General features: G+C 36.4%; 5 protein-coding genes across 6 annotated transcripts; 3 read left to right on the forward strand and 2 right to left on the reverse strand.

Annotated features, from left to right (window-relative positions):
• Positions 1 to 4,631: 4,631 nt before the first annotated feature.
• Positions 4,632 to 9,800, forward strand: LOC114297186 (vacuolar cation/proton exchanger 3-like). Its single transcript, XM_082905643.1, has 10 exons — positions 4,632 to 5,014; positions 5,328 to 5,395; positions 5,557 to 5,585; positions 5,698 to 5,894; positions 6,092 to 6,307; positions 6,974 to 7,105; positions 7,220 to 7,336; positions 7,485 to 7,538; positions 7,628 to 7,744; positions 9,031 to 9,800. The coding sequence occupies exons 1-10, from the start codon at positions 4,745 to 4,747 to the stop codon at positions 9,160 to 9,162; spliced, it is 1,332 nt and encodes a 443-aa protein (XP_082761769.1). The 5' UTR covers positions 4,632 to 4,744; the 3' UTR covers positions 9,163 to 9,800.
• A 2,127-nt stretch (positions 9,801 to 11,927) lies between these two features.
• On the forward strand, positions 11,928 to 13,462 carry LOC114297205 (NAD(P)-binding Rossmann-fold superfamily protein). The gene has a single exon (XM_028241595.2). The coding sequence runs from the start codon at positions 12,054 to 12,056 to the stop codon at positions 13,197 to 13,199; it is 1,146 nt and encodes a 381-aa protein (XP_028097396.2). The 5' UTR covers positions 11,928 to 12,053; the 3' UTR covers positions 13,200 to 13,462.
• Positions 13,463 to 13,972: 510 nt separating this feature from the next.
• Positions 13,973 to 35,537, reverse strand: ABCG31 (pleiotropic drug resistance 3). Of its 2 annotated transcripts, XM_028241593.2 has the most exons (24): positions 35,126 to 35,537; positions 34,784 to 34,904; positions 34,524 to 34,612; positions 31,975 to 32,059; positions 29,357 to 29,519; positions 28,238 to 28,314; positions 27,947 to 28,091; positions 25,783 to 26,084; positions 25,427 to 25,708; positions 23,189 to 23,505; positions 22,914 to 23,074; positions 22,734 to 22,837; positions 22,432 to 22,588; positions 22,249 to 22,314; positions 22,009 to 22,139; positions 21,585 to 21,917; positions 21,200 to 21,490; positions 21,017 to 21,100; positions 20,279 to 20,412; positions 19,939 to 20,166; positions 19,082 to 19,253; positions 18,015 to 18,102; positions 15,998 to 16,164; positions 13,973 to 14,621 (listed from the first exon to the last, which is right to left on the reverse strand). In XM_028241593.2, exons 1-24 carry the CDS (start codon positions 35,455 to 35,457, stop codon positions 14,355 to 14,357), a joined length of 4,296 nt encoding a protein of 1,431 aa, XP_028097394.1. In that variant the 5' UTR covers positions 35,458 to 35,537; the 3' UTR covers positions 13,973 to 14,354. The 2 variants fall into 2 exon arrangements, with proteins under 2 accessions (XP_028097394.1, XP_028097395.1); XM_028241594.2 differs by lacking the exons at positions 31,975 to 32,059; positions 34,524 to 34,612; positions 34,784 to 34,904; positions 35,126 to 35,537 and adding an exon at positions 29,780 to 30,140.
• Positions 35,538 to 46,703: 11,166 nt separating this feature from the next.
• On the forward strand, positions 46,704 to 47,657 carry LOC145807030 (uncharacterized). Its single transcript, XM_082904934.1, has 2 exons — positions 46,704 to 46,874; positions 46,956 to 47,657. The coding sequence occupies exons 1-2, from the start codon at positions 46,704 to 46,706 to the stop codon at positions 47,607 to 47,609; spliced, it is 825 nt and encodes a 274-aa protein (XP_082761060.1). The 3' UTR covers positions 47,610 to 47,657.
• Positions 47,658 to 68,264: 20,607 nt separating this feature from the next.
• On the reverse strand, positions 68,265 to 71,236 carry LOC114316697 (uncharacterized). Its single transcript, XM_082904935.1, has 6 exons — positions 70,892 to 71,236; positions 70,264 to 70,368; positions 69,935 to 69,986; positions 69,454 to 69,582; positions 68,864 to 69,190; positions 68,265 to 68,291 (listed from the first exon to the last, which is right to left on the reverse strand). The coding sequence occupies exons 1-6, from the start codon at positions 71,095 to 71,097 to the stop codon at positions 68,265 to 68,267; spliced, it is 846 nt and encodes a 281-aa protein (XP_082761061.1). The 5' UTR covers positions 71,098 to 71,236.
• Between the last annotated feature and the right edge of the window lie 853 nt (positions 71,237 to 72,089).

The raw sequence follows: 72,089 nt of genomic DNA on the forward strand, positions 1-72,089 counted from the left end.
CGGTTTATTTCACATGAAATTTATTGCTAAGAAATTGAAAATGACTTGGTAGATTTGGTTTACATATGAAAGATACCAAGATAGATACAAGGGAACCCATCAATGTAAAATAAATAATCCAGCAAGATGCTTTAGTTACAAAAATGTAAACATCATAATAATTTGGGGAAAATTTTATATAAAAATTATAAAAAAAAAGAATATATTTTTTATAAGGAAAAATGATATAGATAGAAGTATTTTTACAATAATGACATACTTATACTGATTGAATCTTAATGAGATTAATATGGGACTCATTAAATTAATTATTGTGAGTGTACCACTTCAAATAGTAAATAGAACACGATTAAGAAAAGAAAAAAAACAATAATCATCCAATTGTTATTTAAGTGTATGTCCAATTTGATTGCTTTTATTTTCTCTATTCTGTCGTAGTAAAAAAAAAGGTTAATTCCACTGTGCTCCAATAACAATATGTCAAATGTGGTCATTTGCACTTGTTTTTTTGGTGCTTAACATGAAGAAAAAATGATGTTATTAGAAACCTTTTTTTGAACATTATAACAGGTTTATTTGGTGTAATTTCTTATAAATTAAAAGTTGGTAATGACAAAGTAGGAATTAAAAGTATTTCTACCTCATTTTTTTTAAAATTAAAATTTTAAATTTATTTAAATTATTTTTATCTTATAAACTGTTTCCAAATTAAGAAGAAAAAAAAGTCTATAAATAATCGTTGCACCAAACAACAACAACACGATGATAACAAAAAAAATAAAATAAAAATAGAGAGCCAAAAACAAAGATGCCCCACATGGATTTGTGTTAATGGCAAAAATGAAACTCTTGTCAATGTTACCATTAATGCATATTCTCATTTTGAAAATCACTATCCAAATTGAGGAAAATAAGGAAGTAGGTATTTCTAAAATTTTCATTGTATTATTTTAAAAAATATGAAGAATTAAAAAAAAAAATAGAACTTTTTTTTTTATCTTTATAACAAAAATAAGTTAGTATGTCAAAAAAATACAACCAAATATACTAGGAAAAATTATGTAAATAGTCTATGTACTTTTTAGGATGTGTCAATTTGGTCCATGTAGTTTTAATTTGCTCAATTTTGCCCCTTAATTTAACAAATTGTGTCATTTTAGTCCAATAAATAACGGTTAAGTTAATTTAACAGAAAGTCAAATAATGTGTCAATTTGGTCCCTGTATTTTCCACAATGTGTCAATTTAATTCCTGTCAAAATCAAGAAAATTGAAACTACAGGGACCGAATTGACACACCGTGTAAAGTACAGAGACCAAATTGACATATTATTTGACCTTCCGTTAAATTAATTTAACAACCGTTATTTATTGGACTAAAATGACACAATCTGTTAAATTAAGGGTCAAAATCGAGCAAATTAAAATTACAAAGACCAAATTGACACATCGTGTAAAATATAAGGACTATTTGCATAATTTTCCAATATACTAATTTGTTGATATTCTTGAATCAGTACTAGAAGATTAGAAGGTAAAATATTATCATCACTCTCTTTCAAAGATATAAGACTTGTTTTTTAATTTATAACTAAAATAGGAGTATTATGCACTTTTTATACATCATTACCAGCACAAGTTCAGAAATAATGTTGCCCTCGTTGTAATAAAACTGTAATATCAATTTTGGTTTGCAATGCAAGGCAATTTCCCTTACAGGGTATTAATTCGTAGAGCAACTCGAACAATAATAAGCATTTTGTCTAACAAAATTACATAAAAAAAATTATATTTTCTATTTTGCCTAATGTCAGGAACGGAATCAAGATTTCTTTTTCAGGGAGGCCAAAATAAGTTTATTTTATTTTATTTTATTTAAATTTTATATCAATTGATATAAACAATTCTATTTCAATTAAAGAATGAAAAATAAATTAATATTTAATACTAAATTAATAGGTAAAAAATAAAATAAGTTTCTATTTGAACAAAAGAAAACAATTTGCTAAAAAATCATCATCCATTTGGTTACAACACATAATTTTAACAATTTTCTTCATAATTATAGTACTGAAAGAGTAAGTACAGATGCAATTACTTTACAAACAAGTGGATAGATTGTTTCATTTTTTAGTCATTCTCAACCATTGATGCAAAATTTTTGTAATTTCTCAATTGTAGTTTCTTATGATCCATGAAGTTTTGAAGATAAAACTTGTATGCAATCAATTCTCTTTCACTTTAAATTTTTTATTTAGTATTTTTTTTTATTCTAATGAAATTAGCTCAATATTTTTCATATAACAATAATATTCACTGTCATAATAAGCAATGGCATGGAAATAATGACTCAAATTTATTTGTGAGATGTCAAGTCATTAAATAATTTGTCATTTAAATGAGGCTAGTAATCTCCCTTTTGGTTATTCCAAATCGTAATGCACAGTATGCACTTGTTTGAGAATTTCTCTTTTTCATATGTGTAATGTTAGAGTTATCTAATTTTTCATGTAATAATTCACACACACATTCATATAGTGTGGAATAACATTGCTCTTTTCATATCCTTAAGGCTATGTTTGGTTTATAAATTTGAAAAGATAAATGAAAAAAGTAAATGAAATATAATTATATTTCACCTGCATTTTACACAATTTTTTTTTTCAAATTCATAAACCAAATACAACTTAAAAATATACTCAGTATAAATTGTATTATGAATCTTGCAAAAAATAAATAAATAAATATTTCAAATACACAATTGTTTTCTTGTTAATAGAATGGCATGGGCAATCAAGAAGGGATGAGACTATATCCATTCAAAAGCAGAGGGGCCACATATAATAAAAATTGTATACAACTTTCAAAGAACTAAACATAGTAGTGGCACTCTCTAGATAGGCCCCTCATGATGGTCTCCCCATAGGTCGGTCCCAGCCTAACAGCCTAACGTATACTTCAATAATACACTCTAATTGTAAAATTAGTTTACAATCACAAGGTATTTTTAGGGACCAATTTTCTTCATCTCCAAAAACAAAAATTTTATCGTAAAAACTATTAGGAGACTAATTCTATTTTTCACGAAAAAACAGTCGCGAAAGTTAAAAAAGAACTTTACAACAATTTCATGCTAAAACAGCCATTAAAGTCATAAATTTAATATTTCTTAATCTGTTATTATTATTGAATAGGTGAGTAAATTCCTTACCTTGTGTTTTTTTAGTTTTCATGGTCATGGATTTTCCTTTCATAGCCTGGGGTATTAATTAATGGGAATGGCTTCCCTTGGACTGGAGGGTATTGTTGGGCCTGTGGGAGCCCACCACGGGTCCTGTTTCGATAATTCAAATCGTTAAATGTGTAGAAATCGTCGAGTAATATATGCCTATAAAAAATTACGTTGATCGGATATCGATAGTTATGTAATCTAATCAGTTTTATATGGAAAAAAATGGACGATAAAAAATAAATAGCTTAAAAAAATCTGATTTGATCACATAGCTATCAATATCTGATCAACGTGATTTTTCATAGGCATATAGTACTTGACGAGTTCTATACGTTGACGGTTCGGATTATCGAAACGGGACCCGTGGTGGGCTCCCTACAAGCTCAACAATACCCTTCAGTCCGATCACGGAAAGAAAGCCATTCCCTTAATTAATTTAGTGAGAAAATGCCAAGGTGATAACTTATGTGACATATGTTACATGATAATATAATGTATTGATAAAAGTGTTTATAATTTAAAATATATAAAATAGAATTATTCTGAGCGTAACTTATACTACACCATTGATCTATTATAGATTTAAATTTTAAACATTTTTAATATATATTTTTTAAAATTAATTTTTAGGTGTATACTATTGAGTTCGATCTCGAATTTGTTAAAATCTTAATAAACAAACCTAAATATATGAAAACTCGACTCGATTTTTTTGTAGTAATAATTTCCTCTAAAGTTACATCTCATTTTACTTTATACAAATAATTTGCAAGTGAATGCATATGCAAGTAAAAAATGAATAGTTCTCGTGTTTAGTAAAAAAAAATAGGATAAGGATGGGATCACTCCTGAATTCCTCTATTTCTCAATTTCATTAAAACCAATGATTAGAAATATATTAAAATAACGAGAAAAAAAAATTTAGAAACAGAAAATTCTTTGCCAAAAAATGTGGCATCTATACACTACGGTTTGAAATTGGGTGGTGAACTTTCTATATAATGTTAGCTTTTAAAAAAAAAGAAAAATGTTTGAGGGCCATAAATTCTATAGCTCAAATGTCTTAAAACTGTCAAAACGATGTTGTTTTGCACCAAAAATGATGTCCTTTTGGCAGTTTCGGACTATTTGAGCCACAAAATTTGTACCCACCTAGCATTGCTGTAAAAAAAAAAAAAGCTTTGTATACAATGGGGTCTGAAATATGTCAGTATCTGTAGATATTGGATAACACGACCAACAACATCTATAAACATTCATTTGTGAGTTTATAATAATCACTGCAAATTTTTAGGTTGAAACTCTTGTTGAACATACGTGTATACCATGCAATGAATAAAACAAGGAAAGGAAAATTCCAGGAAAGTTCATCCATATACATTATTCTATATAAACTCTCCTACCAACACCACCAGGAGAGAGAGAAAAAGAGGCATTTCAGTGTTTGTTTCTCTGTGTTCTTTTCCTAAAACCCTTAATATCACTGTAGGAAGTTGAAGGAAAAAGTGGTGTAATGGGTTCACAGGAGCACTGGAATTTGGAGAATGGTGTGGAGGACTCAAAGGAGTTGGGGAAGGAGAATTCAATGGGCCGGACCGCTCAGAACCTTTCGTCGTCATTGGTGAGGAAAAAGTCGGATCCAATGCTCGTGTCAAAGGTCCGGTTCCGAATGGTTAGGGAGTTTTTGGCTAATCTTCAAGAAGTGATTCTTGGAACCAAGCTTTGTATTCTCTTCCCTGCCATTCCTTTGGCAATCTTAGCTGAGTGTTACAGTTTTGGAAGAGTGAGTGTGTTTGTTCGATACCTTAGAGAAAATAGTTAAGTTATTTTGGATGTTGAATTTGCGCAGTGATTTGTGGAGGGAAAAGAAAAAAAAAACCGAAAAGAAAAAATATTTATATTTTATTTCTCTTTTATTTTCTTTACCTTTTGTGAATTTCTCTATAAATTCAAGATTCAAAATAGAACCTTAAGTTTTGTGATATTTTATTATTTTATTCTTTTCTCAAGGTTTTGATTTTATAAGAAGAAACGAGGTACAATTTTCTCCTAATGATTTCTCACTTTTTCCCCCCCTCTAATTCCCAATTAAGCAGCCTTGGATTTTTGCTCTAAGTTTACTGGGGCTTACTCCACTTGCTGAACGCGTTAGCTTTCTGACAGAGTAAGATTGTAACTTTGTCTATATGACTGTAAACTTTTATAGTTAATGTTTGATTTAATAGAGTAAGATTTAAATGTTTGTCCCATATCAATTCATAAACTTTCTAACAACTTCTTCTTCTTCTTTTTTTTTTTTTTTTTTTTCAATACCAAAAACTCAAGACAAATTGCATACTACACTGGTCCAACAGGTGCATCTCTATCACTTTCTCATTGCCAAAAAATTATAATTAGAGAAACAATTTATATTATCTCATATATATATATATATATATATGGATTTTATGTTGATTATTTTTGCAGTTGGAGGGCTCCTCAATGCAACATGTGGAAATGCAACAGAGCTGATAATAGCAATATTTGCACTTTACCAAAGGAAAATACATGTAGTGAAATACTCCCTTTTTGGTTCTATTCTTTCAAACCTGCTTCTTGTTCTTGGGACCTCTCTATTCTGTGGAGGATTAGCAAACCTCAAAAAGGAACAAAGATTTGACAAAGTAAGATTCTAAACATGTATTACGATATAAGAATAATATTACGATGATCACATCTTTTTAATATATATCGCGTCGCGGGTCATTATATCAAGCCAGTCATATTTGTTATCAATACATTGGTAACACATTGTGCAAAAAAACAAAGGTTTGTTTTCTCTGATCATTTCATGGCTTCTTTTTTTTTTATTTTTTAACAGAAGCAAAGTGATGTGAACATGCTGCTCCTATTGCTTGGGTTGCTTTGTCTGCTGCTGCCATTGTTGTTCAGATGCGCGGTCCAGACGGACATTCTGGAAGCAGCCAGTTCTATCCTTCTGTTGTCAAGAGCAAGCAGCATAATGATGCTTGTGGCATATGTTGCATATCTCTTCTTTCAATTAAAAACCCACAGACAATTGTTTGAAGCCCAAGAGGTGATTAATTACTATATGCTGATATTACTAAAGACAACAAAACAAGAGTGTAGAGGGTGTAAAAATCCATTCTAGCTATATGTGTATGAATTTGATAAATGCCAGTGATTGAAACAGTGATCCTACAAGATAGATAAATCCTTAGCATCTCGGGCTAGTTGTTAGACAATTAGAGGGCACGCTGATACTTAAGTCAGTGCAAAATTAGCATTTGTATATAAAATTCACAATAGAGGGCTCTGAATTCACAGTAATTGATTTCACATACCTATCTATCTCCATCAGGAATGACTCTAGCTAAAATCTTCCAGCAACGATTATGAGTGTCTCCACTCACCATAAGAAACATGGCTTAAAATTTTGCCTAGACCACGTGAAACTTTATTATGTGCCCTCTAAATTTGTGGCTCCAACCTCGCCTTATGTTTAAAATCTTCACCCTTCATAAAAAAGTTTTTTTAATTAAACAGTAATACTGTATATGCAGAAAAAAAACTTAAAAACTTACTCTAAAAATAAAATTTGTGTATAAGATTTATTTTGAGTATAACTCATACCACATTAAATTTAAATCTACATAGTATATTTCATTTTATCAAAATACTTTTTTTTTGGAGACACATTAATTTTAGCAAAGTGCTAATTGATAATGGTGGAAATGGGCAGGAGGTGGATGAGAGTGATGATGTGCTTTCAGAAGAGAAGCCAGTGATAGGATTTTGGAGTGCATTTATTTGGTTGGTTGGCATGACAATTATCATTGCTTTGTTATCAGAGTATGTTGTGGGTACAATAGAGGTATATATATAAACTTCTTATTAAATCTTCTTTACAGACCTATTTATGTATATTATTTAGAATTGTTCATAAACATTTTAAATTAATGGATATAAATATTTCTTATGAAAATAGGCTGCTTCAGATTCATGGGGAATTTCTGTTAGCTTTATCAGTGTAATATTGCTACCAATTGTGGGGAATGCAGCAGAACATGCTGGATCAGTCATATTTGCTTTTAAAAACAAGTTGGTATGTCACAAATATATATATATATATATATATATATATATATATATATATATATTAATATGTTATCTTTATAGTTTTGCCTCTCTGAATATATGACAAGTAAATTTCTTAATTTTTTTATTAATTTTTTTTTCTCTGTATCATGCAGGATATCTCACTGGGGGTGGCTTTGGGTTCAGCAGCTCAAATTTCAATGTTTGTGGTGAGACTTGAAATTAATAAATAACTAAGTAAATAAAACCCAAGGTAAAATTATATATAAATTAAATACTAAACTTGTTCAATTTTCAGGTTCCATTATGTGTGGTGGTTGCATGGATAATGGGTGTAAATATGGATCTTGACTTCAATCTCCTAGAAACTGGTTCCCTGGCTTTCTCAATTATAGTCACAGCTTTCACTCTCCAGGTTCTTTACTATTAGTCTCTCCAATAATGATATTTCAATTAGCATCATTATTCTATTCGTTGCTTCAATAATGCTATACTTTGTATTTAAATGTAATTACAAAAATATGAAATAAAAAAAATTGTAAATTACAAGAATATAACACTTGTAGAGAATCCGTAACACGCACAATTATGGTTCATAATTTTAAAATTGTCGATATCATGTTACTCAAAATAATTTTTTTTGGGTTCAAAAATTTCTCTTTGTAATACATTTAGGCAATGCAAAGATGGGTAATTATGCTATACAAACAAATTTTTTATACATAAATTCTATATAGAATTATATGACTCATTTCATTTCTAGTTAAAACACTTATGACGGTGACTTATAATTACAAATATGTCACTGTCACATCATTTTCGATACACTTCATGTATATAAATTTTGTTTGCAAATTCCTTCCTACAAAGATATGCTTAGACTGTAGATACCTAGAAAAATTAATAAGAAAAGTATATCTATGAATCACATTCATTATGAGTGCACCAACTTTAAATGTACACTATACACGAGCATGTTTGGTAATTATTTCGTTTTCAGTTTATATTTATAAAAAATTTTAAAATTATTATAAAAACTTGTTTGATAATTTTTTTGGTTTATAAATGATTGTCTCAATTTTAAAATTTGAGGAAAAAACATAAACTCAAAAAATGAGTTTACGTTGATTTTTAAACAGAAATTTAAAATTTGACTAACAAATAATTTTTTTTCAATTAATTTTTTTTCCAATTATAATGTGTATGGTCCCATTGTCATAAATAAGAAAAAATAAATATAAATGTTTTAGGCCTAAACAAACATATTTTTTAATTTATGTTTTTAAAATTTTTCAAATATTTTGTTCAAACCAAACGCATTTGTAATTATGTTTTTCTAAAAATAAATAAAAACTAATTTATAAAATTTTTGTAAAGATAAACCAAAAACGTAAACGTTACCAAACGCTGCCCTAACTTTTATGGTATTTTTCAAGGTAAATTTTTTGAAGTAATACTTTAATTTTACTGCAGACACAAAAAAATTATAAATTTTTTACCAATTACTCATTGGATCTTTCATAGTGTGGGGTCTACTGTAAAATCCACAGTAGTTGGTACAATTTTTTTTTTTAGTTTTTTGCATGTTTGTCGAGTTGGTTCTATTAATTTACACAAATGCATTATGTACCAAGAAAAAAAAAATGCTCACACATATAAAGGGATTAATTTTAGAAGTTTGTGTTTTGTGATTATCTGCAGGATGGAACATCACACTACATGAAAGGAATAGTGCTTTGTCTTTGCTACACAGTTATTGCAGCATGCTTCTTTGTTCACAAAATTCCACTTTCCAACATTGCCACTGCCAACCTAAAGTTTCAAGCTGCATAACTTCAAAAACAGAGAAAAAAGAAAAAGGAAAAAAAAAAAAAAAAAGAAGCTTAATTACTTCCGAAGCTACATTGTTAATAATGGTGTTGAGTTCTTCACAAAATTCCACTTTCCAACATTGCCACTGCCTACCTAAAGTTTCAACCTGCATAACTTCAAAAACAAAGAAAAAAAGACAAAAGGAAAAAAAAAGGAAGCTTAATTAATTCCAATTAATAATGGTGTTGAGTTCTTCCCTCCTCCCTCCCTGTATTTTCATGTTAGATCAAGAATGCTGTGTCCAACTTGGAAATCAAAGCCATCCTCTCTGGAGAGTTCATCTTCATCATTCATTATATCATTTGTTCATTCAAATTTGCATTTTTTTTGTTTTTATTTTATGAAGCACTATGAATGTATTCATTTGTATGTTGAGTTGATCTAGAGAGAGGCCTTTTGGTGAATCAAGAGCTAGATAATTAAATCAAGAACATGACTTTCTTCGCCTTGTCGGTTGTACTTGTTTGTTCCCTTGTGATTGTACTTGGGTCGGTTTATGATGATTTTGGCATGTATTGGGAAGATTTCAGGTGGTGAAAAATGCCATTACTTCATCTGTTGTAATAATAAATTCTCAAATAAATAAATATTTTTAATAATTCATGGGGTTCCAAACCTTACCATTTATTTATTTTTGTTAAGAGAAAAAAAAAAAAAGGAAAAACGCCATTACTTAAACACATTATAAAAATTGAATTTGAACCACATCATTTTTTAGATAAATTTCTATGTAAGTTTTTGGAGTCTTGCGGTGACAATTTGTAGCTGAGAACCTACATTCAATCCCAGGCCAGGGAAACATATTTAGATTGTGTATGAATTTTGAAGGGGCTTGTGGAACTATTATATGCCATAATTTCAATTTTTCATTTTATAAATCTTTTTGTGTAGATTATTCATAAAAAAAATTAAATTAATTTAATAATAATAGCAACATAATTTTATCATAAAAAAATATTGCACACTATTAACTAAACCAGTAACTGTTTAATTGGAGCACCATATAATTTGCTTTAGACATACTGAATAATTTCTCCCTCATATGTGGGTGCTTACGTAAGGCTATGAGTTGGATTCCAACATTATTGGAAAAAAAGAAAAAAAAAAAACAAACAAACGTTGCCATTGACATTTTTGACATTGGAAACTTTGATTTTGAGTTCCCAAATTGTTGTTTAATACACTATCTTGAAAAAAAAAAAAAAAAAAAATTTGTTGTTTTATATATGTAACTTGCCAATAATATACTAATACAATACAAAGAGGATCACTCAAAATTGTGCATTCCTTGAAAAGATGGTTAAAAGTTGCTTTTTTTTTTATATTTTTTTTGACTTTTTTATGAGAGAGAAAAGTGGGTTAAAAGGTAGAAAGTAACTTTTAACCCACTTCCCAAAATAGGCCATATGAGTCCTATCCATAATGTACTTTAAAACATTTTAGAAGTGGAGAATGTAATTAAAAAAAAAATCCTTCCTCTTTGCCCCAATGCACACTTGCGTCGAGCAATGTCTTCATAAAAAAAAAAATAAATAAATAGTAATATCATATTATCATTAACACGTGATATCACCTTTCACTCATTAGTTATTATCTATGTATAAGGTATAAGGTATTTCATTTAGTGAAATTCATCATACTATGTGCTGTTTTTATTATTAAAAGATAATATATATTATATGTCACGCCATATAACCTTCCACAATAATTTTTCTTGAAGTGATACTAGAAGTCTCATTATTTTACTTGGAAATGCCAGCACTCCTATGTCAATTTTCCAAACTATTTGGTTTTTTAACTATTGTAGTATTTTAATGTGTGGAGGGGGTGGCGGAGGGTGGAGGGTGATGGTGGTTGATGGGTTAGGGTTAGAAGATTAAAGATAAAAGTATTACAAAGACTAAGTCTTATGAATTGAACAAGATTTAAAAATCAAAATTATGTGAACTGAAAAAAGCTGTGAGATGCAAAAAGAAGCTACCACAAAAACATGTGATGCACGACAACAGTGATGCCTTTACGTTATTGCAACATGGCTTGATAAAAAAACCCATTTAATTTCCCATTCATTTGGAATATAGGTTGTTTAGAAAGTCATAAATGATTTTTAAAAAAAAAAATTAAATAAGGATTGGGTTTTTAGTCTGTCCCTATCAGCATGCCCTGTATGCAGCCATGTGAGGTATTCTATTCCCATATATATAATAGAAATGGAGATTAGATAGAGTATTGCCTCAGACATCACACAAAATAATTTCTTCTAACTCAGATTGCCAACAATGTTCTGGCTGGTGTCTCAACTTGCCGTCCTCCTATCCCAATTCTATATACCCCTTTGACGCTTCAATAAATTGCCACTTTACCAAGTGGGCCTCTAACTAAATTCAATCATAAGCAATTATTAAAAAAAACACACACACAATATATATATATATTCAAGAGACAAAAAAATTCAAAATCCAAAATTTATGTTATTAAATTTAGTGAGATATGTATGGATCACACTTTGAATGAATCTGATCTACATGTTTTAAATTCTGAATACTTTTCTAAATGTAGATATATATATATATATATATATATATATTTTTTTTTTTATTACAAAGTATTGTTCAACATAGAAAAGAAATAATTAACTAAATTATCAGCACAAAAGACAAAATTGAAACCATCCTTGATTTTCCTCCCTTGAAATAAGGGGTATTAGTAGTTGATTTGAATTAGGAGTTAAAAAGGGTGTTAGGTTGCATTAATATATAAATATATGTGCGTATATATAAACAGAGATCTGGTCACCAGAGATGGATTGAGAATCAGAACTGAGCCAAAGAATCCAAGTCCGCCCCCCACCAATGGCAGTGAAAAAATGTGAAGAGGCAGAAGAAGCTCCAATTAAAAATGATGTTGCAATTATCTTAGGAGCAACTGGGCTTGTCGGAAAGGAACTTGTCAAGAAGCTACTTTCAAAATCTAGATGGAAGGTTTATGGCATAGCCAGAAAACCTGAGATCACACCAATCCAAAACCCCAATTACCATTTCATCTCATGTGACCTCCTCAACCCTCTCCAAACCCAACAAAAGCTCTCTATTCTAACAGATGTCACTCATGTGTTCTGGGTCACATGGGCTAGCCAATTCCCCTTAGACAGCCAAGACTGTTATGAGCAGAACAAGGCCATGATGTCCAATGCCTTGGATGCTCTCCTCCCTACAGCCAAGTCCTTAAAGCATTTCTCTCTCCAAACGGGGACTAAGCATTATGTGTCACTGCAACCGCCTTTCGACACAAAAGAAGAAACGTGTTACTATGATGAAGACAGCCCAAGAGCAAGTAGAGGCTACAATTTTTACTATGCTTTGGAGGACTTGTTGAAGGAGAGGTTGGGGGGCAGGGTGGCTTGGTCAGTCCACCGGCCCGGTTTGATCATGGGTAGTTCTCAGAGGACATTGTTCAATTTCATGGGTAGTTTGTGTGTTTATGGAACAATTTGCAAGCATTCGAATCTCCCCTTTGTGTTTGGAGGGACAAGGGAGTGTTGGGAAGAGATGCATATTGATGCATCGGATGCCCGATTGGTGGCTGGGCAGCACATTTGGGCAGCTACCAATGAGGAAACATATTCCAGTGATGGACAAGCATTCAATGCTATCAATGGACCGAGTTTCGCTTGGAAGGATATATGGGCAGCTATTGGGATGAAATTTGGATTGAAAGTAGTTTCTGAAAACTTGTTTTCGGAGGATTTAATGTTTTCGACAGCAATGGCAGACAAGGGAGAGGTTTGGAAAGGGATTGTGGAGAAGGAGGGGTTGATTCAGACAGGTATTGAGGATTTGGCTAACTGGGTATTCCTGGACATGTTGTTCAGGTGCCCCTTGAAAATGTTGGGGACAAGAGAGAAAGCTGATCGGATGGGTTACACAATGAGGTGTGATGCATTGGATTCAGTACTGTATTGGATTGATGAAATGAGAGAGGAGAGACTGATTCCATGAAAAGAGCTTCGACTTCATATGGAGAAGAAAGAATGTGGTGGTGCACCACAAAGTAGTTCCTTGAGGAAAATAAAATAGTAGAAAAGTTCTTTGAATGCTCTGTATTGTTTCTTTCTTTATTTTTTTAATGGACATACGGTTAAGTTTAGCTCATTTTACTGATCTTGTCTTCAAGTAGAAGAAAACAAGGTTTTTTTTATTATTTATTTTTTTTGTTGTTTCTTCTCCAATTTTGCCTTATTTATGGTAAAGTAGTTACAGAAGAGCTGCTTTGACTTCTCTTTTAACTTTGCATTACTTTTAGTCTCGTAATTTAGTTAAGAATTTTCATGGTGTTTGAATTGGTCTAATTATCTGTTTGGTAATGTCTGGATGTTGCCTCCATTTCAGTGATGGACTTATTAAATAAAATAAAAAAACTTAAAAAAGCTGGAAAGGAAAAAGTGTATCAATTTTAAGTTCAAAGTAAACTGGACCAAAGAGGCCTTTAGCATTTGGAAAATGCTATGAATCCCAAATAAATTACCAAACCTTTCAAATGAGTGTGGGACCCGCACACATGTGATTTGTGTAGATCTCACACCCATATGAGAGGTTTAGTAATTTATTTGGTAGTTTATTTGGAGTCCCTAGCATAACTTTTAGCATTTTCCTAAAAAAGTAGACTGAGGTTGTATTTTAACGCGCGAATATCTAAGCATGCATTGCAAACTATTAGTTACGCTATTTGAGGCTCAAGGAAAATGCAAGATGAAGGACATTGTGATTCAGGCTTAATAAAAAATTCTGAGGTTAGTTGTCTATTGAAATTGCTAAAACATGCAACTCGTAAAAAATTGTTTAATCCAGCGACAAACTATTAAAACTTTTTACATGATTACTATAGTGCTAATTTTTTTTATGACAAATTCTTCTAAAAAAAGACACTTGCAAGATGGAAAATACAAATGTATCAAGCTTAATTTCCAGTGAATAGGATAAGGAAGTGTACCGTTGAAGGCACATGAGGCCCCACCATTTACCAATCTGTTGAGGTCAAAAAAGTTGATGTTGAGATTGGGCCTTAAGATCCTTCATCTCTCACTGAAAACAATTTTAGATCTTGCCATCACTGTTGTTCAGTGCGAATCGCATCTGAGATCTCTGAACTTCCATTTATCTTTTCTGGAAGTTGAGTATTTTCACAGAGAGAGCAAAGACACTAAAGAAGATGGCACTAAAGCCAACAAGCACTGCTGCTGAAATGCCAATCATCCCAGGACCATAGCCAAAACTAACCTCCAGATACTCTTTCACGGTGCCCTTAAACCCAGGTCCTATAATCACGGTTTCTACATCCCCAAGCTGAGAGGTAATCACACCCCGGAGGGTCCATGAAATTGGGCTAATGTAGTAGAACCAGACCCACCAATCTGGGATATTCTGTAAATAAAATTAAAAAAAAAACTCCGTAAGTTGATTACAAATATATAAAAAATAAAAAAACAAAAACAAAAAGAAAAAAAAGTAAGAATTCTTATAATGAGTAAGAAGGTAGGGTCAGACCCACACACTTGATCTACAAGCAGTCTTGTGAACTTCCAAAACCAACCTTGAGTAGTGGCAAACCAATCCTACACTTTAACTACCTAGTTTGACGTGTATGATACACATGTATAATTTAACAATTCCGGAGGATGAATTGTTGTTATTTAGCAATAGCCATGACATGTCTGTCACACATTGATGGCTCGATTGCCCACTGAAGAAGAAGAAGAAGAATGCCAGGCTTGGCATCAAGTTTAAAGACTACAGAATAAATGAGCAGATTTTTATTTAAATAAAAAAAAAATAAGATGATAGATTTCAGAAAAAAAAATGAGAAGACGCTGAACAAAGTCAGTAAAACTAAAACCCCATCACTAAAATAATAGAGGAATAAATTCCCCAATCAAAGAATGTAAACTCAAAATGGGTGGCCTTTTATGGTCCATTTGAAAATGGCATTTATTTCCCATTAACTTGTTTCCTTTGTCAGGTAAACTCACAATAGTAGAAATTCAAGACTGGGACTCTCAATGTATACTACACAAAAACAAATAAACACTCCCCAAATAGTACACATTAATGTGTGTTTGGGAGAGAAAAGATTGGATACACACCTAACCTTTGGCATAGTACACAAAGTGGTTGCCCCGAGACTTAAACCCATAATCTCAAGGTTATTAGGCTAAGGTTTTACATTAATGTATACTCTGTGAATTAATATTATATCAACTTCCTTTGGTGTGTTGACATGTTAAGATGATGTTTACATCTTGGATTAGTCGAGGAATTTGTGAACAAAAGAGAAAAGACAAAATAGAAATGAACCAAACTCATCCTGAGGAATTTCATCTTAACATCTATAAGAGTTTACAAACGAAAATTTTAATAACAATAAATGATGTTTTAATTATTTTGTCATGGGGTGAGTCTGTAGTACACACTCCCTAAAAGGTATGCATGATGCACACCCATTTCAGTTAAGACATTATATGCGGGAAGTTACCATGCAATGTGATCAGAGTTACAATCCAAAAACATGAGACCAAAACTTACAACAATGTAACTCCAAGTTTACGACACAACGAGTAGCTCATTGAGCCATTGGAGTTTCGATACATAATGGTTGGACCATTAACTTTGAGCACATCGCATAGTAACTTCGCACACATCTAATTATAGCTGCGGAGGGTGCACATAACAACTAGAGGACACAGGTCAGAATGCTGGAATTTAAAGCAACTTATTGCATGATGGGAAAAAGTATTACTTACTGGTTTCGGGATAAGAAAACCTGAGAGGAGATTCCATAGTGAATAAAATGCAGAAGAAATGACGGCAGCCAAGTGTTGAGAAGGTGTAAGACCAACAGCCATCATGCCGTAGCAGGTAAAGTAGGTAAAAGTGAGAAACATGAACAACAGATAGAGGAAGAATTTTCCTGCAATACAGAAATTTATTTAACAGCTCAAAAGGCACTTCAAAATTATCAGATACACAGTACATAATCCAACAACAATTAAAAATGCATGTACTAGGTAGTAGGTACAAGGATGAACTAGAAGAAAAGTCGAAACATTACTGTGTTTTTCTCTTATCAGGATAATTGTGACGAAGAATATAGAGGACATAAAACCAAAAGATTCAAAAACCAGACCAGTTAAATAATGAGCTAAGCTCCATACATTAGTAAACATGGCCTTTGTATGCACATTGTGACTGCACTTCATTGCAATGTGATTACCTAAACAAATTTGACTGCAGGTAATTTCTAGTCACTACACAGACACAAAAAGTGGATAAATCATGAAAATTGGATGCCATGCAGTCAAATCAGTTCTGACATTTAAAATGTGTAATAAAAGAAAAAAAATTGGCCCCATTTATGTGGACTATATAAATTTTAATCACATAGCATCAATTAGTTGTCACCAAATTTCAAAATTAAAAATGAAGTAGAATTTTTTTTTTTGGGTAAGTTTTCCAGTTCTAATTAGAATTTTTTTCTTAACATGCAAGCAACATTTTATCAATTGATGTGCTGCCTCATAGTTTTGTCAGTAGGAAAACCTAACTCTTTCAATCCCACATTGAATAAACAATGAGAGATTACAAAACCCAATCTCTATAAATTTGTGCTCTCATCCCACATCGGCAGGCGATTTAGGTAGAGTTGAAGTTAAAATTTTGAAACACCAGTATTCAACAAATAAGACTGGTTCATCACACTAGAATCATTAACTATCGCGAAACAGGTAGAGTTGAAGTACAAATTTTGAAACACCAGTATTCAGCAATTTTTGTTCACACTGGTATCTACCAGCGTGTATCCAAACCAGGATGCGTAAAAACTGGTGTAAACTAGGCCACTACACGACAAACAAACCAGTATTTAAAACCATGCCTTGTAGCAGCATCTATGAAGCACAGGTTCTTGCACAAACAAGTCGTACCCATATTGGGTACTTACCAAGCACTAGTACTTTGCATGGTACTTTTGCATACATACTAGGTACACGAAACATGAATCCATTTTTTTTTTTCTTTATTTTTTTTCATATCCAGAGGTACTGGGTAGACAAAACACGTACTCAATTTTTTTCTTCTTAATTTTTATTAGGTACACGAAACATGTACCTCCAGAATAGAATTTTCTTTACATAGGTAAAGTTAGTTTCATTTGAATTTTTTTTTATGCTTAGCATTATTTTAAAGTGTAGCTTTAGTTTTCTAATTATTTAATAAAATGACGTCAATCTTAGTTTGTATTATATCTTACTTTTGGCCTTAAATGTGAATTGCAGATTGGATCTTAGCCATTTAACTAATTTGTGCATTATTTCAAATTAAAAATAACTTTTTTTTTACGCATGTAAAAAACCATACCAATACCTTACTTTTTTAAAATTTTACCGTATCAACATACTCATGCGGTTCCAGTACCAATATCAGTACCCATACATGTGCTTCATAGACCAACATTGTGCACAAGGAACAAAATAAGCTAAGGAAAGTTTTAAGTAACTTTCTAACATGGAAAAGCTAGATGGTAAATGAGATGTCAATTATATCCCTTTGAGATATCAAGAACTTTATAGTAGAAGTTGGGATACCCTCAATCATCCATAGTCATAAAGGAAATACATTCTCCTTCTTAATCCATTCTCCTTCTTAATCCAACAAGTAACTATAAACTATAAAGATGATATTGATAAAAATGGAGATTATTCTAAAAAATAAACAATAAAAGATACATAAAGGAGCATTGTAAAGAAGAACTTAGAATCTTACCAACTGTCCTTTCAAAGTCTACCATGAAATATGTAATTATAGCAAATAGTATTGTCTGCACAGCAATGTAAGGTATCTCCACTAGGCCCTGTTAACAAGAAAATTGAAGATATTATTTGTATGTTCTTTTTTTTTTTTTATTTTTTATTTTTTTTTTAAGTTACTTGCTTGTTCAAATTTAATAGGAAAATAAATTTCCAATTTTTTTTTTAAGTTTGTTTGTATGTGTTTAAAAAAGAATAGATCCAGGAGATACATCAATCCCCTTTATATGGTGCTTTTGCATAATAAATCAAGGAAAAGCCATTCGCAAATCACTTTTGTTCTTGGGCACAACACCATAAATGCCTTGACATTTTTCCTTCAAATTTGGCAATGATTACATTTTAGCAAGTGCAGATGGCATTCAAGCTTTCAGAAAGACTTGACTGGGTCTATAGTATGACATCCAAGAATTTATGTTACATGGACTTGGGGTATGAATGTTGAGTGTAGGTGTATGCCCAACTGTCCGATCTCCCTATATCTTAATCTTAGGATGTAAGGGCATGTGTCCAAAAGTTAGCTACAGGTATGTTGAAATGGAAATCAAGAAAAAATTTCTGGTCAGTGAGCAATTAGCCAAGAACCAAGGTTTGATCGGTTGATGTTTCCCATGTTTCTGTTGAGCATGTCCTAAACATTTGAATTTAACTAGGGGATTTAGGGGAAAAGGGGGATTTCATCTTCTACACATCAAAAAAATTAAAAGATCTAAGTTTTTAATTTGTGTACGATAGTTGGACACATATCCCATACGTTTACCTTTGTCATATCTAATGGACATAGGTATGCTGGGGGAAATAGAAGAGTCCATGTTGTACTAGGAGTCTTCATTGACATCTTGTATTATGATAAAATATAATTTCCTTTCATTTCTAGGATCACTATAAATAGGCCAGATAAACTAGATCTATTAAGCTCTCAGCAAGGAATTCCTAAACAATAAAGCTCATTGGTACTGCCATGATAGTGATATGCAGCCAATCCAGACAATTTAAACATATTTCTATTGTCAAGATACCCACCTGGGCAGCAGCATAAGGAAATGCAGAGTACATTCCAGCTGCTCTCTCTCTGTAGAATACAGTTCTCTCAATTGAAACTATTGGTTGTACTGAGGAAGCATTACTGACTCCAACAAACAAGCATGAAGCATAAAGAGCTCCCAGGACAACATATAAGTTCTGAGTTGAGTCCCTGCACAAGATTCAAAATATATATAGGGTAACACTTTGAACACCACAGTTCTAACAGTTCAGCAGACGAGAAAATCAATAAAAATAATGTCTGGCATCTCCATCAATTCTAACAAATAATTACAAGGTAGCTGCCGTAGAAGGCCAGGGCAACATTATCCACGTTTATAACAAAGATCCATATCCAAAGAAAAGACCGCTGAGCCCAACATTTGTGAGACTAATGATAAACTCATCATTTGCCAAAGCTGGTTCTAGATTTTGAAACAGCCCATCCTCAAGAAAGCCTATTAAAGAAATTTCAAGTTCAGCATAGGCTATCATGTCTTTTCTCACAGCATTGACCCATTTTATTCGAAGATGTAAAATTCAGCTAGCACTGACTCAGTCATATCAAGTGATTGATACAATCAGTTTCTCTCAGAATTTCTCACTCTTAAGTCTTAAGAGGCTGAATGATTTAATCAGATATGAATTTACATATAAGAAATGAACAGAGGATAAACCAAACCATACCAAACCTGGTGTCCCAATCAATTGGGAAAGAAACAAGTGAAGGGTCATTGTTCAAAATTAGATTTCAAAAGCAAGAAATCACACAATAGAGATAGACAGCTGAAACAAAGCAAAGTGTGTGAACAATATAGTTAAATTTCATTTAACAACTAGAAGAAATAATAAATTACCTTTTAGAACCCATGCCCCAAAATACTGAGCCAAGTATCAGTCCACTCAATGTAGTAAAGAATATTCTCACGACATTGTAAGATGGACTTCTCCAATATACAAGGTTTTGCTTCCAGAGGCAATATCTAAATTGGGAAAATGTATCTTGAGAAAATGCGGAATCAAATTTTAAAGGTTCTGAGTTAGGAGGTGGAATGCTCATACTATCAATTGAAGCTTCAACCCCCCTGGATTGTATAACAAAGAATAAACATGAAATTTAATTATCAAATATAATAAAATATCATCAGTCCTGTTTTAGACTGTAATGCTAGTAACACAAACATCAATAGAGATCACCTAAACTGTTGAGAACATTGGTATATCTCTGCAAAGTCCTGACCAATTCTTTCTTCAGCAGCAGGTGTACTGATCTCAAGCATCCAGGTTGCTGGATTGTAGCCACTGGAAATGGGAGGGACTCCATCAATCCCCTACACAATGGAAATATCATGAAGATCAACTAATTGATTGATAACAAACCATGAAAGATTGATCAAGCATTTATGTTTTGAAGAGTAAAATTCCCAATATTTTAACAAATAACAACTACAAAGCCAAAAGCAACTATTAGGAAACCTGAAGGTTTGCACCCACAGGTGTAGTTCAATCAACATAAAATCCATATATGGAGTAGCTGCTAGTGAAAATTGTGTAAAACAGAAAAATACTGTGCAGTGGAAAAGTAGGGATACTTGTCTTATTGATGAATCGTATACTTCTTGAAGTTGACTAAAAATCTGTTACATGGACTCGGGTATGAGAATGGGGTGCAGGTGCATGTTGAAGAGTTATAAACTTAAATTTTAGAATATTGGGATATGTATCCCAAAGGTGAATATGGGTACAAGGATGCACCATTGACACATATAATGCAGTCAGTCTACTGATTTTATATTCGTAAATTCAAAAGTGAAGCTTCAGTGTTGAAAAGAAAATAGTTGCAGTATAAAAGAAATGTCAACAAATGTTCCCTTCACAGCAGGCAAGCATTTGATGGGCAATTATGGTTGAATAAAAGCAAACAGGGATACATACCTGAAAATAATTTGTCATAGTTTGTGACTTCTCACCAAGCTTGCCACCATAGATTACCCGCCCCCCTCGTTTCATAAGAAGTAGCTGTGCATTGAACCAAATGATGACACAGTTGTTGAAAACGAACAAATATTTTACACAGCATTGGAACTTTTACATATCAAAAAATATGTCTTGACCAACCTCATCAAATGCTTCAAATATATCAATGCTTGGTTGATGTATGGTGCAAACCACAGTTCTTCCAGTGTCAACAGTATTACGAACAGTTCGCATTACAATGGCTGCAGCTCTTGCATCAAGTCCAGATGTAGGTTCATCCATAAAAATTATGGAAGGATTTGCCACAAGCTCGACTGCAATTGTTAATCGTTTTCTTTGCTCTGTAGATAAGCCTGTGCTACCAGGCAAACCCACCAAAGCATACCTCAGAGTTTCAAGCTCCACCAATTTCATCACTTCTTCTACGAATTCCTGCAGAACATGGCAGTGAACTATTTTATGGAATACAATAAAACAACTGAACAAACATGAATGGGAAAGTGTTTAGACTTTGGTGGAAACTAACATTTCTTTTTTCTTTGTTCACATCCTTGGGAAGGCGAAGGCAAGAAGAAAACAAGAGAGACTCCAAAACTGTTACTTGAGGGGAATGTATATCATTTTGTTCAACGTATCCAGAAATTCTTGCAAAAGTACTCTGTTCCTTTTGGTAACCTGAGATCCTAATGTCCCCTTCAATGTATCCACCAGTCTTCCTACCAGCAAGTACATCCATCAAAGTGGTCTTTCCAGCTCCACTTGACCCAACTAATGCTGTAAGAACGCCTGGTGAGAATACTCCACTCACGTTTGATAACAGTTGCAACTTCTTTTCTGGTATACCTTTCAAACTCATTTCCTGAGAACCCAGACAGATGATTATAATTGACTTAAAAATATAAATAAATAAATAAATCCAGAGAAATGAAAAAACTTCCTGTAAACCACACCTTTGGCATGTCAACAAAGTAATTGACATTATGGAAAGTCATCGTTAAGGGTTGAAATGGGAGAATCATTCCCTTTTGCTTGGCCCCATCCTTGACAGTAACTGGCCTTGATTCAGAATCCTGGTTGCTACCTGCCCAATCATGTGCAGCACATGTGGAAAAAGTATTGGTGGAGAATGGTCCAATAAAGCAACCAAAACAAAAATAAATAATTTTTAGTGCAAAAGAAGAATGTCTGACCACCATCCGTAGCCGAATTCTCTTCTGTGATGCTACTTGGAATCAATGCTTGGGCTTTTTTGATAGCTGATGGAGAAAACAGAAGAAATTCAGTCATTAAAGCTTTACATGCATGTACGTTCCACACAGTCTGCGTGATAGCACTATAACAAAATACAAACACAAAAAGTGTCTGAGACATACGGTTGAGACGTGCCAAGGCCAAAGTCACCACTACATTGAAGAATACAGCATAAAATAATAAAACGCCAACTCCAAGCCAATACCAGTAACCATCACTGGGTAGATCATGTGAATGGAGAACATTATATCCAACTGTAGTGTTTCCGAAGGCAGACCTCTGCAACATAACAGCTTGTTAGTTTGATTCAGAAGCCATCCATGATAAAAAGTAATCCCCACAGGTATTGTTAATTTTAGTATTAGATGCAGTAACATAGTGCCGACTAAAGTGTGCCCAGTTGTCCTGGGTCCTAGAAGCACACCTTCATCCATCTTGTAGCAGTAAATTCATTAACAGAAATTCCACGTTGCCCATAGGATAATGGAGACAACCAAAATGCCCAAACCCACCATGGCTTGATCATTGCTGAAATAAGAGGAACTCAGTCAACTAAAGGTAACAAACTTGAACATTATATCTGATGAAAACTACAGAAGCCTACCTTTTGGAAGGATGAAACCACCCAACAAGAATATAACTAGCAATGAAGCAGATCCAAATGTATTGGCAATGATCATGTCACGTGCAAGAGAAGCCATCGTCCGGAAGAGACCCAGAGCCATTTGGTGTACTGAAAAAAGTAAGAACATATAGCGAAAAAACCTGAAACATTTGAAAGCTGATGATGAGAATGAAGAAAATATAGATAAACTTTTCTTTTATTCAAAAAAATTTAGATAAACAGCTCCAAGGTTACGGTGACCAAACAGGAGATACCTCCCAGCACCAGGTGCAAAACCAACACTGTAGTACACAACACAAGACCATACAACAGCTTCAATGACAGAGTAAGGTACACGTAGAATCCAACTAGCAACAGACCAAGTCCATGAAGGATGAAAGAAATTATCTCTTTGCTTGTAAAAAACTGGAAGTCGAAATATCATAAGAGGCAGCTCAGAAAATCCATTGAACATCATATGCACCAGCCCAAAAAACAGGCAAGAAAGATACAAGTTGCCATTTATCTCATCTGTAGGATGTATCCTTGTTCGCAAAAATACTGTGCATGTTACAAACCCTACAAATGCAACCTGTAAAATATGGCATGCAAAATATTAAAACACACTACAAATGAATTCCAGAAAGACAAAATGCACGCTATAACATGCTGGTCCTATGCACTCTGGAGATTTGTATAATATCTATTAACTTAGAAGAGGACCATGTCTTCTGTCTGGCTAAAGTACCCAGAAGAAAAGGTAATTGATTCTGGTTTTCTTTGAGAGGAATAAAAAAGAATTGTTGATCACATGCTTAGACACAATAGTAAGCAAAAACAGAAAAGTAGCATAAATAACTGAGAAACGAATTATAACTGTCAAAAACTATATATTGAATGACAGAAAGTGGTAAACAACTGTTTAGAGCCTTGAAGTTTCTGTATCATTTGTTTGATAGTTTGTGTAACATAAAGGGTAGGATTTGCATAAAAAATCATGAAAGATGCTGCATCCTTTCTTATAATTAGCTTAGCAACAATTTGCATTTCCTATCTTTGTTTTTGTTCACAAGCACACTAAACTCACTAAGATTGTTTTTGCAATATCAATCTTAATGAGCTTTTCTTACTGTAAAAAATCATTGCTACATCCTTTCAGTATCTCACTGAGCTTTTGTTTTTGTTCACAAGTAAATCACGGCCATATAGGACATATGTCTTCCCATAGATACAGCTAGGTAATTTTCTACATTACTTTCATTGTCCAAGCTCTAGAAACTGATTTTATAATTTATGGAAAGCAAGTACACTAGGACACAAGATCAATATGTTTCCAACATATACTGAACAGAACTATAAGTCCTATAAAAAATACGATTCTAGATAAAATAATGTGGAAAAAATCCTGAAGTTAGCAACAAAAAACTGGGGATATATGTAATTAAATGATAGCTCTAGGCGAGCTTGTTGACATGCTTGTAATCACAGACAGACATAAACAACAAAGAGTGAGAGTGGGAATATTGGAGGCTTGGGAGAAAATAAGACTAGAATTTCTACGGATTGGATTTACACCTACATTAGAGAAAGGAAAAGGTATTCTATATATAGTAGGGTCAGGCCAGCAGATGACACCTGATGAGGCAAGTACACGAAAAGGAGCAGCTGAGCGTAAGTGAAGTAGTCTCTGCTGGGTGTAACACATCATTAGTGAAGCAGCCTCAGCTATGGTGGAGACAAACATAGTAAAAAAACATTGTCGTATTTCCAAATAATCTTTTTTTTCGTCACAACAAAGTGCACGTGTTGTTGGTTATAAAAACACAAGTGTCATTGTCCTGGAGAGGCTATGTGCCTGAAAGCATGTGGCTCTCTCTCTCTCCCTCTCACACACACACACACAAATCAACCAATGTATAAGTTTCACAGTGGGGGAATGCATCTTGAGGAATCCCTTCCAAGGTCCTTTACCTGACATAGGCAGGATCAATGTCTCAGGATGCTACATGAGGGGTTGAGGCGGTGGAGTTGAAGTACATACCCGAGCCCATAGTAAAGAGCATATGGAGAGTGCCTCAATAGATTGCCATAAGAATTCTCCACATCAACCTATCATACATTGTGGAGGAGGCAACAAGATTTTAGCAGAGCCCCTCCCTTGCTCCAGTAATATGTCAGCTGGTAATCAACGTATGAGCTTAAGCTAATAGAGCTGTCACTTTAGTATTTATATGACAAACATGCTCCCTTCTATAAGGCAAGACTCCCCTTATTGGAGGGCCAAGCACATTCACATATTGTAATTGTAAGCAAGTTGTTCAATTTCAAAAAGGATACAACTAATCTAATACCTTGTTTGCAACTGACTATTCTCAAATCTAAAGCTGAGACGTAGTATAACTTATGTATTAATGCGTCACATTGAATAATAATGCCTGGTCTATTTTTTATTTTATTTTATTTTATTTAAAAAGGGCCTGAAATCAAAGAAGTGCAAGGCAAAACATACATACCTGGCAAGTTCTAAAAGTATAAAGAAAGCGATGCCTACTAATCAGAAGCAATTCTCGTGAAAAGCATGTCCGGAAAAGCTCCCTCTTTGATACAGAAAACTTTTTCTTGCACAGAGCTGACGGATGATTCTTGGATTTATCATACGGAACAGAAAGAGAGGACTCCAAAGACCTTCCGTACTTGGAATTTCTAAATGCTTCTGCGATTTCTGAAACAGGAAGGAATACATACGGTTTTGAAGCATCAGCCCAGTATTGTGCTTGATCCTTTCTAGAAGTCACCTAGAAATAAAATAAGACAAGTCAGAAGCTAGAAAAACATCCAAAATGAAGTATTCTCATAAAAAAAGAACTACCTCTTGAAGGAAATCTGCAACTCCCTTACGGGGTGGCAACCGAAAACCTAATGACTCAAAGAACTCTAAGACTTCTTCTCGAGGGCCATGATACACCAAGTATCCATCTGATAATAATACCAGATCATCGAACAGATCAAATGTCTCAGGCGCAGGCTGAAGAAGAGCCATTAAAACTGTGGCTTCCATTTGGTGAACAAAATTCCGTATGCATTTGACAATTTGGTATGTCGTAGAGCTATCGAGTCCAGTGGATATTTCATCCATAAAAAGGGTTTTTCTTGGGCCAACAATCATTTCTCCTACGCGAGTATAACACAGTCAACTGGTATTATTTGATGAAACAATCTGACAAAGCCAACCTTATAAAATTTCTTCTGCAGTCTAAGCATACAAGGGAACAAACTTATTAAATTTGGATGCTACTCCCCTATGATCACCATGTGAGCATCCACATTGGGAGTTGAAACTCCGATCCATAGTAACAGGGACAACAACATAAATACAAACTGAGCTAAATTATATGGGAGGAAAAAGAATGAATATAGATGCAAAAGATAACAGTAACAAAGGAAGTGTAATACAGAGAAAAGTTTCATACAAAACCAAAAGCAATAAAGGAACAGAGAACAAATACAAATCACACTCCAGAAGAAACTATATAGGAGAGGCCACGCACCTAAATGATATTCTGTTGTAAGTATCAGCATGAATAATAATTGCAATTGCAAACATCAAAATGAAAAATGAAATAGAGAAAAATAAAAGAAAACTGAAAAAGTAGAACCATATGGCAAAACATAATCCTGGTTGTGACAGGTGATCTCTATAAAACACCTTTCAAAGTTTGAGATCCCTGTATGTTTTTTTCTTAGCAATTCCATTTCACAAAATTCAGAGAAATTATACGTATGTTTTTATTCTTAAATTCAAGAATTTTCTTTTTTGCTAACAATAGCAACGTTGTGTCAGCAATCAATGCAAAATACTATTGGGTGCATGCACATGCCTGCGCACACTTTAAAATAGGCCTTGAGATCATGAGACTGTCAAGAATTTCAGCAATTAGATTGCTGTGTCACTTTTATAACAAAACCAATACAAATAGAAAGATTACAAGAAGTTGTTAAACTATCTTGTCTTGCTAACTTTTTCTTTAATAGATATTGAAGTTGCACTTATAAATACTTGGGCCCCAAACCTTAGGTTGCAGCTTATGTCCACATTCTGATGTACTTAGAAGACTTTTCAGAACTCATACCATGTGGTTTTCCTCTCCATTAAGGAGCAGTTCACATAGGTTCACCCAAAACAAAACCATATATTCTAACAATTATTAAAAGGAAGCTCAAAATTCTATGTACGCCATCCACTGCACAAGCAAAACTAAAATGTTAAAATTAAGGTCACACTGCCATTTCTTTCTAATATCCATATACTTTAAAAGAAGGTAAGATTGGTATAAAGATTTTATTCAGGCCATGGCCTAGATCTATTTCGTTGACTTCTTGATCTATATTTACTGCTCGGAAGGGACCTTAGTTTGCAAAAAGTCCCCTAAAATAAATCAAGTCAACAAGTTAAATTCCATCCAAGAATTCCCGTTTGCTTTAAAACTATGACCCAGCAACCTTGTGATATGATGGTTTTCTGGAAACTTAGATGCAAGAAGAAAAAACACAATATGGATGGCATTTGTGACCAAACTGGACAAACCAGACATAACTTGATTCAGCTTATTGATTATGCTAAAATAGACGTTTACACACATTTGCAATTCTTGAATAGCATTCAGATTCCAAAGACAGTTTTCCAGATGTCAACATACTAGTCATGCTCTTTTAGTGTCCTGTTTTCCATTGGAAACAAAATTTTTGCATGACTATTGCTGCACTATTTCTTATTTAATATCAGCATCCCGAACAACCATAGCTCTACAACCATATATCTTCATGCTGAGCGCATTCTGTTAACATTTCCATTTCTTTAAGCTTCCCATTAACTAAACAAAAAGTCCCAAAATGCTCCTTGACTGCAGGGGGTATAGGAGCCAATCATGCATATTTAACAGCATTAAACAGTGTGAACAGATAAGTAGCGTCAAGTCAAACAGTTCACCAATAAACACATTATAATGGAGAGAGAGAGAGAGAGAGAGAGAAACCTGTAGTTACTCTCTTTCTTTGGCCACCTGAAATACCCCTAAGCATATCGTTACCAACAAGAGTCTCTGAACAGACATCAAGGCCAAGCATTTTCAAGACATAATCTGTTGAGACACTATGCTTTCTACCACCAACAGATGATGCCTGAACAATTTTTTGGATAAAATAATATGGATGAATACAACAAATAGTAAACTACATTGTGCAATAAAAAAGTAGCCATAGAAAATTGACAAGTATTCACCCAAAAAAAAAAATTTGACAAGAGATAAAAGTTCAAAAACTACAACCTTCATAAAAGCATCTATTTCTGGACTTGGACGTATATTCCTTTCCTTCTCTAAACGAGTAAGATCGTTCATATACCCTACAAATAAAGAAGGGATTCAATACTTGATGAATTATGGGATAAGCCATGCAATTGCACTCCTTCAAATGCACTTACATTATAAATTTCCAAATTTTGTCCTGGTCATACAATGTATCATGTGGAGACCAACAAGCAGTTGAAAACATTGCCTTCAATGCCTTTCTTACAAAGACTTAATTTTGTCTTGGTCATACTGTTGGATAGCTTGATATACATTGTTGGACCCATTTCCTAGCAACTCAAGCTTTTGGGTCAATTTGTGACTTAACAAGGTATCAAAGCTTAGGTTGGGGGAGATCTTGGGTTCAAGTCTCCACATTTGCAAGTGCTCTCTCTCTCTCTCTCTCTCTCAGCCCCCCTCCATAGAGGTCAATATGGCACAGTGATTGATTAACAAGACCCTATATGCTAATGACTGATTAACAAGATGCTAATGACTTGCAGAAACAAGGAAATGTTTAAGACCAACTTTTAATTTGTCATACACTTAGCTTGGTCTCGTTTGGGAACAGACTTTTTTAGTAACTTTTTGGCTTTTTAGCTAAAATATAATGGAAAAAAAAAAAAAACTAGTATGTTTGGAATGACTTTTGATTTTTTACGAAAATATGTGCAAAAAGTAGAAAGAAAATGAAATCTTTGACTTTTTGGTATAAGCTATAAGCTTTTTAGTTTTTTAATAACTTTTTGGCTTTTAAGCTAAAATTGTTGCATGCCAAACGAGGCCATTTGTAGGGTCTACTCCTCTTGCCACATCATTGTAGGTAATTTTAGGGATCCAAATTGTGGGTCTCTAGCATTACTCCAGAAACAAATAAGGCTCAGTTAATTAAATGCGGTGAGGACAATCCTAAATTTACCAAGCCAAGGGACCAACATTTGCTTGTTGATGAGATATTTGGTTAGGAAGAAGATTCTTTATTTACAGCAATGTTGATATGAGACAATAGAGTCATAGCAAAATCTAATTGCAAACCATTGAACCACAACACAAATACATGCTGGATAAATTTTTGGTTATGAATTGGAGCAAACAAACCTGAAAAGCCTTCATCTGCACCTTGACATCTAGCAGCGAAATCTAAAGTTTCTCTAACAGTTAGTTCTGCGATGTGATTATCTGTTTGACTTATGTAAGCAGAAGTCCTCTTAACGCAGAAATCATCAAGCTTATGGCCATTGTATGTAATATTCCCAGTTTGCTGAAACCAAGCATTACAATAGTAATCCAAGAAATAGATTTCCAAAATAAGCATAAATTTCATTGGAAGCGCACTATATTCTGTTATTCTTTTTGCTATTTTTGAAGGAGAAAGCATACTATCCTCCATCTTTGGAAAGAAGTACTAAGAGAAAGCAGATTAAAACCAATGTTCTGTCATGCATTAAGTGGAACCCGAAAAAGGAGAACCCCCCTTATAGAAAAGGTCAAGTTTCAGCTGTAGATAAAAAGAAGTCTAACCTAACAATTCTAAACCATTAACTTCATGCATCACTTTCTATAGAGCACAGCAGCTTCGTGCAAATGATGAAAGACCAATTTTGAGGTGTCAGATTAAAATTTAAATGTGTTACATGGCTGCTGTTTCCTCTCCCCTCTTATGTGTGAAATCAGGTTAAAAGTTTTGCCGGCTCTTCCATGAATGACAAGACAACTACTTAAAACCCACTTAATAAATCCTCAAATTTCCCACAAAAAAAAAAATCCTCAAATTCCAAATAATTATAGCTTTCTATTGCCCCACTTGTATAGTAAGAAGAAGGGCAAACTGTAAAATTCTGTTTCCCGCCTTTCCCTCTCTCTCATGCCCCAATAGCTTCTCTCTAATAGGGGTGAGCATGGTCCGGATTGGACCGGATTGGGATAAAACCAGGACCAATCCGTTATTTACGGTTCCTAAAAAATTGGAACCAATCCAATCCGTTTAAATCATGGAACCAATCCGAACCAATCCATTTAAATACGGATTGGATCGGTTTAGGACCACGGATTCACATAATTAAATAACAAAAATATATTTATAACACTTGAATTTCATAAAAATATAAATATAGCGCTATATTAGTTCCATAATAGCAACATGTTTTTCTATAATAACGACATACTGTTCTAGAATTTAAACAACCATAAAAAAACTGGTTCACCATAAGTATTTAGACCATTGCAAATTAAAACTTAAAACTAACAAACAAAAGTAATAAAAGAAGATATTATACGATTTTAAGTTTGAGTTTAGATTTTACATAGAATAAGAAAAGATACTATGGGGGAGGATGTATAATAAAAATATAGACTATTTGTATACGGTCCGGATCGGTTCCAATCCGGAACCGTGGGATTCAATCCGGAACCAATCCGTGAACTACGGATTTTTAATTATTCAATCCGGAACCGAACCACGGATTCAAAAAACCAATCCAAACCTATCGGATTGGACTGGATCGGATTACGGATTTCACGGATTCCTTGCTCAGCCCTACTCTCTAATTTCCATCTCGTTAAGAATTGCAAAAGGTGAATCTGCTAACAAGGGACACAACGGTATTGAAGGACAATTTTATTTTGGACAACAGCTTCTAATCGGATAAATTGAGCAAGAGGACAAGAGATGAAGAGACATGTTAACCCTATCCCATGTAGATATGAGTTGCAACAAAGCCACAAAAATAGTCAAGTTTAGTGGGATTATGCTGGAGGCTGGGGGGATGGCAAAGGTAGAACTATCAAAGCCATTTAATTTATTTGACAATGTTACTTTTCATTTTTTACTACTTAAAAGTATAAAAAAATGTACATTCTTTATTTTATTTAATCAATTTTTCATCTTTATCCTCTAATGCTATTTTTTATTTTACTTACCTATTCATATAAATTTGTTTAACGAGCCTCCTAAGGGTCCTTAAATGTAACTAGTCTAAAAGAATTTTGTTAAAATAATTATTCCGGTAATTAATGTATTATGAGAATAAGATATAATGAAATTAATTACAAAAGCAAACAAATTTGTTTTAAAGTGTTCGTTGAAATGCTTTACTAATTATAATCCCTTATTTTGAAGAATTCATAATAGAATGGGATCGTTAATCTGAAGTTATTTTTCACAACTAAACATGAATTATGTGTAATTCACTGAATTACCGCTCCAAACCCACCCCTTACAACATCCACAATGGATGTGTTAGTGTGTTAGTGTCATGCTTTAAAAATTTAGCCAATGATGGCCTGAAATGGAGCTCTTAATAGAACTATCAAACTAATTATTAAGTGAAAAATGCTAAAGATTTTTAAATTTAGACTTACAATAATGTGATAATTGAGTTGGGCCATATAAAGTTAACTATGTAACAAATTTTAAATTAACACTTTTAATACCATATCTAATTAGTGTAGTTATTTTAGGGATCTCAAATATTTTCTATAGATGTATTATATTGTATTATATTATTTACTTGACACGTTACTTACCAAACACTTTAACATCTCTCCATTGTATAACTCGCATTAAACTAACAAATATTATCACACAAAAATTAGATCTCATTGTATTATTTTTTGTCATATAATACACTATAACCCATATTTTTAATTATTTTATGATAGATGCTCTTATCACAGATATCAAACGGGGGTTGCACTCGTGAACAAAATTGTACTACCTTTAAGGCATGATCTAGTTTTCCTGCTAGAGCCAACAACAATGTGGATTTCCCTGAACCCGGAGGTCCCAGAAGTAGAGTCATCCTGGCAAAACCCAAAAATCTTTTATGTTAAATGGCTTCACAAAGCATTCGAAAAAATAATAAGACAGAGGGAAAATACACTAAAAATAAGAGCGAAAAATATTTTATATACTCCAAGTATTTTAGATTTGTGGATTGAATTTTTTTTTTATAATTTTGACACTAAACTAGATAAAATTTAAGAGTTGAATAACACTATAATTGAACATAATTTTTCAAACACAAGCTTACCATTTGATTTTTAATTTTTCATTAAAAATCTCATTTATAATTTATTTTTTATTTTTATGTTTATTTTTTTTGGGTAATGTGCTTGAGTGTGTAGAGATGTCAATATGGGCATTGGAGCAAGTGCACCTGAGTCATGTGACTAAGCCTCTATCAAGCCTCTAAAATCTAGTTATAAAAAAGATCCTCTAAAATCTGGGAAGGTGCTATGTGAAGTATAAATTCACCTCATAACATCCGTGCACAGTTTCATGATTTAGGTGATGAATTAGAGTATTGGTAGAAATCTTAAAAGTTTGGTTAAAATTTTTACCAAATGTTTTTTTATGAGTGTGAGACCCCACATGATATGGGTTCTAGGTAGGTCTCACACCTATGTGATATATTTGATAAAAATTTTAATAAAACTTTTAACATTTCTAACATTTTTAGGTGAATTATAGGTCCAAATAGCCTCAGTTAACAGTTTAAGTCAACCAAGAACTTCTACTTTGTTGGCTCTTTCAAAGATGTTAACAGTTAACACCCCACATGAATGAAGCACATACATTGCACGGGTGGTCCAACAAATAACAACTTTTTGGCAAAGATGAGAATACACGTAGACAGCCACCTAATAGTAAAACAATGGAGTATATTCTCTTTAACAGAGGAGAAAAAGTAAGAAAAAATAATTGCATAATAATCTTATACAATTGAAAAGAGCATATACCATCTAAAATATAGATCTAATATTAGGCATATTTTGACAATTAAGAAAAAAAGTTAATTTATTGACTTATTTGGATCATATCATCTCTCTATTTTTTTAGACACTTTTTTTAAAAAATAATAAATTAAAAAAAATCAATTCCCAAAATTGGTTTTACTAAATAATTGTTCTTCTTTGAATGAGAAATTGCCTTTGTGAGAAATTTGTTTTCAAAATGAAAAATCAAAACCCATGCAATTTTAAGGGAAATCTCTAATAAATAGTTTTGAAACACTATTGCAAACTCTTGGTTCCACATTCCATCTCATATGAAGCACAAAAGTATAGTAAAAAAGAATTATATATACAAAAAAAAAAACTAAAAATAAAAAGTATTATTCAGTGTGTTTTGTTTGAGTTTTTTGGATTAAGTTTTTTGAAAACTGAATTTTTTTATTTTCGAATTCTTTTGTTTTTAGTGTATATTTTTTTAATTTTAAACATTTTTTTTACTTTTTTAGAAGCACCTTAGTTAGGTGTATCTAACAAGTAAAAAATTTATGAAAAAATATTTTTAAAAATTAATAAATACATAGAAATACAAAAAAATGTACTGAATTCTTGTATTTTTTTTGTATTTTTGGTATTTAGTGAATTTTTAAAAGATTTTTTTTACAATTTTTTTACTTTTTATGTGTATTTATGTTAAGTGTGTCTAAAAAGTAAAAAAAATGCTTAAAATATTAAAAAAAAATCAATAAAAACAAAAAAACACGGAAAATAAGTGAGTAGAATTTTTTAAAAAGTATTTTCTGAAAAGAGAAAACAAGCAAGCTGATTGCTTCTATAATTCAACTTGCAATATACTACCATTTTTTGTAATACAAATTACTAAAACATCCAACTTAAAATCAATTGGCAATAAATAGGGAGGCTCTTGCATTATATTAACTAAATTTAGGTGGTTTTGATTACCGATGTAGGTTGAAGTTTAACACTCCCTCCCACATGTTTGTACAACATGATGTATATGATATAAGAGGTTACCTAAGATCCAACTCTGATATCATGTTAAAGTATAAAATTCAAAATCAATTAACAATAAATGGACTTGTCCTTACGTTGTATTAACTAAATTTGAATAACTTAAATTGACAATATAATTTTTTTTTTTTTGATAAATAAAATTGACAATTGTGAATTTAAGTCTAACCCACTTTCAAATCACAAAAAAAAAAAACCAATTGATTTGAGTCCCATACTCCACAAGTCAGTCTTGGGATGGAACATCATATTGGGGATATAGTGATTGACAAGTGATGATAATTAAAATATATATAAAATGATAGATAACAAAAGTGAAAAATGATACTCATAATGTTTGATAAGTGATGAGAATTGAACGATCTAAAATGATAGATCACTATAAAAGTGGAAATGAATATTAAGTGTAATATGTTTGTGTTTTACTTTTACTATACGTAAAAAAAAATAAAATGATCTATTTATCTATTCTCTATTATATAAGAGAGAAGAAGTCTATTACCTCCCTGGTTTCACAAAGCCACTGATGTTGTTCAAGATGGTTAAACGATGTCTATTTGGACGAAATATATGCAAACCAGTTAAGACACGCTGCATTCAATTGAAACCAGTTAGTCATGTATTTATTTTTTTAGATGGGGAAAGGTACTGAGGCCTAGGAAACAAAACAAGAAGCCTCTGAAAAAACCAGTTAGTCATTTAATTTGACCAAATCAATTTGACAAAAAGAAAAAATAGAGAGAACTAGAGAAAATGCTCTACCTCCATTTGGTCACGAACATTATTGATCAGAGTAGGCAAAGCTCTGGAGCCGACTTGAACATTGGCTGTGATATTCAGATTCTCAAACCTAACTTCAACTTTTGGAACCTCTATTCCAACTCTGTTACATGATGCAAATTTTACACAAATTTATCAGCAAAAATTGAAGGAAAATGCTAATATCTGGTCCCTCCCAAGGGTCGGGATTTTTTGGTTTCTTGTCCATTGAGAGGCGCACACACACACATATACATATATATATATATATATATGTACGTATACATGTATGTATGTATGTATATGCACAGAGAGAGAGAGAGAGAGATCGTGTATTGCGATTACCTATCGAGGCGTTCTTTGATGGCGGAGAGAAGCTTGTAATTGTCTTGCTCTGTGGTTGCCAATGCCCTCTTGACAACGAGTTCGCGATTGAAGCGGTCTAGTTTCCTGACGTCGATTGCCTCGGACCTCTCTTCCCCGCCGTCCAATTTCGACACCGTCCGTCGCAACAACGCGAAGTTCGTCTGCTTCTGCGACGGCAACCTCGACAGAGCCGCCCAAAGAAGCTCATCTTCATCTTCCCTCACGGACTCTGCATTCGACGCTCTCGAGAAACAGTCGATTCCGCTTTCCACTTCCAATTCGAAGAATTCAGTCCCGTCCGATGCCGCCATGATCTCTCTCTCTCACACAAAACGTGAGCGTTTGTTTGTGCGTATGATGAGAGACTTCCTCTCTCTCTCTCTCTAAAACTTCCTCACTCTCACCCTCACCCTCACCCTCACCCTCACCCTCACCCCCCACCCGTAACTGAATTGAGAGAGTTTGATTGTGACCAACTCTCTATCAGATGACAGTAATTATAGGCTTTCGAAATGCGAAGGGACCGGGTTACCCGCGAAATTTTCAAGATGCTGAAATAACTGCACTGCCCCTTATTAGAAGAGTTGTGCTTTCAGCTTTGTCACGTGTTTTTGTTTGTTTATTTTTTAAACAGTATTTAATTTTTTTTTTTTTTGACTCGAACAGTATTTATTTATTTACTAGCGGTGGGTTATGTGTAAATTAAAAAAATATATATTATTTTACAAAAAATAATTATACATTACAAACTTATTTTTTTTTTAAAATAGAAAACAATTACAATTTTGATGTAAACAAAATAACTTAGTAATTCTTAAAAAAATAGTACTCTTTTTAAAAATTATAAATCTAAGATTCTTAGAATATTTATAGTTAAATAGATTTGATATATCCAAAGAAATATAAACAATTACATTGAATTGTTTTTGATATAAACGAAGTAAAATAATAGTCAAATTTTTTTCCTAAGGAACTTGATAATATAATGAAACTTTTGGAATATATTGAAATTTAAAAATATTCTGAATATCTATTTCTTTGTCATTCTTTTTTCTAAAATAAATAAACTTTTAAAATATATTTTTAACTTACTATTCTCATTCATCCAAGAATTAAGAGATGTTTTTATTTATTATTATTATTATTATTATTATTATTATTATTATTATTATTATTATTATTATTTGTGTTTCAAAAAATGTATAAGAACATCCTCACTTTTATTTTTATTTTTATTTTTTGTGTGTGCAATTTTTATTTTATTTTTTAAAGTTTGGAATACTACTTTTTTAGAAACAGTTTAGAAATTGAAAAATAGTTTGCCTAACTTTAATAAATAAATAAATAAATAAAAAAGATAGAAAGAATACATTCCAAAAAATTATGACTTTGTATTCTTAAATATTCAGAATATTTTTAAATTTCAATATATTCCAAAAGTTTCTTAATTTTTTTTATATATTTAAAATGTATACAATAAAATTTATATAAAAAAAATAAATTTATACTTAGAATGATAACCTATGTAATTTAAATTCAAGTTTGTATTGTAAAATTGGCATCTATCTATACTATGTAGAAAGCATCCAATATATGTGTGCACAAAATCTATAAACAAAGAAAATAAAAATATACTCACAAAGATAATATATACACAAAATCTGTACAGTTAATTTTATTTTTTTGTATTTTTTTAATCAACGTAATGAAGAAAATGAAAATAGAGTTTTTTATTTTATTTTATTTTTGCAACATAAAGAAGAAACAAAAAACTATTAAAGAATTACAGAATTTATACAAACAAACAAAATACATATTATATATTTATTTCTTGAATTTCTTTGTCCCATAAATATGGGTCACTGTTTATCTATTTTTCATAGACGTTGAGTTAATTGTCCGATGGATTTGATGCAGTTGTTGCAGTGATAGAGCTGGTTCATTATTTCATAGTAGTTTGGTTGATTAACTCAATTTCTTATACGAACTATTGGTGGATATTAAAATTAAATATATATATATATATATATATATTATATTATATACTACTATAAAAATCCAGAACACCTTTTTTTTTTACTCAATCAAAGAAAAAAAATAAATAAATATTGATTGGTAACTACTTAGAAAGTCAACACAAAGTCATAAAATAATCTAGAAAAATAAATAACTTATGTATATAAGTTTTTGAACTGGAATTATGCATATAAGTTGTAAGACAACTTTTGGAGAGAAAAAAAATAAAAAATTGTATAAATTTGTGTAAAATAACCTGGAAAAAAAAAAAGGAATACAAATTCTATGGCCCCGTTTGGTAGAGCTGTGGGAAAGTGATTATAGCTTATAGCTTAACAACTTATAGCTTATAATTGTGAACATAAGCTGATTTTTGACTTATAAATTAAGCTTCTCCTCCCCCACTCAAAAAATAAGTTGATTTTTGACTTACAAAAATATATAAGCTGTATTGTTAAGCTGAATCAAATATATCAAAATAGCTTAAATTAAGCTAAAAACTGAAATAAGCTAAAAATAAGCCCTACCAAACAGGGCCTATGAATGTAAATTTTGCATAATGACTCACCAAATGACCAACTCTTGTATGACTCTGCACTTTGGGCATCTTTAACATACTCAATCTCCTTCTTTGAAAAATCAAAATGTTAAAAAAAAAAGAAAAAAAGAAAAAGAAAAAACACATGTTAACAAAATGATGGTAAAAGGAGAGGAAGAAAAAAAAATGAACAAAATTTATACGAAAAACAAAACAAATAAACAAAAGTTTCAATCATTGATAACATAAAATTTGAAAACTCGTAGATCACTTGCCATAAAAAAAGAAACAAAAGATAGTTTTTTTTATTAGTTTGTACTTTATTTGTCATAATTGCATCAAACAATTTTGTACTTTCTTTAAAAGAGAAAACCATTGTTGAAAGAGAGGAAAAAAGAAAAATGATAAAAGTAAGTTATTGGAGAAGAGAAGTTATTGTAGAGTAGTTATTTAGAGAATGTGGTTGAGTGAGAAGTTATTGTATATTATTTTATTTATTTATTTATTATATAAATGCCACATGGCAAAAGTCTTAAGACACCAAAAAAGGTCTCACTTAATATAATAGTATAGATTTACAAAGATTCGGGTTTGCCCTGTTCGTACGAGATCTAAGCAAAGCAATGTGTTTGTTGATCTTGCTGACACGTGTAAATATAAGAAGAAAATTGATCTGAGTATGTTTTGTTTAGGAGAATGTATTGGTTAGTTCAGGAATAGCGTCATGTATACTTCATATATATTGCGATTTGTGGAGAAAATTAGATTCACCATTTTATATTAGGGTCATGCTTAAGTGTGCAACCCCCTTAAGGTTGCACACCATATGCAACCCAATTGTTAGCCGTTAGATTACAATAATTGATCAAGACCATTGAATTGTTTAATCGTGAAAAAGTTGAAACCGGGGCAACCGGTTAATGCTTGTATTTGCATGATTGCATCCCACTCACTCTCTGTATTTCGTCTCTATCTCTCTCTGTTCTCCTCTCTGTGTAAGGTTGAGTCAGTGTAACCGTTGATTTCCATTAACAGGGAGAAGCCCCTGTTGGGTTCGTTCCATTGACGAAGCTCTGTAGGGAACAGTATAACGGGCGATTTCCAACAACAACGTAACTAGAAGGCTGTGTTGGTTCCATTGCTGAAGTGAAGCCCTTCTCTCGAACTAGATATGAGGTATGGAGCTGTGTCCCTCTCTCTGTCTCTCTGGCCCGTTCACTTCAGCTATTTTCCCTCAACTAAACCCCCATCCTAACTTCAACCGCTCTACGCTTCGCTCCAACGGAAACCCCTCCATTGGCAGCTAACCTTTCTCTTTCTGTTTCTCAAGCGAGTGTTTGTGTTTGCACAAACAGGTAAACCGTGTGAAAATGTCATGTTTGTGTTTGTGTTAACAATTTTCGGTCATCAAGTAATTGTTGGTAGTAATGTCATGTGCAGTATGGCCCCAGCGGAAGTTAAAAGGGAAGGTGATGATTATGACATTTCAAATGAAGCAGATGACATCCGTTTGATGAATGAAAGTCGGGCAGAACCTGATCATGGTTGCGAAGCTGGTCCGAGCAATGAAGAAGCAACCAACATGAACGTTGAAGATGGCGGAGCCGATGTGAAAAAAAAATGGTTGACGATGCTCATCGCAATGACATGGTTGGTGATGTTAAACGTGCTATTCTGGAACAGAAATTTGATTCGGTCGAAGATGGAGAAGATTTCTACAATGCGTATGCTAAAGCCAAGGGATTTAGTATACGAAAATCCAGATTTAACACAAATAAAGAGGGAAAGGTCGTTAGTAGGCTGTGGTTGTGTTCAAGGGAAGGTCAGAGATTACCAAAATACTTGGACCGTGTTGCTGAGAAGAGTAGAGCTCCCAATGCACTAACAAGAGTAGGTTACAAAGCCCAATTTCGCATACGGTACGATGCGGATGCTGGTGAAGGGGGAAAGTATGTTGTGACTCACTTCGTCGCAGACCACAACCATGAATTGGCGGAACAACACTGTGTGATGTATTTGAGGTCACATCGCAGTTTAAACAGCGGTGACAAAGCTCAAGCAATGGCTATGCGCAATGTCGGTGTGAAGACTAGCCAAATCATGGACTATATGGTAAATCAGTCCGGGTCTTATGAGAATGTTTGTTTTATCCGCACGGATCTGCACAACCATATTCAAGCCGAACGTAGAGCAGAAGTTGAGGATGGTGATGCGCAGGGTGCGTTGGTTTACCTATGCGCAAAACTTGATGTTGATGCACGTTTTTTTTACAAGTATGATGTGTGTAACGATAACAAGTTGCAAAATCTGTTCTGGGCAGATTCGAAATCGCGGGCCGACTACGCAAAGTTTGGTGATGTGTTGATATTTGACTCAACTTACAGAACCAATGCATACAAGAAACCGTTTGTCATGTTGGCTGGTGTGACTAGCCACTTTAGGACCACGATATTTGCATGTGTTTTGCTAGCTAATGAGACAATTGAGACATACACGTGGGTTTTGGAAACATTTATGGAGGCGATGGGCAATAAAGCACCTGTGTCTGTACTGACAGATGGGGATAAGTCGATGCGAGAGGCAATCAGAAGAGTATTTCCAGATGCAAGACATCGATTATGTAATTGGCATCTTGGGAAAAATGCTGTTTCAAATGTTCACATAAGTGGCTTTACACATGCTTTCAAGCAGTGCATGGACATGGAAACGGATGAGACAAAGTTTGAGCATGGCTGGACGACAATGGTCGAAGAATTTGGACTTCAAACCAACAGTTGGGTGTTGGAGACATATGAGAAGCGTCATATGTGGGCTGAGGCATATATGCGTGGACATTTCTTTGCTGGGATGAAGAGCACTCAACGCTTGGAGTGTATGAATGCTTATTTCAATCCCTTCCTCCAACACAAATTGAAGCTATATGAATTTGTTAGGCACTATGATCGGGCTCTTGCAAGGATAAGGTATAACGAGGCTGGAGATGATGCTGAAACAAATAACACTTTTCCGGTATTGATTACTCCATTGCGAGATATAGAGAGACATGGAGCTGAGCTATTCACCCGAAATATATTTAGAATGTTCCGTGATGAAATCTTAGAAGAGGGGAAGTTGAATGTGAATGATGTGTTCCCTTTGCCGGATGGTCAGAAATGCTACTATTCATAAGTACAGAGTGAAGGACAGATCATGGATAGTAACACACAGTCCAATGGATGCTGCAATGAGATGTTCTTGCATGAAGTTTGAGTCGTTGGGGCTACCTTGCTGCCACATGATATGTGTTATGAAAGCTGAAAATTTAACGCAAATTCCCCCAACTTGTGTGCTGCATAGATGGACAAGGGCTGCAAGCAAGGATGGCCAGCAATGGCCTTAACCCTCAATTGATAGCACTACAACACAGACGGCCCGGTATGGGATATTGTGTTCTTCCTACAACGAAATGTGTTTCTATGCCTCGCAATCAACGGAAGGTTTCAAGGATGCTAGGGATGCATGTCTTCCGATGACGAGCCGGATGAAGGAGTTATATGAGAGGAATTTGAACGGTGAGAATGGAGACAAAGGGAAACATTCATTCCGTCGACAATTTGGAGTAGAAGATCCTGGTGTTGTGAAGACAAAAGGGAACCCAGGACGGGCCTCGTCCAACTGTCGAAGACCAAGAAAATGTGGGAATTGCAAATGCATTGGGCACACAAAGCGAACGTGTCCTAAGGTTCGGTTTAGCCGAACAGTGGGTAATAACTCAGATGCAGATACACCCTACATAACTGACCGTGAGTACAATGCGGAGTCATTGCCCGTTCGCTGCAAAACTGGGTTGGTGGATCCAAGTACACCGCACATTAAGCAACGGCGACTATTTTTTGATGTTTCTCCTGATTCCAAGCAGCCTGTGGGCCAATACGGTAGTGTTGAAGCAGCAGTGTGGAAAAATGATTCGAACACAATTGATGAGGTGAATCAGGTAATTGTATAATTTGTATGATTTACTTATTCCCTTAGCTATTGAAAACATATGGAAATAATGTATGTAGTTTTCATTTTGCATGGATTGCTGTACGTAACGTGTAAATAATTGGTTATGTACAATGCCAGGAAATGGCACAACGTTACTTATGTACAAGGCCACGAGTTGTAAATTTCCCATATTGTTTAGAGTGATGTTGTCATTTGTGTTTGCAGTGACTTGTCATTTTCAAAACTAACTGAAGGTGAGGTGAGATATATATGGGTTGTCTGTGTGTTGTTTTGGGTGGGAAATTGGCTTATGTCTGTATTCCAAGATTCCTATTGTGGGTTGCTTGTTTCTGTTCCATATTTGGTTGGATCTAACTGAAGGGTTTTTTGCGGTGTGGTTTATCAACTAACGATGTGTTTCGCTTCGTATTGATTTGTTATGACTTGTGTCCGTAAATTAGTATTATATTTCGAGTAAAATACGAATTTTGTCCAAGTGGGTTTGCAAAATTACATACCAGCACATGCATTTTGTATATAATCCAAGTGGCAGTTAATTTTGGGTGTTACTTGGAGAAAGTAACCCAACGAACTCGTTACTTTATCTCCATGCCGATCGGTATATGAATTACGAGTTACGAACAGGAGTTGTGAAATTATTTAATGTTTACTATGGAAGTATGGGTTTATTGTTAGTAAAATTATGGTGGGCCTATATGGACAGCAACGAAGCAGTAATTTAAAGTTGACAAGTTCAAGAAGAAAATCAAGCAATTGTGGTATTGGTTCAAATGCCTGAAATGGATGAAGACTTCTTTCGATGAACTGATGGTAACAAAGTAGAAAGTAACAAAGTAGAAAGTAGAAAGTAGAAAGTAAGTTGTTGTGTTGTTGTGTTGTTTGTAAAAAAGTAGAAAGTAGAAGGGAAAAAACTACACAGAAGTTACAATGTAGAAAGTAAGTTGCCACCTATCGAAGTGCATATAATTGAAGTTACCACCTGTGCCCAGGTCCTTTTAGCCTTTCCTCGACAGATAGACTCCCAATTCGTTCATGTTTCCTCTTGGAGGGTGGCCACTAAATCCATGAGCACTGCCAGTAACTGCTCCAGCGTGTAAGTCAGGTGGCATGCAAGATTCAATGTTAGTTGAATGGAGCAGCTGTTGGGAGGATGTGGGAAAAATAGGTGCAAAGAGGAATTTTTAATCTAATATCCAATCAGAATGTAGGTGAAAATATGAGTGAACTTTTTTTTAAAAAAAAGTAGTTCCCATTTTTTTGATTATAAACCCGAGATGTATATTTTGTTTTTGATATAAATAAGTTGTGTATTTTCGTTACGTAAAATGTAGGACAACAATTGTGTTTAAGTCATTACAATACAGAAAAAGGTTATTTCAAACGTATTTTCAAGTTTACCGACATTGAATATATTTTGATTAAATTACAGGGAAAATTCAATATTTGGCAGAGTTTGATGATTCATAGTCAGGGGCAGTAACTGTGAGTGGCCAAGTGTTGCGGTTCATTGACCCAGTTTGCAAGGACTGTGGTTGTGTTTAGTGGACAATATTCTGTCGATTTTTGTCTCATAATGATGAGGGACATGCCCCACAATGGTGAAAAGGAAGGTCGACAGGGAAGAGTCAATATTTGGCAGAGTGGACTTGAAGATTCGAAGTCGGGGCAGTTACAGTGGCAGTTATGGTGTAGACGTGTGGGATCATGCAATGATGGGCCACAAAAACAGTATACGGATATCAATACTAAACCTCCACTTCTATCTGTCGAGCTCCCTTTTCTTGTGTTTATTTCATGGCCACCAACTGTTTTAAACTTCTGTCAACAGAGCAAGGCTCCTGCTTTGTCTCATGCTTCCTCCTGAAAGTGTGCCCGCTAACTCCGTGAATGGTGGTAAAAACTTCCCCTATCACTTCTAGGTGACCCACATGCAGAGAGCCCACTTTCAGGTCGTGGACATTCCTTCAGACTTGGCCACATGCCCTCGATTAAGTGGACCATCTGTCGACAGAGACTGGCAAAACTTGGTGCAAACAATGGCCCCCATGTTCAAGTTAAATATTGCGGAAGTGATTGAGACCCCCCCAATCACCACCACCACCCCCCCCACACACACACACACGTGGGGGCTGCTGTTTGGAGAAGGAAAAAAAATAAGAAATTGAAAAAAAAAAAAAAAGTGGCCAATCAGAGAGAGAGAGGGGGTCATGGGGGTCCAAGTCATATGATATTTAACTTCAACGAGGGGGCCATTGTTTGGGCCCAAAACAAACATAAAGTACAGCCCAATATAAGAGCTTTTAAATATACTGGCCCCATCATAAGCTATAAAAGACCCACCCTTTCAACTTCAAACCACTTCATTTCCCTCTGATTCGAACTCCCCAGACTGTACTCCTTCTCAACCATTGCCGTTCAAAACCAGAGCACCACAAAACCCTAAGCCATGGCACCGAAAAAATCTCAACCATCTCCATCTGAGGAGAACAATGAAGACCTACTCCGTTTCCCGGACCCTATCAGAGCACTTATCGCTCCTCTAAAATTTGCTGCAACCCTATTGCCCAGCCCAAGCTCTGTCGCTAAGGCTACTCTAGGCCCTACCTTCGCGTCTTACTTCCCAGATGAGCTAGCTCCATACTATCCCCTTGGTAATGGTGAGAACCTTCTTCTCAACCAAGCTGGACTCAAGTGGACTAACTGGAATGTCAGCAAAAACCCACTCAGAGGGTGGAGGTCACCAGACTCTGATTGGCGAAGATGGGCCAGGAGAATTGAAGGTCACGACGCCGAAGTATGGAAGCACCAGGGCATTGCTGAAGCAATTAGACTATCGACTAAAATTTATGACGAGGAGAAAGGGCTGATTGCTGCTGCTGCATGCTTTTGGTCGCAGTCTAGTAACTCCCTACTCCTCAATTTTGGTATGATTTCCCCTACCATCTTAGATGTAGCTCACTTGACTGGTCTGCCAATCTTGGGCAATCCAATTCATGCTCTCCTTGAGCCTCCAAAAGTGACATTTACTTTAAACACTGACATGTGCTATACAGATTTTGCCAAAAAATACCAAGGCAAGCGTGGTTCCCCTGTCGATGACAAAGAAAGAACTGCTTTTTACTTACTTTGGCTTTGTGAGTTTCTTTTTTGTGTCCCTGGGTACAAGATCACGAAAGAATACCTCCCCCTTGCCTTGTGTATGCAAGACGGCCAACTTATGGCTTTAGCCCCTTATCTTCTTGCCACCCTTTACAAGGCCCTATTTTCCTTTGTCGACAAGAAGATTTCTGGCAATTGTGGTGGCCCCTTCTGGCTCTTCCAGGCCTGGTTGTATGCCTATTTCCCTGAGGCACGACCCCCACCACCTAACACCTTGAAACCTGTTTGCCACTCCTATGCTGAGCAACTGCTCACTTATAACAGCCATTCAAAACTCACTTTCACAAATCATCTTACCATGTTTTACAACCTTCCTTCGCAGAGACCTTCCAACCTGTACATGCCATTTCAAAACTTTGAATTCTCCTCCAGTAGACTTCGCTTCCTCTTCACAGACCCTTCTGATTTACACAATAAGCAAGTCCAAGAACAAAATGAGAGTTGGAGACACATTCTCACCTGTAGACATGTCTTGGTTGGCTGTTCCATATCCTCCGCCAAGCTATCCAGCTGCAGTTTTGAGACATACTGTCCCAATCAATGGTCCAGGCAATTTGGTCTTTCCCAGGCTATCCCTTATCCTTATTTCCACCCAACCATCCATGAGGAGATTGGGTCCAGAATCCACTTGAAAGATCCTACACAAGCTGAATCCATTCTGACAGAGAACACCAAACTTTTCCAAGATTTTGGCCCCTTCTTCTTCAAACCTGCTTCGGACTGCTCGGCTGCTTTTGACCATTGGTGGGGACTTATGACTGCCATTATTTTCTGCAAGCCACTTGAAAGCTGCCTTAACGATACTTGTATTCATATTCAGGGCCGCATATCCTCGCCTTCCAAGCTTAAGGCTACAGGTATCCTTCCTTCATATACTTCATATCCCTGACTGTGTCATGCAATTTGTTTTGTTTTTTTCTCTACAACACTAACTTGTTTAACCCTTGACAGCCAAAATTGTGCCTGCTGCTGAACCATTGGTTAGGGACCAACGTAAAGGCAAGGATCCAATGGATGCAACTACTCAGACAAACACCCCCCCAGTTCCGAAATTAATGGCAGACTCTTTCGCAGCCGCGCAGACACAAGCACAGAGAGGAGCTACCACCCGTACCCCTGCTGAGACAGAGGTCACGGCGAAGAAGAGAGAAGAGCCTTCCACTGCTCCTGCTCTAAGCACAGACCTAAGTGAGTGGGATATCCCTCTCAGCCAAATGGTTGGCGAAACAACATCAAATCCTTCAGGGCAGCTCTACCAAGTAAGCCTTCACTTTACATATTTACAGCATCTGAATTTGCATTCACGCCCGACTGATCACTTACTTTTGTGCAGAGAAAAAGAAGGAGATTACTCCTTGCTGCTGCTGATGATGACGATGCTTCCACTTCTCCTCAACACATTCATCAAATTCCCAGTCCAATCAGTAATGTACCCACAGAACCCACTGTACAACCAACTCCACCACCACCTGAAGCATCGCAACAAACTTCCTTACAACCTGCTTCACAGTCTTCGCTACAGCAATCCACACAGTCTGCATCACAACATCCTTCCACTTCTCCTCAACACATTGTCCCTTCTGTCTCTAGCCCTCAACCATCACCATCCAACCCCTCCAATTCCCAAACGTCAAACAAAGAATCACAGAGGATTGAATTTGACATTTCAATCAACAGCCAATCCTCTCCAACAGATGACAACACAAAATCCCCTCAACCAGAAGTTCACCACAACCAAGGTAAATAGAAATACAAATGTTACTGTTCGTTTGGGAAAAAAAAACTTCTCTTTAAGTAACTGGTATTGTTCTCCAATTTACAGGGATGGACATAATATAGGACTCATCTCCACGACCAATGGGCGAGACAGAACTTGAAGGTCCTCATGACTTTCCCCTGCTAGCAGAACCAGAGAAACACCCTCAAGGCACTGATGCTGCCATTTCATCAATACCAGAAACAACTCGTCCTCATGCGACAACCACAGCTGAACAAGGCCAACCGTCTGCGTGCACGTTATCAGGACAGGTACTACCATTTCCAACCTCATCCTATTTACTCTTTATTACTTGCAAGCATATATTCTCACCAAACTATTAATGTTCACAGGCCGTCGGTCCATGCCAGGATATTTGGGCCGAAGTTTCTATTCTTCAACAAGATCTAGACGAAATATCCCCATTGCCTCAAAGGCTACATCTGTTTGATGCTGAAACTCAACAAACCTTAACCACCTTCATCAACCTCATTAACACCCCAGTTGAAGAAATCATTCTCCACAAACCTGATGAAACCTTGGCCTGTCTTTCTGCTGTTGTAAACCTCTCCCCTAATCCTTTCAACCCCATTCAACTAAAGCAATTGGCCAAGATCATCACAGAATGGCCAACCCTTTCAGAGATTGTTCAGACTTGCTCGAAGGATATTCAAACCAATAAGGATTTCCTAAACGAAGCCCACACCATATCTACTTCACTCAAACTCAGCCAGCAGACCTCTGCAGCCATTCTTCAGCAACACTCAGCACTTGAACTTGAGGAAGCCAAACTCATGGCAGAACTTGCCTCTGTCCGGCAAAGAAAGGCTCATCTGCAGCAGCAACACGACCAGCTTAATCAAGAAGCAAGGATGATGCTCTCCCAAATTAGACATCGTTCTGCATCCATTCAGACAACTAAAGCTGAGTTGGACCAAGCCCAAGCCATGCTGGCAGATGCTCAATCAGAGTGGGGTGTTCTAGGCGTTCTGTTCCCCAAATCCTAGGCTAGTTTATATATGTATTCTTTTGTATTGCACACCTAGGAATGATTTGGAAAGGTAGCAATGATTGCCTTTTTAATGATAAGATTGTTGATGGGCCTAAATTGGCTGAGATGGTGAAAGTGAGGGTTGCACTTTGCTGTAAGCAAAGTTATAGAGGCCTACAGTATTCAGTGGACGACATATATTGTATTCTAGATAGTATCAAAGTCTCATTTAGGGGGTGGTGTTTGGTGTTTTTTGAAACTGGGGTGCACGAGTTTGGTCAAGCTGTGGTATGCAGGATTTTGGTCAGTCTGTGGTATTACCATATCTTCTTGGTGGCTACTTTTGCTCTGCTGTGCTTCAATGTTGCTATGCTTTGCCTTATTTTTGGCTTGTTGCTCTGGCTTAGTTTATGGGGTCAAGCATGCTCATTTCTGGTTGCTGCTCTGCTGTGCTTCAAATTTGCTCTGCTATATATGTACTCTGCTGCTGCTATATGGGATCAACGAATAGGCTTAAGTCTGCTGCTGCATATTGGCCTTTTTGCAATTGTTTGAATGATGTTTTGGTGTGCTGTATTGGAAGTCTGCTGTTGGATTGGGGAAAGTTATTGGAGGTCTGCTGCGGGCCTTGTTGTAACTGTATTGAAGGATCAGGCTCAAGTCTCAATGGAGGTTGAAGGTTCAGGCTCAAGTCTCAATGGTGGCTGTATGGTCTGAAGTTTGTTCATGCTGCCTTGGAGTTTCATCTGGTTGCCCTGTTATGTGGTTTTGTGAGGATGGGCTTGGAGTTACATTCTTATTGTTTTCCTTCTGTTTTTGTTTCTCTTCGTTGGTCTCCAACCTCCTCTTTGTTGATGTATCATTGACACCTTGTATGTGCTTTTCCATCAATACAGTTTTTTGTTTTGCTGAACAAAAAAAAAAATTGAATATCAATACTCTGTGTTTTTAATGGTCTGTTGTATGGTTGTTTTTATTTTTTGTGCAATTTTTCACCGTTTGTGCATTTTTATGAAGTAATCAATTCCCCTTCAAAGTGCATTATAGTCACCGCTATTTGTTTATTCTGTGGGCTTTTTTTTGCTTTGTTTTGGACAAAATCATGGCATTCAAAAAAATCGAACAAACATAATTCATGTGGTAAAAGCGAACAAACATTACTACTTTCAACTTGCATTGTTTGTTGGACAAATATCACATTGCACTGGACAAACATTACTATAGTCATTTGGGCAAATATGACATTGCATTGTTTGTTCTGTACTGTACCCATAACATTGGAATTATGTGTATCACATTACGTACAGGCCACGATAAAAGCAAACAAACATGACTACTTTCCCTCGTTTGTTCGAGTCCCAAACATTGGAATTATGTGTACAATCAATACGCGTGGGAAATTAGTATTATCACAGCTGCGACCTAAAAAGTTGTCAAGACAAGCTGATGCAGTAATCCAGTTGTGGTTGGGCATCGAAATTACACTCGTACTGGCAGGCCATGATAAAATCGCTGCACTATTTGTTGTAATTGCAATCAATCACATGCACGAACGATACTCGCCCATCTTTGTATTGTTCACATCTATAACGAAGTCAAGCACCAACTTCCGGCGCATAGAAGGATGAAACTATGTACAGAAAGCGAATAACACAAATCAGGTACAGTTACAGCGGTAGGGAATAAACGGATTTATTTCGCAATTGGAAATTAAGCGGTGCAATGTACCTTGTGTGGACCGCTGGGTATATCAGGCCGCTGCATGTACTTGATCACAAACATCCCACAGTCGAAAGTGCTACAAATGAAATGTAACATTCAGTTTCTCGTAAAATATAAGCAGGTTCGTTAAATGAGTGATTCAAGAGTGAAGTCAATGTGACGCAGGGTTTGTGGATTACTCGTCCAGCTGTTGTAATGGCCTTTGTTCTAACATGCGCACCTCAAAGGTACGCATGTCTACAGCATATTCATTTCCAAACTGTAGTTGCAGTAAGGCATGCATTGTTTGAACCTGTTGCAGAATGAGACGGTTAGTTTATGTGAAGGATGTGACAGTGTGGAAGTAGATTTGTGAAATTCAGCACGACATACCAACATTTTTGCTGTGTTCAGCTTGTTGGTGTCCAGTGTGGCGGATGCCAATGAGTCAAATAGGTACGCCACACGGTCTACCATATCTATTTTTAGGCACACCCAATGTACTCCTCGATAATTGAAAGGCATGTAAATCTACACATAAACATAAACACAAGTGAAGACATTGTTCAGAGGGCATGCGAACATGTACGCACTTTCATATTTACATTGACATTCAAGTAAATGGGATCGACATTCATATTACCGACGTCCATATTAAATCTACTCGCTTCAATGGGATGGACATTCATATTACCTTCTCACATGCATCAAGCACCCCAGTATATCTGTCATGTCCAAAATATGATTTGACCATATTTTCATGGTTCAGAGGTTGAGTTTTTTGATTTAGTATCAAAGTCTGCATGTTTAGTGTGTAAAGTTCAGTCAGCCAAAGTTTTCTGAAAATATGTCTTCTGCAATACACAACCGACCTAAAACACTTACTTACCGACAAATATACTGGAAAGAACCACGCAGTATGCCTCCCGTCTTTGTGTACTTGCCGCTGTCCGTTAGTCAATTGAACCGCGACCAAGCTGATTGGCTGGAACATTGTAACAGACCAGGCAACTTGCGAAATAAGGTTTGCCATTTGTTTAAATGTAATACGAAATAACAATGTCCCTACATGGATATGTCCATCATGCAAATATAGTGGAAATAACATTGTCAGATGCCACGACTTACAGTGTCGGATAGCCATGCCCCTGGTTTCAGCGTGCGCATGTCACGTCGCGTAGCACATTCGCAAGGCATTTCATGCAGATTCATAGACACGACAATATCCCTACATAAAACGTATACATCAATCAGTAAGAAGCAACCTACAGCCTAGTAAAACTTAAACGTATCTGGCTTAACTCTACAACATAAGATTAGTTTTTCCTGTTGTACAACTATGGCAGATATTCCTGATTCTACTAGGCTCCAATCCAATGAAGATTAGTTTTAAGTTTTTAAAAAACAAAATGAAAAGACAAAGTTTTAGATATTACAACTCATGACATGTCCAATAGTATTTGCTAAAATAATATGTGAAAATTGAAATGCTCATTTACAGGTCAGCAAGTTAAAAAAAAAGAAACACGTTTTTTACAAACTGGAGCCAACAATATCCCAAAATGATCAAAATGGAAAATGTAAGCAGAGTAGAAGAAAATAGGTAGGGAAAATTGCACTTCATTATAAGTTCTCAAAAAAATTTGCAAATCATTGGTAAACTTTATTAAGTTTCATAATTAAAATTATAAAGGTTTCCATGAATGTGTAAATATTTTTGTGAAAATATCAGTGGTTTGCAATTTTCCCAATAGGTACATGTGTGCAGGATAAGACCAAAAGAAGAAAACTTCAGACAGGAAATTTAGCCACTAATCTTTCCGTAGCCCACTGCATTAAATTCAAAGAGAATCCTACATACGACATGGATAAACCCATCATAAACCCCTCATAAACCCATCAAAATCATAGAGAATGAAAAATTAAAGAACTGATACCTACAAGAATCAAATAAACATAGCACGACACATGAAAATTATGGAATTCAAACTTATTTCACAAATACTACGGAACAGGTTAATTGCGAGTACTAAACTCATCCGTACCTTTCATTGTTTCTGTCGTCAAGTACAGAGTCAACAACTTCGTCTTGGGCCGCTGATAAAACCTCTCTGCTCTCCAGTGTTATCAAGTCTTTCTATCAATATAAACAATCAAGTAACATCAACTCCTCCTATTAATATAAACAATTAACTAACTCACCACTGTTCAGAAATGTAATTTGCAAAGTACATAACACATCCTTATGCATCTAAAATTGGTGAAGCGATGTCTAACCTCTGAACGGAACCGCTTGTCCAACCTGTGCAGTTTGGACAGGAGTTTGTCCGAAATCTGTAAGACAATTGTACAATATTTGTTACTGCAAACTTGTAGTAGAATGACAAATATTAAAATACAACACAAATAATGGTTCTATTATGATCAGTAATGCTGTCGGCATCAATTGGTAATGAAACATACGAAAGGTGAAGTGATGTGGCGACTTGGGAATTTTTCGGCAATAAGTCGAGTACTTATTTTGCTATCGTTGCACGAATGCATATCCCCTACGTCTGTCGCTTCAACACCTCTTCCTCTTCATTTTCCTCTTCCTCTTCCTCTTCCTCTTCCTCTTCCCTTTCGTGTGCCTGTTACAATTTGTCCCGCTCCCAATGTTTGGGCAACCTTACCAGCAGAAGGATGCACATTGTCTGCTTCTCCTCGCATTGGTGGCAAGGTTCGCAAATCATCAAACGAAGATAAACTCTGTTTTGCAACGTTCTTCATGGACAGAAACTGAACTGAAAGAGATTTGCTTTCTTCGCTTGCGTATGTTTCCTCCAACGCAAGGCGACGGTTGTTGTGCATGTCCCCAACTTCTTGGACGGTACGCAACTGTCCAACGTGCTTATCAATTATCTCATTGGACAACATTCCATTCACATAATTGTCCTCCTAATCCACCCCCTGTAAATCTTGAACATTACCCTCATTTGGGCTACCATAATAATTTGGGAAGACCACGCCGCCATCATGCAACTCGACTCCCATGGTAGGGTCAACACCCTTTTCCTCTGAGCGAGCCAATTGTGCTGTTTCCGATAAACCTGCCAGCACTTGCTGCATCATTTGCTTCATTTCAGCAATGTGTGTCTGTTCAGTAAACGGTTGTTTCCCAGACAATATAGTTGCAACCAGTTCGTTCAGCATTCCTTTCAGTTCACCAATGCTGGAGGATATGTTAATGTTACAATTTCTTTCAGTCGACTCCACCTAATCACACAAACACATACATTAACCTGGTACGATATTTCATCTTCAAGTAACCTCTGTGAACTGTGTGAAGCATTTGTACTGATTGGTTTTGCTTACCTTTGCATTGTGAACAGCTTCCTTCCCTCGGAAATTGAGCAACATGTCCCTTATTTCCGCATTGCTGTGAAGCACTTGCTTCATGGTTTCCTTCAGTTCACCAATGTCGGTCTCAACCTTGCTCAAACGAACATCATCAATCCGTGGTTTCTGTTTGTTATTGACATGGTGTGTGTCAATTGCGTCATCAATGTTGTTGCTTTCCGCTTTTGTTAGATGAAACTCCACCTAACATAGTTGTCAAATCGGGATTCAAATCATAAATGAAAATGGTAATGCACTGAATCGTTAATCGAGCTCAACTGTGAATCGTAAAGTTTCCGTCTGCTTTCTTAAGTTGCACACAACATATGTGTACACACTTTACATATTAAATATATCTAATAAAAATTAATTACTCCATTCGTCTAAAATGGAAAAAAAAATGTTGTTGTAAATGATGCTCATCTGGTGTGGATAAAAACTTCACAGTCGATCCCATGTTTACCACTTTACCTTTTCCCAATTACATAAACAAAGAGAAACTTTCAATTACAAACTAACTAACAATAACTGAACGACAATGTTTTGACCTTTTTACAAGGTTAAAAAACCAAAATCTTCAAGCTTTTCCAAAAATCTGACTTCAGGGCTTAACGAAAATTCATTTCGTAACAGAAGTAGTACATAAAATTGAATTTGTAAGGCTACAATATCGTCCACATGGAAACTTCATGTTTTCCCCCCAAAAGTTCGAGTATTTCAGAGTAAATAGGGAGGGACAAACTGAAAATATGACGTACGCTAAGGAATGGGTTACTGTTTGTCGGTGCTTGTCACCTAGTCATAGGAACACATATTCTGTCTGTCACCGTTATCCATAACACAGGTGGGGCAATGCTGTCAAATGTGCAGAACGAATGGGTTGATTATCTCATGTTGCTGCAACATTTGCTTCCTTCCCATAAGTCGCCTCGTCTCCCGTATTTCGGCATCACCCCAATCATTTAGCCGAGGGATGGAGCGTGTAGTAGCCGACGTACTCTTGCAGGGAGGGGCAAAACGATCCAAGTAAAATAGCTGCATTGTAAGGGGGAAAAGATATTTACTATACACTTCCGAGCAAAGTAATCCGTATTCGCTAACAATGCATACAACTTACAACACAATCATATGTATGTGTTTATGTGTCTCGATGGCAGAATCCCCATGCAGCTTTCCGGTTCAAAAGATCAGCTTTTCGTGGTTACAAAAAATGTGGCCCGTACAGGTATATTTGTCATGCTGTTCAATAACAGGTAAGTTTGTATTTCGCAACGACTGCCATTTTATTGAACCATATGCACAGCAATGGATGAAATATGTAATCGGCATGGTACAAACAAACAACGGTCGATTACGTTACCATTAGAAGGAAAACACATCCAGTTGCCTGGCGCTGAAGTTTCATCTTATACTTCCGAACACCTTTCACAAGGAATTGCAGTGTCACCTTTGCCCAATTACATGCCCCCATACCGGTCACGTCCTTCACGGCATGAACGAACGACAGGCTCAATGCGGTCATTGTGGTAGGACACAACATGGCCCCCAACACGTACAGCGCAAACTTCCGCCGAAACTCGTCATCCGCACCATCACTCTCAGTCAGATAAACTCTCAACTGGTTCAAAGGAATGATTCCTTTAACAGCTCCAACCTCTTCGTAGATATTGGGATATGTGTCTATTGAACCAGTGAACTGCACGTCATTGCCTTCTGATCGTATACCCAATAAGACATGCACTTCCTCACAGGTGAGCCTCAGGTGACGGCCATGAACAGTCAACGAACACGTGTCGGGATCGAAGTTCTGTACCAACCATTGGCACATGTTGTGATCTATACGGGTACATTTTAACCCCAGGAGGCCACCGAACCCAATATCAATGACTGCCTGCTTTTGTGCTTCGTTACACCGGTTCACGATATCAAAAATTGCCTTCAATGATATGCGGACTTGCATTTTACTCTGCAATGTGATTAACGTGAACATTAATAAAAAAAAGTAACCAACATTGTGTCGATAGCAGGTCCTCCCCAAATGCAGTTACGAAAACACTAAGCACGTAAGTACCTTTGCAGATTTCTTTGCAACTTCTTCGCCCAGTTCCTTGGCACTTGCCTTAGCCATGTCCTGAAACCTCTTCTTCTCATCACAGGGGAGTTCCTTCCACCTTTCCCCAATATCCTTTCGGCTCTGTAAGTGTTACACCAACGTGACGCACATACAGGACAAAAAGGAGCTGTAAGTCCAAAATAATTGTCAGCAAAAGTTGTATCACTCGCAATGTGTGCACATTTTCTGGTATTTACATATGTTTGCACATACAAATTACTATTTCGCACACAGTTGAAATAAAAACGGACATGGAAGTTTACAAATAATCGGAGTTTATAAGAACATGCAATATGGCTTCTATGACTGCTGGAAATCGCTGAATGCGACACAATAGAAGCACATGACTGGTGCGCGCATGGAATAGAAGTCCATACTTTGCTATCACAGCAGTCACGTGTTTCCATCACGGTACTCTACTTACTACATGTCTGCACACTAACCATATTCGGTCCGGGGTTGTCTGCTTCTCGTCTTTCCTTGAATTGTTCCTGGCTGCAACCATTGTCAATTTCGGCGCAAGTATATGTTAGATATGGATGGATATATATACATATACGTACACAATTTGTGACACAAACAAATTTGGTCCCAACTACATAATAATGCATCTGTAATGTCCAATTTTGGTTGCTAAAAATATAATAACCACATCATTTCTGCAACAACAATTATAAATGGTCCAAATTATTTTGGCCCTTACTTTTGGTCTCTAAAATCTTAATTTCTTGTGAGTACAAACTGAAATCTGCACAGGCGCAAGCTATGAGTTCAAAATATGTAATGCAGAATTGTGCAAAAATACTGTCACATGTTTCTGACGAGAGGGATTCGTACTGTGAGCCGCTTTGAAGGACACGGATCGAACCTGTAAAAAATAAATGGCCCAAGTGGCCGCTTTCGACGAGGGGGCTCGGTAATGTCAACCCTTTCCATTCCTGAACCTTTGCCACTTGCCTTCAATGCTTTCCTTTGCCTGTAACAAATATCAGCGTAAATGAAATTTTGTTCAAGGCCAAATTACATCGGTGGTATGTACGTTTTGTGCATCCTATCATCTTCGTTGGTTAACTTTCAAGTTAGTCAATCTTGCCTTCTCATTTCAAAAGTTGTGCCATTTTCGTGAAATTGGTAACGTCGTTTGAGGCTATCGCAAATATGTCAAACTCAAATCGCATAACCTCCTGATGGCAGTACATAACGGCACAATATGCCATACACGAACAGACCGTGGTATTTAGTAGGTACAGGAAACATAACCTTGCAAACCCAACTGTATCAAATACTGAACGACATAAACTCACAGTTGCTTCGCATTGTCTGACATGTCGCCCATATCCAATTACGATAATTCCTGCAAAGAATTGCATGCAATATTCATAAGGATGCAGAAAGAACGTTACTCCCACATTGTAACAAAACGAAATTGACTGTTAACAACTTACAATCAACGGACCATTGAGTCGTACGTGCATTGTACGAGTGGTACTTTTCGTTTATTTTCAACTACGATATGTTGTCGTTAATTTATGCAGATATGGCATGCCACTGTTTTACGAAAATTAATTGGCCATATGTTGTACTCGTTTTATAGTATTTACGACTTGAAGCCCGAATCAACAACCAATGCGCACACTTGAAACAGGGCCACATCGGACATTCAACCCAACAGCACCCATACGCAACTTACCTTCATGCAGAGAAATAAAAACCCGACTACACTGCTCAACGAAGACCGTCTGTCAGTTTGGAACTCCTCAATGGCAATATCAGTTTGTCACCCGTGTAGTTTGTATACCTAATCGTACGTATGGTTTCAATTACCTAAGGAGGAACAGTTTCATAGTTCATAAATGGTAATGTCGTGCGAGTGGAACACAGTAGGTCATAATAATAATGTGCTCCGAAATAAAAAATAGACAGACTCACATATGCCCGAGAAAATGGTGACTGTTACCGTCGGCGACCTGGCGCAGTCGAAATGGAGACACAGAGAGAGAGTGTGTTATTGGAGGTGGACAGCAAAACCGAAATGGAGAGAGAAGGAGGGACAGCAAAGTAGCCGAAATTTGTATGGGAAATGGAAATGAGTTGGTGAGATTAGAAAGGCTACGGCATGTGTGTCATCATGAAAAGTACTGCGTCTGTGGGATTTCAAAAGCGCTGTCTGCCGACTTTGGTTTTTGTTCCAAATTTGGGAGGGAAACGGAAACGTACGTGACACTACATATTAAGGCCAAGTTTGGCAAGTTGGGAAAAAAAACCAAAAAGTCAAAAAGTTATTACTATTCACAGGAAGTCAAAAATTACGCCTACACAATTCCGAATTCTAATTTTGCCTTACACATTAATTTATACAATTTTGTAATACACATTTTTTTATAAAAGTCAAAAAGTTAACCCAAACATCCACATTTTTTTCATCCACAAAGACAAAAATTGCACTTTTTTAATCCAATTTTTTTCCTCACTTTTTAAATATAAATAAATGTATTTTTTCACTTTTTGTGAAATATGAGTTCCGTTTGGGTTAGGGGTTGAAATGATGTGTGTGAGAGGTGATGTGACTTAAAATAATGTGATCCAAGTAAAAATATTGACTTTTTGACTTTTGGCTTTTTGTAAACATGCCAAACCAGCCCTAAAAGGTGGTTAGGAAGTTGCTATTTTTATGTTATTTTAGTATTTTCATATTTTTTAAATTTAATTTTTTGTGTTTTCAAAGTAATAGATTTTGTTGTACTTGGATATGATGTTTGTGACAGGAAGTTTGCACTGATTATGTGTTAATGCTGTTCGTCCCAGTGTATGGATCAGACAGGTCTAAGCTCCTCCAGGCCGTGTCCAAATGATCAAGCCCACCAGATAACCTGCAGGCAAGTTCAACGGGGAACAGAGTAGTCCCCCAGCGAACTCTCCGACGAGCAAGTTGTTGGAAAGAAGCAGAGTATATGGGAGAGGATTCCAGATAGAGAACTTAACCTTTTTCTTGTCTACAACATTTGCTTATATCATTTTCTTATCATTTCGTTGTCCCTTCTGACCTGCTCTCCTTGCTGAAAGCCTATGTTGTAGCTTACCTTGCTCAGGGTAAGGGGGTCCTGTTCCGACGGAGAGGTGTTGTCGTAATAAATGCTTGCCTCAAAGGTCATGGAGGTGGTGCCAGTGGTAGACAAGGAGGGAGGGACAGCCTCAGGGGGGTCTTGTACCTCAAGAAGGAGGAGTCGGTAGGACCGCAGGGCGGCTAGAGGGAGAAGAAGGCCCAGCCAGAGTAGGGGCAGATCACGTTGTAGTGATTGTAGAAGAGGCAGCCTTGCGCTCGACCTCCAGCTTCAACGAGGCTGAGCTGCTAAGGGGGTTATACTTTGCTCAAATGGAGGTAACCACCTTAGCAGGGGCCCTGCTGAGGAAGGCGGGGGGTGCCAAACTCAAGGCAGATGAGGCCAAGGCCCAGCTTGCAAAGTTGAAGGAGAAGAGTGCAAGTTGGGAGAGTGCCCACACTGAGCTGCAAACGGTTCAGGCGGAGCTGGAGGACACACGCCGCCAGGTTGTGTCGCTCGAGTTCCAACTTGCTGGCGAGCAGAAGAAGTTCGACGAGGCGCAAAGAGCCTGTGCCGCCGCGGTCGAGCGACATGAAGAGGCTATGAGCAATAATGAGGAGCTGGTCAGGCAGAAGGACGAGGTGGATAGCAGAGTGGGCGATCTCCAGAGGGAATTGGAGGGCGAGCGCGCCAAGGCAGGGAGGAGAAAGGGAGGCTCCATATATAGGGACTTGGAAGCAGAGAGAGTGAATAAATCAACTTGATTTTTTGCAGGTATGATATACTGAATAAATCAGAAAATATGAACGGTTTGGATTATCAAAATTGGGCCTAAAAGTAGGCCCGAAGGCTCTGCAAGGACGGGCACAATGAGGGGCTTGCAAGGAGAGGATCCTTGTACGGGGAAAGGGGGTCCCAGTCTTAATTCATTCTGTCTTTTGTTAGTGATTTTTTGGCTTATGGACTAAAAATTAAAATGAAGACTGTTTGGTTTGTTTTTGGGAGAGTTGTTTTTGAAATAAAATTTGGGGAGAGAGTTTAAAAATTTTTTGGGTTTGTTCTTTTAAATAACAACAGGAGCTTGACAAAATCAAAGCATATTGATATCAAGTTCCTAGTTGTAAAAGAAAGAGTGCAGAGTGAACAGATTTCCATAGAGCACATTAGGACAAACTCCATGATAGCGGATCCACTTACGAAGGGACTACCACCCAAGGTTTTTCATGAGCACACTGCTCAGATGGGTGTTGTTCTATTTGAGAACATTCTGGTTTAGTGGGAGTTTGTATTTATATTATTGCTTTATGTCAGCCTTGAGTTTTATCTATATAATTTGATTAATTTCTGCAGAAATGAAATATTCTGTTTATTACGCTCTGTTACGTATTGTGAAGTATTGATCTCAATAAAGTTAAGTAGGACCAGTTGGAAATAGGCATGTATGGATCACATCACATGTAATTTCCATGCTACGCATCCATGATTGATCTATGTCATTTAGCTGTATTAGTATACGTGACCATTGGTGGGTCGAGTTACGATTGATGTAATGAAGACCGCTTTGATCATATATTAATATAGTTAATGGACAAGATTGTTTGGATACCCTCAAGTTATGATAACAAATTTCTGAGCTCAGTAAAGTTAAGCACATTTTTCAGGATACATATGTGGTCCAGTGGGAGATTGTTAGATAATGTCTCAATGGGACCACATAATTGAATGTGGTGTTATCATTTATAAGAAGCCTACAATTTAAGTGATTCAATTTAGTTAATAGGCTTAAAGGTATATGTGTTATGGACCTAATGTGTAGATACTAGCTAGTTGTATAATTTCTATTTCTATTTCTATGAGAGGCAGAAATAGAAATTAAAACATATTGGTTAAAATTGGTTTTCATTCCTTTTGAACTTCCACAACCTTTCAGTTTTGAAAACCAATAAATAGAAATTAAAACCAATAATGGTTAAAGTTGGTTTTCATTCAATAAATTTCCGTTTTCCCGCTCTGCTATACAGGTTATACAGAGTATACACCTCAATCTCATTCTCACTCCCCCTCACTGTCACACTCACTCCTCCTCCACCGAACCCAGCCTCACCGGCGACCACTCCCGACGGCCACCCACTCGTAAACCCAACCCACCGCTGTAGCCCTCATTTTCTCTGCTTCGCGAACCATAGCTCGACCGCGACCACCATCGGCTGTAGAGAAGGAATTTGTTGACGATAACGTGGGCTTTCAGGCCATAGATGAACCAGGTTCGTCCTCCAAACGCTAAAATAAAAAAGTTAGGGTTGTGATTCACAAAAAATATTTGAAAATTACTGTTATGCAGATAGATAAATGGTATGCTTGAAAAATGCGGCACATATTGTGACGAATATTTATGCATTTACCTTTTAGAGTTGAAGTATAAATTTTGCAGAACGTAGTATGAATACGCAGAAACTGATCCAACATAAAATGAAAGGATCACATCTTTGCAGAACATAGTATGATTATGCAGATTGATAATTAGTTGAACGAATGCATACAGTTGTGTAATTTTCAATGTGTGATTGATAATGTGATTTTGCTGAATTTGTTGTCAATCACGCATGAATTGTTGTAATGAACTGCTATCAACTAATGTGTTAGCTGCGTGACTTGAATTAACTATTATCAACATTGGTAACTATTATCAAACTGAACTTAAATGTTCATAACTATTACTGATTTGTTGATAAGTATTTCAGTGTGCTTTGTTGAAAATCACATGTGTCATTTGTTGATAACTATTTCAGTTTGATAACTACTGAATCACAGTCTCCAACAATCTGCCCCTAATCATTTCACTTCAGCATGATTTGTTGATAATAGTTGTTTAACATGTGTGATTGATAATTTACTTGACATTGACCTGATATGTTTGTAAAACTGCCATGTTTGTTCAGATTGAAAATGCTATGTGTGTAACATGTGTGTAATTAATCACAAATGCTATGTTTGAAACTGCCGTATTTGTTCAGTTTCAAAATGCTACGTGTGTACATTGAGCTGCGATGTTTGTTAAAATACTATTAACAGTTTAGTCTGTGTAACCTCTGTGCAAATGCTATTAAACATGGCAGTTTGAACAAATAGATGTTTTCAGTAAAGACACACTCTGTCCCTCAAATTAAGCTAGACCTGCTATTAACCCCATCAAACAGAAGCATAGCAGACCACTACAAATTTCTCATGTATGCAGATTTAAAAAATGGCTTCTTCTTCTAACATTAGCAACATAAGATTACAAACGAGGCTGTGCAATTGTGGAAGAACCGCTGCCATACGTATTGTCAGAACAATAAGAATGGAAATGAAGGGCGTTTGTGCTTTGTTTGCCCATTAAAATATGTAAGTATGTATTGGAAATTTTAATCCTTTAGTAGTCACAGTAATATTTGTCGTATTCAACTAACTGATTGTCATGCATTGTAGAGTACCACTCCCACTCCCCATTGCAATTACTTCAACTTCGTGGCTGAAGATGATGAAGGCGTTATGTCCACAATCCCTTCCAACACTAGAGCTGGTGATGCTTTAACAGTAGAACACTTTAACGATGTAAGGACGAGGCTTCATGACTTGGGAAATGACCATGGTCGAAGGCTTGAAAGGATAGAAAATATAATCAAAGCGATGGTGTATTTCATTATTTTTTCTAGGGCCTTGCTACATGCCCCTAATTTTTGGCCCCTTAATCCCCCTAAATTTCAAACCAAGGCAAAAAAAAAAAAGGGTAAAAAAAAAAATTAAAAAAAAATAAAATAAAATTTGCCCAAAACGACGTCGTTTGGGGCATTAGGGGGATTAGGGGGGGGCATTTTTAGGGGGACAAATCATTTTCCTATTTTCTATCATTGAGAAATGATTTGTCCCCCTAAAAATGCCCCCCCTAATCCCCCTAATGCCCAAAGCAACGTCGTTTTGGGCATGTTTTTTTTTTGCCTTGTTCTGATTTTTCAGGGGATTAGGGGCCCCCAAATTCGGGGGATGTAGCACAGCCCTTCTATCATTTTGTACTTGATCATGTAACTTTCGTACTTGTTTGTATTTTGGGAAATTGAATGGAAGTTTGTACCAGTTTTTGTTGTATTGTACTTCATTATGTAAGTAATGTTTATGGAATGAATTTTATTATGATGTAACTTATGTAACTTACTTAATAGCTTTGTGGAATGAATTTTATTATGGAATGAATGTACGGAATGAATTTTATAAGTTATTATGATGTGACTTATAATGTTAGTCTGTAATGAATTTTGGGAAACATTGGTGTCATTGTAAGAGCTTTGTGGATGCTATTTGGCATATCTGTGGACGAATTTTGTGGATGGTACGTGGATTCATTTTTGTGGATGCTCTGTGGATGAATTTTGTGGATGCTTTGTGGATGACTGAATTTTTTCGGTGCATTGTCACTTATCTGTGGCCTGTTTTCTGTTGCAGGTTCTCTTATCTGGGTGCATCAATTTTGGTTGTAATGAACAACTTCTGTTATGTGTTGCAGGTTTGTTTGTAATTAACAGATTTGGCAAATCTGTTATCTGTCAACTAGTATCTGTTTGTCACTTATCTGTGGCCTCAACTATTATCTGTTAGCAAGTTGAAAGCAGATATAGGATGCGTGGTACATTTCTTCACCATCGTGCTGACTTCTTCATTAATGAATATCAATACTCTGTTTCTGCATGGTCTATTGTATATTTTTTTGTTTGGAGGGGAGCTGATTAGTTCATAACAATGCACAATGGGAGAAAAATTGGTAATGCACAGGTTGACCCCATGGGGTATGCTTCCACACAACCGTCGTCTTTGAAAAAACAAAACATTTTGTGCCCATATTGATGGTAAGAGTGTATGAGACCGTTGGCTGGTTGTGCACAATTTTTGTTTGCAATTACAGCTTGTGATTCCAGTCAATGATTCCGACACTTAAACCTTGTTGTCCATATTGAACGATTCACAAACATGAAGTAATCAACAAAACGTAGGTTAATGATAGTTTCTGATATCGGTCATTGACATTACAAAAAAATTACCTTGTCATCGTACCAACAAAAATCATAAGACAGATTTTAGTCGAGGACGGTGACCCAAAAAAATACCTTCAACAAATCATTTTGATGAAGACGTTAACGCATGCACCGTTGCAATGGTTAGCAGAGTATGACGGTCTGTTAGTTTCTAAGTCGTTTATTTTCGCGCGACGATGCCATCTCACAAGACTACGCTTACTATGTCATATACATGTCCAGGTCTGCTAATCCTCGCTCAAATCAACAACTTCGGAGTCTGAGTAATCTGAAAGGTCAGGGTCCGACACCAGTGCAGGATCCTCCATTATAGCCTTTATCGCAGATGCCGGGTTCGATCCATGTATCTTCGACTCTGCCTTTGCGTCCTCTATCTGTGAGTTCCTAATGAGTCGACGAGTCATTTGATCAACCTCACTTTGCAAATGATGCCTAAGTTGGGAGTCGCTGACATGAGGGAATTGCCGCTGCATTTCAACCGATCGGGCTTTTGTGACCTTCAGAAAAGCACATCGACAGTGGTGTTCACACTGAACTCGTTTGGCAAACAGTGAAACTGGAATTCCAAAATACTTCCCCAGGCAAGCATCTTGTATTGGGGTGCAGTTGTAATCCCGTAGAGGTTCAAAACTCCACAGTGGGAACCCTGTTTCAAAGAAACGTCGATCACCGAAGGAATCAATATACCCACCTGCATAATCCAATTCTGGTGACTTCGGTCGGGAGCTGCCAGCCGTTGCAAGTGATTGTCCACGACCACGTTTACCGTGGTGTGCATCCATAGGTGTGAAGCTTCTTGATTGAGTCCAACTTTGTTTTCGCAGGTTCACGAAGAATATATGGACGCAAAAACAAACCCAAATGCAAAGGAAACAACACTGGTTGCAAACTTTTTTGTGGTTGGTAGTAAATGTTAAATTACCTTCAACCCATAGTCATTAATACGTTGGTGGTAGGTTTAAAGACGTGAACACACTTATTGTTGTTTGGTGGTAACAACTACCCAAACTGCGTAAAAGCAACTTAATGACTGCGGGTATTGCATTTAAAGGTTCGGTGCACTTGGAACGGCATATGTATTTGATAAGAGCAATTTTGCTAACCTTTATGGATGAGTAGACATGTAATTGGGTTGGGGCACAAATACAAATGACGAATGTGACTGTATGATGAACTGTGGGTGTGGAAATCAATGACAGTGGGATAGTACTGATGGAAGGTACAATGCATGTGTGTTGGAAATGCCAAATAATGGACGATCAGGGGTACTGAACGGATGACTTGGTGCATGCAAGAAGGAACGAATTTTTGCAAGATGAATTCGGCCAGTTTGAGAAATTAATACGATGTATGTCACAATGCATGAGGTCTTCTGCAAACATACAAGTCATGTACCATTTATTACAAATACTTACAGCATAGTGTTGTGTAATATTATGAATCTGTACATTCCTTTAAAAAAGTAGTCAGTAAAATAAACCATACACATATTCCTACAAAATGTCCGATTCGAACAAGATTGAAGCTATTGTTGAAGCTCATGTTGCTCATGTATTCCAGCAGTTGCAAGCTATCTACGAAAGGCTGAATGAAGTGGACACACGGTTGTCAAGTTTGGAGCGGCAAGTCGGCGCTATCAAGCAGAACGTTGATTGGCTGACCGATGACAAATTGGCGGCGGATGAAGCGAAGTCTGATAAGACAATGGATGAGGACAGTCAGTCAGACAGTACGGACAACTCTTCAGAAGACGCTGCTGATGATGCAGCAGATATGTAGATTTGATTTACTTTTTTTTTATCCTTCCCCGTAAGCCATGAAAGTTTTTTTTTGGCTGGAGTCATATGTGCTAATGGGCTGATATATAACTTACCTACGAAGAGTATTGAGTTTTCATTCACAATGTGGTTTCTTTCATTTTTTAAAATTAATTTTCCCTTTTTTGTAATTAAATTATAAATTAACTTCGGTAACAAAAGCAGCCGTAAATTATATACAGTTACAATCGCATTCATCCGAACAAGAAACATGCGTAAACAAAATAGTACTAAGTCAGCAGCCACGTCGACATGTTTGATCCATGTTTACATCGACATGTTTGATCCATGTTTACAGTTGGTCCATATTTACATCGTCCAGCAAAAACAATACCGGGGACCCATAATTAACATCCATATTGAAATCAAAGAATAAAAAATTAGTTAAACTCCTATTGCCACCCAAATTACTGGCGTACTGGCAGCCCATTCCCATCACTGGCCTAGCTTGTGGCATTGCTCATATGAAGGCACTCCCGGTACTCTGCGATCTTTGCATTATTGACATCCATAACGATGTCAACCAACAACTTATGATGCACAGAGGGAGCGAACTTTGTCCACAAAAATCGTAAGACAAATCAGTTAAAATTGGAGGACGTACGAGGAAGGATTTGATTGACAAATGGAAATTAAGCGGTAGAATGTACCTTGTGTGGACCGGGGCTTAAATCAGGTTGCTGCATGAATTTGATGACGAACATCCCACAGTCAAACGTGCTACAAAAATAATTTCACATTAAAGTTGTCGTCAATACGTAATAGGTTCATTAAGTCAGTCATGCAGCTTAGACATTAATGTGAGGGAGGGATTGTGGATTACTCGTCCAGTTGTTGTACTGGCCTCTCGTCTAACATGCAGCGGTGGAAGGTACGCACGTCTGTAACATAATCATTTCCAAAGTGTAGTTGCAGCAAGTCGTGCATAGTTTCAACCTGTTCCACAAGGTTGAAGTTAGTTTACGTAAAGGATGTTCAAGTTTTTTGTAGTGTTCAGAAATGCACCAGAAGGACATACCAAAATTTTAGCTGCATTTAGCTTCCTTTTGTTCGGTCGGTTGGATGGGACTGAGTCGAATAGGTAGGCTACACGGTCCACCATATCAATTTTAACGCACAACCAATGCACTCCTCTGTAATTGAAAGGCACGTAAATCTACACGAAAACACAACGGCAGACCTTGTTTAGAGGCCATGCAAACATGTAATGGCTTTCATATTTTCGTATTAATATAACGGGATGAACATTGATATTACCCTCTGGCATGCATCAATCACACCAGTGTATCTGTCATGTCCGAAAAATGATGTGACGATATGTTCATGGTCCAGAGGTTGCATATCTTTATTTAGAATCATAGTCTGCATGTGTAATGCGTAAAGGTCATTGACGGAAACATTTGTCAAAATATGTCATACACAATACACAACGTAGCTTTAAACACTTACTTACCGACAGATATACGGGAAAGAACCAATCAGTGTGCCTCCCGTCATTGTGTAAATCCCTCTGTCGATTAGTCAATTGCACCACCACCAAGTTGATTGGCTGGAACATTGTATGCAAGACACAAGGCAAGTTGATTAGAAAGGTTTCTGAGTTAGGGGTACTGAAAAACGCAGATTCATATTTGTGCAGCCAACACTTACAGTGTCGGATAGCCACGACCCTGGTTTGAGCGTGCGCATGTCACGCCGGGTGCCAACTTCACATGCCCGTCCATGAAGATTCATGGAAACAACAATGTCCCTACAAGCAATAAATGATCCTTAGAACGATAGTTATTTCACAGTGGACTGTCATTGAAAATTTGCAAGTAGTAAATGAAACAATACATTTCATTTTTGCTATCGTCAAATACATAGTGAAGAAGTTTTTGTTCCTCCGCCGATAACAACCCTTCGCTGTCCAACATCGTCAACGAGTCCTACAAAAATAAACAGCCAACTAACAGTACACATTTCATAAAAATATTGAAGCTTATATTACAAGGTCTGTAGTCATAAAAAAAAACGTGAAATGATGTAAAAACTGTGAGCCTCAGAGTTTTCCCAACTTGTGATGTTTGGTGCGGAGTTTGTTAGAAATGTGTACTAACATATGGCAGCAGTCATAACTGCAAACATGCAATTCTTTGACAACTAGTACAATACAACACAGATGATTGTAAAATTACTGATTCACATTATTGATGTGGGCATGAATTGGGTATTCACAACTTGTGGGGCATTAAAGGCAGTATTTGTACCTTGTTCACGTTGTCCACACCATCAACATCCACAGGTGAACTGCTGTCGTCAACTCCACTATTTGTTTTGCTATCGATGCACAATTGCATATCCCCGACCTCAGTGGCTTGAACTCCACTTCCGCACATTTTTCCTTTTCCTTTTCCTTTTTCGTCTTCCCTTCGCACTTCCTTTAACGATTCCAGTTGCTCCCAATGGTTTGCCAAGCTTAGTAGGAGAAGTATGCACATCGCACGCCACGTTCTTCACGCCCACTGACTGAAGGTCAGGACTGTATTTATCTTCAGTTTCATATGTTTCCCCTGACTGAAGGCCTCCCTTCTTGTTGTTGTCCCCACCTTCTTCGATGTTCAGCTTGTGCCCATCATGCAAATGACTTTTGTCCCTTGCCAAGGTTCCCTTCAAAATATGTTGTTGGTGATCCACCCCTTGTACATCTGAAATATTACACTCCATTGGGTTAACTTCATCCGATGGTTTGACCACGCCATCCTCATGCGCCTCGACTCCAACAGCAGGGTCCACACCCTGTTTGGCCACGCCTGCCGGTTGCGGTGTAGAGAATATACCTTCGATGAGGTGGTGTAGCATTTGCTTCAGTTCACGTAAATTGGTTTGTTCAGTGAACGGTTCGTTACAGCCCAAACTGAAACATTGAAGCAGTTGCTTCAGCATTTCCTTCAGTTGAGCAACATTGGAGGAGAGGTTAATGATACACACATCATTGCCTTCCACCTAATTATACATACACATTCGTGAACTTAGTCTTACAAACCATCTTCAAATGATGTGGCTCAACTGTGTGAAAATTGCGTAATGCTTGGATGGATTACCTTGTCATTGCGAACAACTTGCTTGCCTTCGAAATGTCGCAACATCTCCATTAAATCTGTTTGGTTGTGGAGAACTTGCTTCATCATTTCCTTCAGTTCACGAATGTCGGACTCCAAATTGCTCATACGGACTTCATTGTACTGTCCTGTTTGTTGGTTCTCGACATGGCATGCATCCATGTCAGCATCATCGGCGTTACTGTAATCAAACTCCACCTAATCATAGAAACGCATAAATGAAGTTTGACATTGTATGTTGAAGACAAGTGGGTCGTTGGTGTGAAATGTGCACAGTGGTAGGAGTGCTTACCGCAATTGTTGGGAAATTTTGCTTCCTTCTGATACGTCGCAGCGTCTCCCGTATTTGGGTATCACCCCAATCATGAAGCCGAGGTGTGGACCGCGTCGTAGTCGAGCTCAGACAAACACAATCAAGGTACAATAGCTGTGGACATTAAGGGGCACACCATAATTAAGTTGTTCTTCCCACAGAAATGAACTATATTCAGTAACAATGACATTCATTATTCTCAATTTTGCAGTGGAACGTACATAGCATACCGATTTTGTTGAGGATGCTGTCAACTTTATAGGCACATATCATGCAATGTTTTTTGGGGAAAAAATTGTACAGCACACCAAGGACTTTATTGATGAAACCAAGAAAAAAAATTTATGTACATGTTCCCCTCTTCGCAACGTAGTTTTAATTGGTTCCTCCATTGAGGTTCAGCATACTTTTTGCCCTGTACTCTTTGTTCTTAAATTCATGACGGTAGTCACACAAAATTTATTTTTGCAAGTACCATACTTGGTCAGGAAGAGTGCTGTTTGTCGTACTCACAAAGCAGGTACCATTGTATGTCCCAATCAAGGCCAATTTGTTGAACCATGACAGAACAATGCATGAAACACATGAAGGGGGGAATGGAAAAAAAATTCAAGGTATTGGCATACCATTAGCAGGAAAACACATCCAGTTGCACCGCGATGACCTTTATACTTCCGAACACCGTTGTGAAGGAATTGTAGTGTCAACTTTGCCCAATTACAAGCTCGCATACGATTCACGTCCTTCACGGCATGAATGAACGATGGCTTCAACCCGGTCATTGTGGTAGGACACAACATGGCCCCCAACACGTACAGCGCAAATTTTCGCCGAAACTCGTCCTCCGCACCAGCAGTCTCGGTCAGATAAAGTCTCAACTTGTTCAAAGGAATGACTCCGTTAACAACTCCAACCTCATCGTAGATATTGGGATATGCTTCCAATGACCCAGCCAACTGCACGTCATCGCCTTCACACCGTATTCCCAATAAAACATTAACTGCCTTACACGTGAGCCTGACTTGACAACCATGAACATTCAATGAACTACTGTCAGGATCGAAGTTCTGTACCAACCATGCGCACAAGTCGTGATCTATACGTGTACACTTCATCCCCAGGAGGCCAGCAAACCCAATGTCAATGACTGCCTGCTTTTGTGCTTCGTTGAACCGGTTAACTAGCTCAACAATTGACTTCAATGATATGCGGAGTTGTCTTTTACCCTGCACATTTTTTACCCTTAAATTAATACAAAAATACAACCAACAATGTCAGCAAAGCAGGACCTAGCCAAATGCATTTACGAAAACATGAAGTACGTAATGACCTTTTCAGACTTCAGTGCACATGGTACTACTTTGGCGTGTTCCTCAGCGCTCGCCTTAGCCATTTCCACAAACCTCTTTTTCTCATCAGAGGGGAGTGCCTTCCACCTTTCCCCAATCTCCTTTCTAGTCTTTAACCAAGAAAATGACAGACGTACAAGACAAGTAACAACTATGAGTCCGAAATTACTGTAACTACAACTTTATGCCAAACGCAATCCGTGTGCATTGTTGGTAATTAAATAAGATTGCAAATACAAATAACAGTTGCAGCAAAAAGTCAGCGACAAAACGTAGCTGGACTTTTACAACGAATTGAAATTTACAAAAACAATAGGAAGGTGACATTATTACATGCTACAATCCTACAAACGCGAAACAATCACAAGCCCACTACGACCATTCAATACAACGTGTGGATAGCAACCCAGCGATGTGTTTCCATCATAGTGTATTATAGAGAATACAGATTTCAACACTCACCATTTTTCGTCGAGTGTTGTCTGGCCCTTGCATTTCCTTGAATTGTTGCTGGCTGCATGCAAGCATCGTCAAGCTTATCATCACTAAATGTGAAATATGAATACATATATATATATATATATATATATATGCAAGTTTTTATGTCAAGCTGGCCCCGAAATCGGCATAAGACAGCTTTCGTACATCCGGGACTGAATCGACACCAAGTTAAACATTTTCAGACATGCGGAACAAAACCAATTTGAAACATCACAAACTGAACTTCGACGAGGCGCGTAATTTCAGTACGAAATATGTAATTCCAGATTGTCAAAATAAACAACTAGTACCTGTAACAAATGAATGGTGCAACTGGCCGCTTTCGACAAGAGCCAGCGATAGTGTCAGACATTTGGATATGTTGTTCGGCAATTGTCTTCAATCTTTTCCTTCCCCTTATGAAAGAGCAAATCATACAAATTAGATGGAAGGGAGAATTACAGGGGTGGTGTACACATTTTGTCCGTTGTCTAATTTCGATCGATGCACTTTAAACTACCTAAATTGTGACAGTCCATTTCAAATGTCGTGGACATTTTCGGTCAAATTGCTAATGCCATTTGTCATTTTTAAAACAAAGATTGTAATGTCAATTGATTGAGATTATGTAAGTTCAGTAAAGTTATAAGTTGACTACAACAAAAAGTACAGTTGTCACGTATATGCATATTTTCTGATACAAAACAGTGAAGAGTTGAAATCAAATGGACGTAATTGAAACAAAAGTTCAAAATTGATGGTGCAAAGCGAGGCCATTCAAAATTTGTGCAAAACAAATAACACAAACACAAAAGTACAAGGGCTGCTGTAAGAATTGATCCAGAAAAAAATCAGCGTATTCCTTGGTGATGGATTTCGTTTGTTTACAAACATATATACGAAACCAACTGGTAGCAAGTCTTTAAGGAGAAAACTAACATTGTTGGTGCGAGGTGACCAATATCCATCAGATGCAATGACGACAACTCCTGCAAAGTATTGCAATCAATATTTACAACAACACAAACAAACGGCTGCAACATGTGGCTGTTAACCTTAAAATTTTGCATAAACACAGACAACAACACGCAGAATTTCCCAACACATATACAGATTTTGAAACAGACAAAAGAAAGGGCACACATGGAAATTTTGCATTTCGTTCACACAGCTTACAATTAAAACAATTATGTGTACAAGCGATAAATGCATAATTTCCCAAATCTTCAAGAGGAAGGACTACATTGTGTTTTTCATTTAGGGCTGAAGGACTACACGCACATACTTTTATGAAGGCCCGACTACAAATGACAAAGAAGCAACTGAACTATTTCATGACGGGGTTAAACAATCAGGACACGATTATTCTGTGACAGAAATTGGTGCTCATCCCAGGCACGAAAACCAGATGAAACCCCATCCATCAAGTTGAGGGCTTCAATTTCCTACTGAGCAACTTGGTTGCAGAGAATCGAGGTGGCTGCATCGTGGCCCATGCTCCATTACCTTCGGGTGGTCAGATCAGAGAAGAATACTTTTCCGGGCGTACAATCAAGTTTCATCAATTGTATGTCACAATGAAACAAACAAGGAAATTGAAGCCCTCAACTTGATGGCTGGCCTTTCCAACAACTTAAGCGGCCGGAGACGTTGGCTGAAAACCAATACCTTCTCCCCACCTGAGTCGGACAACCCTAATAGATTAAGGAAGAAGTTTGGCTTCAGTCCTTGTCTAATATCCAACTTTTCTAAGATGTGGTCCATCCGGGCATCGTCAATGCCCTCTGCTTCTGTGGTTGACGTGTCTGTAGGTGAACTCTTTAGGAGGGATCTCAACTGTGCGTGCACATACAGTGTGCTCCCATCCGAGGTGATGTTCAACTTCTTAACTACCTCCTAAAGAGTTCACCTACAGACACGTCAACCACAGAAACAGAGGGCATTGACGATGCCCGGATGGACCACATCTTAGAAAAGTTGGATATTAGACAAGGACTGAAGGAAAACTTCTTCCTTAATCTGTTAGGGTTGTCCGACTCAGGTGGGGAGAAGGTATTGGTTTTCAGCCATCGTCTCCGGCCACTTAAGTTGTTGGCAAGGCCAGCCATCATGTTGAGGGCTTCAATTTCCTACTGAG

Source organism: Camellia sinensis, chromosome 14 (genome assembly GCF_055761805.1).
Source record: "Camellia sinensis isolate YWXY chromosome 14, ASM5576180v1, whole genome shotgun sequence".
NCBI lineage: Eukaryota > Viridiplantae > Streptophyta > Magnoliopsida > Ericales > Theaceae > Camellia > Camellia sinensis.

Coding starts and splice junctions, on each gene's coding strand:
- LOC114297186 (XM_082905643.1), top strand. CDS start 4,745: ATGGGTTCACAGGAGCACTGGAATTTGGAGAATGGTGTGGAGGACTCA. Junction 7,337..7,484: donor TTGCTTTTAAAAACAAGTTG/GTATGTCACAAA, acceptor TGTATCATGCAG/GATATCTCACTGGGGGTGGC. Junction 7,539..7,627: donor CTCAAATTTCAATGTTTGTG/GTGAGACTTGAA, acceptor TTCAATTTTCAG/GTTCCATTATGTGTGGTGGT.
- LOC114297205 (XM_028241595.2), top strand. CDS start 12,054: ATGGCAGTGAAAAAATGTGAAGAGGCAGAAGAAGCTCCAATTAAAAAT.
- ABCG31 (XM_028241593.2), bottom strand. CDS start 35,457: ATGGCGGCATCGGACGGGACTGAATTCTTCGAATTGGAAGTGGAAAGC. Junction 25,709..25,782: donor TTGCAGATTTCCTTCAAGAG/GTAGTTCTTTTT, acceptor TTTTATTTCTAG/GTGACTTCTAGAAAGGATCA. Junction 18,103..19,081: donor TTCCTTATGCTGCTGCCCAG/GTGGGTATCTTG, acceptor TCTTGTTAACAG/GGCCTAGTGGAGATACCTTA.
- LOC145807030 (XM_082904934.1), top strand. CDS start 46,704: ATGGGCGAGACAGAACTTGAAGGTCCTCATGACTTTCCCCTGCTAGCA. Junction 46,875..46,955: donor CGTGCACGTTATCAGGACAG/GTACTACCATTT, acceptor TAATGTTCACAG/GCCGTCGGTCCATGCCAGGA.
- LOC114316697 (XM_082904935.1), bottom strand. CDS start 71,097: ATGTGTGCCCTTTCTTTTGTCTGTTTCAAAATCTGTATATGTGTTGGG. Junction 69,987..70,263: donor GCACCATTCATTTGTTACAG/GTACTAGTTGTT, acceptor GCTTGCATGCAG/CCAGCAACAATTCAAGGAAA. Junction 68,292..68,863: donor TCATTCATGCCGTGAAGGAC/GTGAATCGTATG, acceptor TACTGAATATAG/TTCATTTCTGTGGGAAGAAC.